This window comes from Dreissena polymorpha, chromosome 5 (genome assembly GCF_020536995.1).
Source record: "Dreissena polymorpha isolate Duluth1 chromosome 5, UMN_Dpol_1.0, whole genome shotgun sequence".
Lineage (NCBI taxonomy): Eukaryota > Metazoa > Mollusca > Bivalvia > Myida > Dreissenidae > Dreissena > Dreissena polymorpha.
In genome coordinates, this window is record NC_068359.1 from 115,496,593 (window position 1) to 115,568,681 (window position 72,089).

The 72,089-nt window shown below is 35.1% G+C and overlaps 1 protein-coding gene and 2 long non-coding RNA genes across 4 annotated transcripts; 2 read left to right on the top strand and 1 right to left on the bottom strand.

Annotated features, from left to right (window-relative positions):
- Nucleotides 1–4,557: 4,557 nt before the first annotated feature.
- LOC127880480 (uncharacterized) lies at nucleotides 4,558–21,344 on the top strand. Of its 2 annotated transcripts, XM_052427766.1 has the most exons (4): nucleotides 4,558–5,019; nucleotides 14,576–14,741; nucleotides 17,913–18,895; nucleotides 19,092–21,344. In XM_052427766.1, exons 2-4 carry the CDS (start codon nucleotides 14,683–14,685, stop codon nucleotides 19,442–19,444), a joined length of 1,395 nt encoding a protein of 464 aa, XP_052283726.1. In that variant the 5' UTR covers nucleotides 4,558–5,019; nucleotides 14,576–14,682; the 3' UTR covers nucleotides 19,445–21,344. The 2 variants fall into 2 exon arrangements, with proteins under 2 accessions (XP_052283726.1, XP_052283725.1); XM_052427765.1 differs by lacking the exon at nucleotides 4,558–5,019 and having other exon boundaries at nucleotides 14,426–14,741.
- Nucleotides 21,345–31,746: 10,402 nt separating this feature from the next.
- LOC127832186 (uncharacterized) lies at nucleotides 31,747–33,070 on the top strand. The gene is made up of 2 exons (XR_008026730.1): nucleotides 31,747–32,565; nucleotides 32,892–33,070. It is a non-coding gene; the product is annotated as an uncharacterized LOC127832186 (long non-coding RNA).
- A 550-nt stretch (nucleotides 33,071–33,620) lies between these two features.
- On the bottom strand, nucleotides 33,621–59,646 carry LOC127882311 (uncharacterized). Its single transcript, XR_008050481.1, has 3 exons — nucleotides 59,507–59,646; nucleotides 49,944–50,060; nucleotides 33,621–34,580 (listed from the first exon to the last, which is right to left on the bottom strand). It is a non-coding gene; the product is annotated as an uncharacterized LOC127882311 (long non-coding RNA).
- Nucleotides 59,647–72,089: the final 12,443 nt, after the last annotated feature.

The following is a 72,089-nucleotide window of genomic DNA, read 5'->3' on the forward strand; positions in this document are numbered from 1 at the left end:
TAGGCACTAGAAATATAGTGTATCTTATCTTCATGTTTGAAATCGTGTAATTGTGGCAATGCATACATTATTCGGTTGGGAAAACAGTAATTTGATTCTGAACGGAAAACTATTCATTGAAATCTTTCATATTCGCAAATGCATATTTTGAGAATTGTGTATCCACCGAATTAGAAAACACACACACACAAAGCATTGATTTTTATTCCAAAGATTTTTTCCATGTTTATTTGGAAACTCTTTATATTAAAATGTGACTATTTATTTAATAACGTACTGGATTTGAAATTGTGTATCCACGAATTATAAGATAGAGTAAAACATCTAAATAAGCAATTACCGGCAGAGACCGGCATTTGTTGCGGATATGTCGAGGGTCGTATCTCCAAGAATACTGTCCACGACGACCTTGAACATCCTGAAGCATGCGCTTAATTGGTGACGAACCCACATCTTGTTGAGGCACGATTCTTGGATGTTCGTGTCTGAATGCCAGATTAAAACAGTAGACTATTAAATTAAAACAATCTCGAAAAGCGTGAGTGCAAATTGTCAAACTAAATAGAACAAGGGACAAAATTGTCACAAAACCAGGTTTTCATTGTGAAAAAAAAATCTGATAAAGGGAGAAAACTCAAACTGAACTTTTGAAATGAACAAACAAAATTAACCCCCTTTGTAAGTTTGTTTTTTAAAAAAATCTATTTTTAGTTGTGGCGACCTTGACATTGGAGATATTGACGTGATTCTTTCGTGCGACACACCGTCCCATGATGGTGAACAAATGTGCCAAATGATTTTAAAATCTCACAATGAATGACATAGTTATGGCCAGGACAAGCTCATTTATGGCCATTTTTGACCTTTGAACTCAAAGTGTGACCTTGACCTTGGAGATATCGACGTAATTATTTCGCGCGACACACCGTCCGATGATGGTGAACAAATGTGCCAAATGATTTTAAAATCTGACGATGAACGACATAGTTATGGCCCGGACAAGCTTGTTCCGCCAGCCCGCCAGCCAGCCCGCCAGCCCGCCCGCCAGCCCGCCAGCCAGCCAGCCCGCCAGCCCGTCCGCATTCGCCAATCTAATAACCAGTTTTTTCCTTCGGAAAACCTGGTTAAAAACAGACGTAAAACCGAATCACAAACCAGAAAAATAACTGAATTACAAAAGAAAAAAATAACTGAATCACGAGAAAGATGAAACCAAAATTACAGACAGGTAAAAACAAGGCAAGAACACCATCACAAAACAGAGCTTGAACCAATTTGCACAATGGAGCCAGGACCTAATCAACAATGGATAAAGAGATGAATCCCAAAAAAAATATAAACCAAAGCCAAAACAGAGGAGTTTAATCGAACCACGAAAGTAACAACAAACCAATTTATCACAAGACAGAGCAGTAAACAAAAAATCAAATAACAAAACCTTGAAAAACTGATACACAAAACGGATACAGAGTTTAATCACAAAACAGACCAGTAACTGAATTACCAAGTAGACAAAGGACTGAATCACCAAACAACCACAGAGTCGATTATCAAAACAGAATTATACAACTTAATCACAAAACGAGCGGAGGACCAAATAACAACACGGACGAATATCCGACACATAATGTACATAATATATTTTTTTATTACTATAATTATTATAAATATTATTATTGTTGTTGTTATTATGTTTTATTATTATTATTTTTTAAATAATTATTTTATTAATAATAATAATAAATTAAAAATAAATAATAATTATAATTATTATTAATACTATGATATACATTACAAAATCACAAAGCAAGAAATGTTACCGATCGTACCCACGTTGCATACAAAGTGAACGGTACTCGTGATTGTTTTATATGGGGCAAGGGAGTTGTCACTGCAGTTGCCCTTTGCCTTCCCCATGCAGCTTTCCAAACTTAAAACATAGTATTCCAAATTTGAAACAAAGCATTCTTTGAAAATGCTGAAACTCACTCTCAAATTCCTTTCAATTATTGAAATGATACTATTAATGTTCTGTTTTGTTTCTAAAATGGATATAATATCTGTGTTATTATAAACCGCTGTTCATGGATAACATTATACTGCACCTTTTATTTTAAAATACGTTTTATATTCCTTTTGATAACATATCATAAAAAACAACAATTTCAAGAATTACGTGAGAAATAACTCGTTGTTTACCAACATTATAAGAACGTCTTTACTTAGAGTCATAACTTTATGTACTGAACAAAGCTTCGAATTTCACATTTGCAACATCATTTACGTCCTACCCTGTACCACAGAAGTTCTGTTTAATAGAAGATATGAGGTCCACGTCAAGGGGGTTGAAGTAGACGTAGGGAACGATATCGCTTGCTGCGCCCACGCACTTCTGTACTTCCGTAAGATCGCATGTCGTTGGCTTGTCTTCAGCTAATCGAGATTCATTAGTATCACACGTTTATTCGATCAGCTCATATTCAATGAAACTGTTGAATTTATATTTTACAAATGCAATGAAAACTAAAGTCTTTAATACGGGAAAATATTTACAATGGCATCAAGGGGTAGCTTCAAAACTTTAATTATATCCATTTAAAAAAAAGTACAAAAATATAAACTTATACTTACATTGCAAAGCAACGATACTTCCAACAAATATAGCAAACCCAACACAGATCGACAACACCATGACTTCTTCAGAGTCTGTCCGACAAAGTCAACTTACTAACTGCACTACAAGTGCAACGTTTACAATTTATATAAATTGTAGCGGTCACGCATTTCTTTCTGATTGGCATTAATTTGGTATTGTTATGAGAAACCGTTGACAACCAATAGAATGCCCGAAGCATTATAACATTGAGTCAGTAAATAAATGCACGCAGGTATCTACATTTATGGGAATTGGAAGCAATTACAATAATTATTAAAATGAAAAGTACATTGTACTGAAATCAGTGCAAATTATGTTGGTTATGACATTGCAGGGAATCCGCTGAAACCGTCACGCGAGTTCAAAACGTTTGAAACCTAATAAGCAGGAAGTTTGTCAATAAGTCATTCGTGTTTCGCTCGCAGGAAAATGATCGTGCGCATCCGTGTTACCCCTGAGACTTGCGCATGTGTCGTTAATGTGATAACCAATATATGTTGTTGTTGTTGTTTCTTATGCTTGATATTAATCGTTGTATTTCAATGTATGTAAATGTACGTACATTGCTCGCTTGCCGTGGATGCAGGACCTCGCAGTGATGATAACTTTTTCTCCTGCTGACGCAGCTAATACTTCTGTTTGCTTATTGTTTTGTACACGAATAACGACTTTTGTTATGATAAAACAATTCACACCTGCATAATGATCATAATGTCGTACTCTTCTGACCAAATAACAAACATAAATACATTATTTAATTACTCATATATTAAATGATAGGCTTAACCCTAAGTTACCTACATTAATTGTTTTTGCACGTTGATGCGCATGCGCATTGTTCATCGCTCGGGAACCACAAACTCATTAACGTTTTCCTGTGGGCAGTCGTCCTTTGCAGCTGCCATTGAGAGACTATGGCGAGTTAATATCGCATGTTAATTATTTTAAAACCATCTTGGCTGTTGAAAGCATAACCTGAAACTAACTGAGCAGAACGCAATGCATACACGTTTTCAAGTTAAAAAAGAGTTTCAGGGTATATTTGTTTCAAAATACAAATACAAATGGTAATTATGTACATAGTATGTATATTATATGATAAATTTTCAAGGTGTATATGACGAATGTAATGTTGAAGAAGTCACTGGACAATATGTTATGCACTGTGTATTGATTGTGTACTCCCAAGCACTTGTTTTTTAACAAAATACTGGTAAATGATTTAGATACTACTTGTTAGCACATATAATTGGAATATATGATACTCAATAAATGATAATGATGTACAAGTCACTTAATAATATGTTATGCATGTGTGTATTCGGGATTTTCGTAACTAAGAAGTTGTCTCCCATTCGGGTAGGTATCACGAGTATCCCGGGTAAAAAGCGGTCCGTCTAAAATGCGTATATGACTCATATCCGCGGATATGACCGAAAAGTGCGGATATGGACGAATATAAGCAATATCGACACTTTTTCTGCAATGTTTATTTCAATGTTTAATGAAAAATACACAATATGTATTAAATATGCGAGGTAAACAATATCTTATATTTGATTGTTACTATATATTTTAGTTTATTGGTACGTAAAAATATGCACGTTATTTTATTTATTCAATGAACACATGATATCGTAGTGCTACATTTAAATGTTGTCCGAAGACCGAATTGTTGTGTATGTTCTTGCACTCATAGTTGAACATAATATAGGTGTTAACTTACTTAACAAATATTAAAGGTGTAACTATATGATAAATGGATATGTTTTATAAGTCACCTCACAATATGTTATGCATGTTTGTATTGACTGTTTTCTAGCACTCATATATGAACAAGTTGCTGGGAGTGTTATCTTACTTTGTACACAACTTTAAAATTTTAAATTGCCTGTTAGCTGAAATAATTCGCGTTCAGAATAAATCTGAACGCTGAAACTCCGGTCTGCAAAAACCATAACGAAAAATAAATACAATACTATTATATCAATATGCTTAAAATTGCAAAATAACATTACCAACTCATAAAGTTTTAGTTAATTAGTCCATTTTTACCTCAAATAGCGTCGATTTGAAGTTAAAAGGCATAATTTGTTTCAGTTAAACTACTGCTTAAATCGCAATACAATCACTGACCTCTCGCCATGTTATGAAATATTTAAATATCAACCAATCAGAAGAAGGCATTACGGTGTAATAGGCTGCGTTATCGATTAAAATCTACCTGCCGTATACAGCGGGCACAGCGATTGGAATTGAAAATGTGAGTAGTGTGTTGATTTAAATTGGTCAGGCGTGCAAAATTGAAAGAGTCAATACATAATTCTTACGGAACATTATTGAGAAATGAATTATCTACACAGGTATGTAAATATTATTGCAATCCGTTGATATTAACTGTCTGATATCGGGGCTTGAATGTTGCGCACCAAATTCCTTGCGCATCAATATAGACAAAGAAGGAAAACTCTCGCTATTAAAAAGATAGAGTGGACTATTGACGCCAAGAGTCTGCCAAAGCAAAAATCATCAAAAGACTCTTAGGCGGCAATTTATATTGACTAAATTGCCTGTGTACTCTCTAGCACTTAGAAAGTTTAACCTCACTTACTGGATGATCAACTTTCTATTTGTACATCAACATAATTATTTATTACTTGTGGAATCTTCATACTTATATATTTGAACTTCAGTTGTAAAATGATTTATCTTCGATTGTACAGCAACAAAAAAAAATTGTGTACACCCTAGCACTCATATATTTAGAAGCTCAGCTGCTAGATAGCTTATCTTGCTTGTAAACCTATTTGTTTAGACCTATTGTGTTGTCATATTGACTGAATGTAAGTCCATATACTAAGTCAATTAATCAAGCAGTTATCTAACATATCAAATAGCAAACATCTACTGTCTACTATGATTTGTAAGATCTTACCAGACTAAATTCTTGTAAATATCTGTCCAAATGCTGCTTTCAGCTGTGGTGTGCAATAAAGCCCACATCAGCTGGTAATACATCCACGAATTAATTAATCCACAAGCTCAATAATGAATATTAACACTTTGGTGAACACACACATCCATTTCTATTTATTTTGTTAATGCAACTACACACATATTAAAAATCACCCAATAAGATGCACTTTCCAAAATCCATTTCACCTGAAATTATTTGTAAACTTTTATTAAGATAATACAATTAAAACGATCACTCAATCCTAACTTGTGCCTAAACTGTAATTTTCCATCTATCGACACACCGTTAGTGCACATGTATTCTTTCAGCTTGCGGAAATCATGCACATTGTACAAACACAGACTCACTGGGGGCTGACGAGGTCAAAGCGTAGTCCGTTTCGCTACGACGTCGAGTATATGTTTTACTACGAAAACATTGTTTAAATACACATGACATCGAGAACGGATTAGTCGAAAATTGTGTTTAAAACATGTAAGATTATGATTTTGTAATAACAAAACTCTGAATTTAAGCACAATGTCATTTCATAGGTCTGTTACATTAAATTATAATCCAAGATGTGTCTGGTTTATGCGGTTAAACATGAAATAGACCGCTGATTTATCAAACCGAAGTCAAGTTTCACTTTAAAAAAATGCAATTAAGGTTTACAACTGTGTTTAATTGACACAATTTTACAATTTCCATATTGATCTATGTATTGTTAAGCCACTGGTGTGTTTAGAAATGTGTAGGGTGACCCAGTTATCAGAAATAAAGGCTACATATTATTATAAGGCATGATCATGTCTCTGACAGCATACGTATATGCCTCGCTACGACAACGCTTTAGCGTGCATGCGTTTCTCACAGAAGACGTATTGGTTATCTCTCAAAGGCAAAATAAAGAAAAAAAAATTAATACAGAGTCATGGAGTGGCTGGATGTTACCTTTGAGACAGAGGTAGTAACAACGGCACAGCATGATCCGAAGCGCACAGTCGACATGGTAATGCACATTATTATGATATAATTACATTCACGACTAGGCCAAAGGAAACGATTAAAATCGAAAATCCATATATAAGATGACAATTGAGAGTCGAGAACCTAATGTCGTCGGTCTCAATAAAAATGACGCATTTTCACCTTGTGACAATCACTTATACGCTCATTTTGATAGAGACCGACGATAGGTTTTCAGCATACGGTACTCTTTATCAAATGACATTCGATTCTCGTTATTCCCAACTCGCTTATCTCGAAACTCTGCTTATGTCAAAGTAAATCCCATGTTCCAACTTCGATCATTATTTATGTCATACGGATTTTGATTTTTACATTGTATATATCAAAGCGATTTTCTTGAAAATCGGTTATCGTCAACTAATTTTGAGGTGAATTTCATGTTCGTATACATGATTGTACCTGTAAAATCCACACCTGTAACAGCCGTAAGGTGTGGAAAGTAAGACCCCAATGGCACAAATCCGCAATTGCATAATCAATATATTGTTGTAAAGTTGTGGCAGTGGGTTTCTGTCACAGGTTATTGTTAACTGCGTACATGACGGCCGGTAAATTTACCTCTATTACAATGCTGTTAAGGCCCAGTCTCAATATGATGCCGGCGGAGCCCCAGTGCGTGATCAGGCATTTACCGGGATAATCCGGGATCCTACCGGGATGAACCGTGCTCCACCGGGATGAACCGTGAACGACCGGGGACAACCTCCACCGGGAAAGTATTAAAATGTTTAATACCTCCGGGATGAACCGGGAGTCACCGGGTAGGACCGGCAACGACCTGCGTGGCACCTGGAACAACCGGGACTGTACCGGGAACAACCGGGACGGCACCTTAGCTCCACCGGGGCCCAAAACCACCCCGGCAGAGCTACGGCAACGCCCCGGTGGAGCCCCGGTGAATGCCGGCAGAGTCCCTTTATAGCTACGTTACATAAGTAAACCGGTGCTCTGACGGTACCGTCCCGGTTGTTCCCGGTGCAGTCCCGGTTGTTTCCAGTGCCAAGCCGGTTATTGCCGGTCCTTCCCGGTAACTCCTGGTACATCCCTGAGGTATTAAACATTTGAATACTTTCCCGGTGGAGCCCCGGTTTTCCCCGGTTAAACCGGGGCGTTGCCGCAGCTCTGCCGGGGTCTGATGCCGGTATAACCGCGTTGAGTGCCGGCGTAGTGACGGTATACCGGGGCTCTGCCGGGACTCTGCAGGCTTTCACCGGGTTCAACCTTTTCGTTTGGATGTTCATGCGCACAGTGAAGCACGGCATCTTTGGCACTGGGAAATGGCAGTCTGCAGTAACTGAAAACTGCATGTGATATTTCCAGAAATGGATACAGAAACTTCGTTGAGCAACCTATACATAATATTTGTACTTCGTTGCGCAACCAATACATACTCTGTGCGAAACCTTTACATAAAGCGACTTGTAATTTCCTTCGAAACAAAGAATTTGCATAATTAAAATATATGTTCGTAACCTGTTTTGTACTTTAAAATGTGTAATGTACACTGAATCAAAGTAAAATGTAGTTTTATTTAATTTAAGTTACCGTAATTGGCTATTTTAACAGAATAACCACCTTATGCATTGCTTCAAATCAAAATATTTCGATTTTAGCTCAAAATAAACTTAAAGGTTGCAACTACGCGCATTTGTTATTAGTTTGTTATTGAAAATAAGTACCTACCATTACTGGATGTTCCGTTCTCTAATCCATAAACACCAGAAAATATGAAACTCGCCTGATTAAGTAGTGTATTTACACCATGTTTTCGTAGTAAAACATATACCCGACGTCGTAGCGAAACGGACTACGCTTTGACCTCGTCAGCCCCCAGTGAGACTATCACGTTAACACGCCGCATATACTTCAAGCTTTGTAGAAAGCTTGTCATTTTTTCGGTTTGCCCAAGTTGCGTAGATTACTGTACTATTATGTTACCACCCGATCATCCAATATAAGCTTCATTTCTTGTATCATTTATTAAGCCCAAATATAAATTTATCAAATGCGGTTTTAACATCTCTTTAAAACATCAACATGACCAAACTTTTTGTTTATTTTTGTTATTCTTGACTTCTCAATATTACTCCACTCAATCTTCCACTTCTCGCGGACCGGGCGCATGATAGCTTTTCCTCATCCAAATATTTCTTGCACTCGGGCATTACATGATGTACACTGACATAGGAGTGTACAGGATGAGGATAGGGTTGTTCTACTCTCTAACTATGAAAAGTAAAGGGCTTCAACAAATGAATGTGTTCGAGTTAGTTTGCTGGCTGGCAATACTTCTACTTAGAGGAGGCGATATCCATCCAAATCCTGGACCCGACAGCTCCCTTGATATGTCCTCCTCATCTTAGGGTACATTTTTCTCATCTTCAATAAATGATGCATTTGCACATAATCTAAAAATTGTTCATTACAATGTTCAGAGCTTCCTCTCCAAGAAAGATATTCTGTATGCTGATCATAACAATTTTGGTATTATAGTCTTTACTGAAACTTGGCTCAGCTCAACAATTGACACTGCCGACTTACTTTTCCCTTATTATCATAAGCCGTTCAGACGGGATAGAAGAAACGATCCCCATGGAGGTATTCTAGTATACATAAAATCTGATCTCTTTGCCATTGAGGGACCTGACCTACAAATTGACGATTTAGAATGTCTATGCGTCGAACTACGTATCAAGGGAAGGCGTCTTTTATCTGGCTCTTTCTACAGACTACCAAACTCTTGTCCTTATGTACTAGAATTCATAAACGATTCGATCTCACTAGCCGTTGACACCGGTATTGAGGACATTGTTATCACAGGTGATTTTAATCTCGACATGAATAAACCACAGTGCAGGATCAAAATTGACTCCCTTCTTTTACAGTATAACCTCACATAGATTATTAAAGAACCTACTCATTTTACTGAAACCTCGAATTCCATTCTTTACCTTTTTATAATAACATCTTCATTGAAAGTGCTGAAAAGTGGTGTTGGAGAACCTTTTCTTAACCTGCAACTTCGATTTCATTCTCCTGTCTACTGCGTCATAAACTTCAATAGAACAGCTGGGTCTAATTTTAAACGCAAAATATGGCGATATAAAGATGGAGACTACACTAATCTAAGACAACTTGTGCAGAACTTCGATTGGAACAGTTGCTGTGATAATAATATTGACATATATATATATTTTCACACGTAAACTTATCAGTTTCTGCGAAACTACAATTCCACACAAAATAGTTACAATAAGAACAGCTGACCCTCCATGGCTACATAATAATATTCGCAAGGAAATTCGACGCCGCAAACGAGCATACATAAAAAACAAGGCTACCAATTTAGACCGACACTGGAGCATCTTCCGCCAACAACGCAATATTGTTAATAATCTTGTCAGATCAGCAAAAAAGTTCACTTTGAAAATCTCGCTAAACTAATACGTGAAAATAAACACTCATCATCCGACTTCTGGAAAATAATAATAAAATTCACAAATAAAAACACATCACATAACGAGTTGCCTCCCTTAATTCATAATGGTACCATATATGAGTCACCCCTTGAGAAAGCGAATATTCTTAATTCATTCTTCCAATCTCAATCTACTTTAACTACACCCAGTACGCATATGCACAACCTACATTCCCAAGAGCCAGATTTCTCCGTCTTTGAAGACCTCATTATTTTACGTCAAGATGTCTTGGATTCCATAAAAGTTATGAAACTGGAAAGGCATCAGGTCCAGACCAAATAAATAGTCAAGTTCTAAAGCAAATTGCATCTAAGGTTGCATGTCCACTTCAAAATCTTTTAATTTTTCTATTAGTAATGGTAGGGTCCTACGGAGCTGGAAAGAAGCAATTGTGTGTGCACTTCACATAAAGTCTGATCCTCAGGATGTTGAAAATTATAGATCGATCTCCCTCTTAAGTGTTTTAAGTAAATGTCTCGAGAGAATTCTCCACAAATATATGTTTAACCATTTAAAGGCTATTGAATTTATAACCACATTTCAATCAGGCTTCATTCCAAAAGTTTCCACTGTCAACCAATAAGTCTCTGTATATCACTCCTTTTGTAAAGCCCTTGACGAAGGTAAAGGTTCGAGCCGTTTTTGCGACATTTCCAAGGCCTTTGGCAGAGTATGGCGTGAAGGACTTTTCCACAAGCTCCGACTTAGTGGTATCTAGGGCAATCTTCTATCTTGGTTAATAGACTACCTACATGAGAGGACCCAGTGTGTTGCAATCTCTGGTTGCCAAACTGACCCATTACCCATAAACGCTGGTGTCCCTCAAAGGTCTATACTAGGGCCCCTCCTCTTTCTTATATATATAAATGACATTGTACGATATATTCACTGTCCAATTCGCCTATTTGCAGACGACACCACGCTATATATCATCGTCGTCAACCCTGTTGATGCGGCTAATCATCTTAATTCTGATCTTGCAAAAATTCATTCTTGGGCTGATAAGTGGTTGGTTACCTTCAATCCATCCAAAACCAAATCCTTAGTTAAATCTAGAAAAATCAACCGCCCAATCCATCCCCCTTTTTTCTCAACGACTGTCAAATCACCGAGGTTTCGTCTCACAAGCATCTAGGCTTAACTTTTTCTAATACATTTTCCTGGCATGACCATATTGAATCAATCAAGAAGAAAGCATGGCAAAGACTCAACCTAATGCGAACGTTTAAGTTTACGCTCGATAGAAATTCCCCTTTATCGATATACACAACATTTATTAGACCAATTCTGGAATACGCTGATATAGTCTGGGATAACATTAATACACAGGATGAAATAGAACTTGGGAATATCCAACAGGAAGCAGCAAGGATAATCAGCGGGGGAACACGTTTGGCTCTTTGCAAAACCTTTATAATGAAACTGCTCTCGAACCATTAAAAAATAGGAGAACAAAACATAAACTTTCCCACTTCTATAAAATGTATAATTCACTATCACCACCATATTGTGCGCACTTATCCCCTCTAGCGTGGGAGAAAGATCGGCTTAATATCCTCTTCGTAACTCTAACAATATTCGCAGCATTCAATGCAAATCACAACTTTTTACACGATCGTTCCTACCATCAACTATAATTTTATGGAACAATCTACCGGACTCGGTAAGGACGGCTCCTTCTCTCTCATCTTTCAAAGCAAATCTTAGTAATGATAAATAAATAATTCCCCAGCATTACTACGATGGGGAGCGGACGTCTAATGTTTTACATGCGCGTTTACGAATGCATTCTAGCAGTCTTAATGAACATTGTACAAAGTCCATATTGTCAATGTGGTGCGATTGAAGATACATATCACTTTTTCTTCAATTGCCCCATTTATACAGAAAAAAGAGTTATCCTTTTTAACAATCTGTCCAGTTTCCAACCCATAACTTTGCAACTTTTTCTTTTCGGTGTTAAAAACGGATCATATGAAGTAAACTCATTAATATTCAAACATGTTCAGCCTTTTATCCGAGAAAGTCATAGATTCTAACCCAACTCTTTCATAGGAACAAACCATATTCTGCCAACGATGCCCCGTTCCCGCAACTGCTTCTTTTTCTTACCGTAACTTCTCTTATTCTGAAACTCTACTTTTTCACTTCTCATTTTATTAGCTCTTATGCTATCTACATTACTCTGTTATACTGTTTGTATTATAACTTATGCTATTATTTTCATTCCTTAACGGTATGGAATTACCTATCACTGTAATATATTGTTCGTAATTTTGACATGTCTTTAAATTGTTGTTATACGTTTGGTTGTTTACACCATTACAGCAGCGCTACTAACTGACAGAAGAGAGACATAGTATAAGCCTCGAGCTTCCTTCTCAATTCTGTCTAATTGTATTTTACAGCCTTTATGTTAAGCAATACTGCAATTCTACCTGCCTAGTATATTGTTCAAATATAATATGTATGCTTGCATTGTATTGTATTGCTTATATGTACTTTCAATGAACTAAATAAATAGTGTTTAAACCAAATACAAATCAATTATTGGTTTTGGGATGCAAATGTGTATGAATGATTCGCATACGTAGTTACGCTTAGCGTAATGTTCATAAGGGTTTATCATTTACAGATTTTAGAACTATAATCCGGTTGTTTGATTTTCTGACCGCCCTTATCATATATTCTAGTGTTATGATACTCGGCGTCCAAAATCAAATTAAAAAAATACCGATCAAGTAAGGATTCTCTGACATTCCCAGTTGCCAACCTTTAATTCTTTAATCCTTAATTTTTACTGGTCCATTAATTTAAAAATACCAATATCATTAACATTAATTTTAATCAAGCATTACTGTTTTAGTATATTATATAAATAAGTGCAATATATATGCATATAGGATAGGAAATAAGTTGTAACAAGTGGGATAAGAAAATATGGGTATACAAGTATTGTTATCTCCCCTATACAAGCCATAAACGTACCCGTTTAAAGTCATAAGTCATTTCGATAAGCGTTTTTTTTACAAACGGCAGACGGAAAATAATACTTGGTATATTGAAGTATTATATGATGTACCATTGCTCATCTAAGTAATAATATTCAGAAATGCAGATATTTCGTAAAACGAATAGTTCAATTTTGCTTACGTATTTTTAAATATGTTAAAATGAAAATCAACTCATATTCAACAAAACAATATGTTAACAGTGTGCCCGAACACATAAGGAAGGAATTACCTACCTAAAGCTTTCATTTCAATATGCGTTTTGTTCAACGCTTTAAACGACCTCAATACAACAAACTGTCATGTAGCTTTAGCCTTATACACTTGCTGCAACCCGATCTTTTAAATGTGCAATTATAGTTGCGTTTATTTGCTTTGGTAATCGATAGGGAACTATTTAAAACATTCTTCAAGCATTTGCGGATCCAAGACTTTTGGAGGCGCATTTGACGCCCTCTCCCTTATTTTTTTTTGATGAACTTGCACAAAAGCTATAATAGTCGTAACTTTAGAACTTTAGGTATGTAAGCCGGTCCTTGCGGTTCTAATAGGGGAAACATGGGCAAATCTGCAACCTGTTACTTACATGGATTAATATGTGTACTTTATTAACCTTTATATAAATATTGAGCATAAAATATTATATTCCTACAACAGTTGTAGACCACGTCAATTACTATTTAACTACAAAAACAAACAATTAAAGACCTTTAAAGTTAAGATCTTTACAAATCAATATAAATATAAAGTAAAGTAGCACTAAACATCACTACACGTCTTGGATTTTCCCATTTCGTGTCGGGATTCCAGTGAAAGGCATCTTTAAAATCCAACTGAATTTATTAAAAAATAATAATTTTTATAAGATCCACGTTAAAAGATTTAAAATGGACCAAATTATCCAAACCCAAAAAAGAGCATAAATGGCCAGTACCGTTTTTATAGTCTTATGTTATTGTTTGTCCACAATGTTGAATGAGGTTGAAATAATTGATATGTATGAAAGCACATACCCTTGTCGAATGTTAATTTTTTATAAATTGTTCCGTGATTTGTTACTTGTTTCTGTTTTAAGAACCTGTAAATAATTCAAACAGTAAGTGGATGTATCCGATCAACGTCATTTTCTTATCTCAGAAAAAGCAATTGGTATTGGCTGTTTATTAAAATGATAAAAGTCACCGCCCCCCCCCCCCCCTCCGACCCAACTTAAATCCTAGATCCGCATCTGTTCAAGTTTAAATGTGATTTCACATGCGCTCAGACACTCATTGCAACACCATGGCTGCTAATGATCAGTGTCCGCTTGAGGAAGAATCTGCTACAGCGCAGGACTTTACTTGCGATGCTTGCCATAAAGGTCTGGCACAGTTTTTCTGCCAAGAATGTTCTAAATGTTTCTGCGATAATTGCGTTAAACTACACAAACAACTGTTTGTAGATCACGAACGTGTACTTGACAGAGGACGGGTCGCACAATGGCCGGTGTCGACGACAGCATTGGACAGATTGGAGATATGCTCAGAGCACAAAGAAAAGAAAATACAAATGTTCTGTGAAGATCATAGTGAACTTTTATGTCAGACGTGCATTTCATCACAGCACAGGTATGTTATATAGAGGATATTTGTTGGATTCGGTGGATTATCGATTTTAATTCACGAGTGATCATAGAAAATAATATTTTCACGAGTGGCGCAGCCACGAGTGAAAATATATATTTCTATGATCACGAGTGAATTAAAATCGATATTCCACCGAATGCAACACATTTACTTTTCATTTTATGCTTTTTTCACAGTTTATATACATTACATTGTTAAAGAGTTTAACTAAAGAATTTCGCTAGGATAATGACGTCATTTCGTCAAAAAATGACGTCATTTCACAGTAAACAATGAAAATTATCGATAATTTTCACTGATAATTTTCACTGTTTGAAACAGTGAAATTATCAGTTTTAATTCACTGATATTTTTCTATAAACCACCGGAAAGCATAAAATAAACTGTCTTAATTGTTCTATGCTTAATTAAATAACTCCAAAATGTGTGACTCACACAACTAAAAGAGACTAATTGTTTTACAAATGAGTTTATGTCTATACCACTTTATGTTTGTGGTATTAAATATGTTTTAAGTTTTCGAAAAAGCTCAACAAAATATATCATGATGAACAATACAGAATGCACGCATCTAAGGGAGAACAAATCATCGCGTGTAATAAGGCTTTATTGCATCAGCCGAATGGTCATAAATACAACATGTTCACGGCCTGTGCGTATGTCCGTAATGAGTATCAAATTATTAATTAAGAACAAAAATATATGCATGGTAAGAATTGGATATCTACGTTAGTGATTTAAAGGGACCGTTCACCACTAATTCTAAAATACCGTATTTTTCTACAATTATTAGTTTATATTGATTACAATATCACGACTGGTATATAGTATAACTTGAACAAAATTGTTAAGTTTTCATATTTTCAGTATATTCGGTAATAAATTTTCTGGGTACAGGTACCAGGTAAATAACGCATTTAGATTGATCATCATCGTCACGTGGTAAATCCAGGAATGCAAATTGTGCATGCGTAGTGAATTGTATATATTTTATATATAAAATGGTCAATCTACTTGCGTTATTTATAGTATGTATATCGTTATGTCACCTATTTTCGCGATATACTTTCGATTTCACATCGCGAAATTTTATTACCGAATATACTGAACATATTAACTTTTTTCAAGTAATATAATATACCAGTCGTGATATTTTAATCAATGTAAACTAATAATTGTAAGAAAGTACGGTATTTTAGAACATTTATTTTTCGTCATTCGTGGTTGATGGTCCCTTTAAATGGGGTGTAGTTTTACAGTTTTGCTGTTTTTGTGCAGTGAAAGACTGTGTAGCTTTTGGTCATATATGATAGGATACATAAAGGAAATACATCGTGTTATATATTTAGGTTTATCTCTTGCTGGTGCACCCGAGATAAACCTAAAGCATTTAGGATATGTAATTTACATGTAAAAAATGTCAATGGTGAGTTTGCTGAAATATTTCACTTTGTTTACCAAAAGAGTAAATTCAGTATTAAACCTTGAAGACGAACGACCCTGCAACTCTTAAGCAATAGCTGTGTATGCCCTTCAAATGTTAGTGAATATTCGATTTACATATTTGACAGTTAAACAAGATGCATATTGAAGCTCAAGTAAAAATCGTCAAAACTCCATTTCTTGGTATTCAGTTTGACGAGTGTTACATGAAAATCACTGCTTAAGTCCTGGTCCATCGACAATAATTAATTGCACTTTAAGGCCCAGTCTCGCTATGATGCCGGTGGAGCCTCGGTGCGTGATCCGGGATCTACCGAATGAACCGGGGCTCCACCGGGGACGACCGGGATGAACCGGGGACGACCGAGGTCGTTTAATACTCCGGGAGTCAGCGGGCAGAATCGGCAACGACCGGCGCGGCACTGGGAACAACCGGGACGGCACCTGGAAAAACCGGGACGGCACCGCAGCTCCACCGGGGCCCATACAGACCCCGGCAGCGCTACGGCAACGCCCCGGTTGTCGCCGGTGGTGCCCTGGTGAAGCCCCGATGAATGCCGGCAGAGTCCCGGTATTGCTACGGTACATCGGTAAACCGGCGCCCTGCTGGGACGCCACCGGCATTCACCGGGGCTCCGACTGGGCATTACCGGCGACGACCGGGGTTAAACCGGGGCGTTGCCGTAGCTCTGCCGGGGTCTGATGCCGTAATAGCCCCGGTTAGTGCCGGTGGAGTTACGGTATACCGGAGCTCTGCCGGGACGCTGCCGGCTTTCACCGGGCTCTAGCTGGGCACTACCGGCGACAACCGTGGCTCTGCCGGGGCTTCACCGGGATAAACCGTAAGCAGTCCGGGGTTGACCGGGACTCTGCCGGGTTGTTGACCAGCTTTAACCGGGGTGGCACCGGGAAATAGTGTGACCGCGTTAAAAAAAATATACGCATCATTCCGGTTCTCGCCAGTCGACCGGCGTTAGCAAACCGGGATGGACCGGGGCTCTACCGGCAATAGTGAGACTTGGGCTTAACAATTGCGTTAATTCTAATAAAAATATAATAACGTTTTATGAAGCAGACATAGGTTTACGACAACAATGTATTAGGATTATGTTCGGCAGAGCTGGTGCGAGTGCATTATATTCTTTCTTTTATTGTGTGAACGAGGTTAACGATTAACTCACGGCATCGACAGGTATCGCAATTACAGAAGTTATATCATTATAATAAGCAATAAACAAATCGGTATTAAGCGATTTTAAGCGATTATAAGAATTTCTAACTGACAATAATCCAACCCTTTGTCACAAAAATAAAATACAACTGTACACTAGCAAACGACATGACACTTATGGCAATATTATATAAAATAAAAACATATCATGCACTTGTTTAGGAGCAATAATAATAATAAAACAAACAAGCGGGTTTATACAAAACAAATATGAAGATATTTGACAACATGGGTAGCCGTGATGTTTAGATGATTTTTTTTCTACTTCTTTATTTGCGAATACGCTTCTTTTCTCAATGAGCAAAATATTTTATTAAATTCTTCCAGCGTTATTTAACGTTAGCTTCAGTTTATGACATTGAATGACAAAAAAATGTAAAAAAAAACACACCGCACAAACAGTAAATAAGTCCCTTAAAAGTCAAAAAGGGAAATTACAGTACGCATATATTTATTTAAGTCTTTTTTATTCTTCCCAGATTCTGTGTGAAAGTAACGTTGACTTCAAAAATAGGCAAAGTTGAAAGTTGCAAGGAGTTATTATCACAAATACAGAAAATACAAGGAGAGCTGCTGATTCGGCTTAACAAAACCGAGAACAACATCCAGTCAACTGAAGCCTCTCAAAAGATGATTCTACAGGCTATAAAAGACCTTCGAAAGAACATAGATGACTCATTTGACAAACTTGAGTATATTACCAAGCAAGAGCTCATCGACGTCATGGCAAGCAAGATGCAGTCCCTACAGAAAAACAGAGAACAATGCATAAGCTATCAGACGGATTTAAAATGTTTCGATGATACTTTACAAGACATTCGGCATAAAAATAAAGAGCTCATCTTTATAGCTCAAACAAAATATCTTCCGCAGTTGATAGAATCAATAACATTTATAGGCGACATATTACACCATAATGAATATGCCATGGAATTTGTACCGAACAAAACAATCGAGCAGCTCGTACCCAATATAACGTGTCTTGGACGATTCATACAACCAAACAAGGTTATTTCAATGCATTCGAAAATAAAGCATAAACTAAGTATAAGTGGCATTGATTCGTGGTCGTGCTATCCCTATGGCATGTGTGAGGTCGATAAATTAACTATTGTCGTTGACAATCGGAACAGTCGAGTAAAGGTGTTAGACGAGCAAAGCCAAGTAATCAGCCACGTTGATGTACCTGTTACTCCATGGGATATTTGTACGGTCTCTGATCACGAAGTTGCTGTTACTGTGGATGATGACACTATCACGCACGGAGTCCAGTTTTTTAGTTTAGTCAATAAGCAGTTATCGAAAAGCAATAATTATCAACTGGATCATGCTTGTCGTGGTATTGCATGTCATAAGAATGATCTGTTTATCACGTCATATACAGCATTGTACCACTACAATATAGATAAAACTCTTATTCTGAAGAAAAAACTGTATGAGGATACCTCAAAGAAACAAACAGGTAAATTTAAACATTTAAAAAGTAAAGCAAGTATATTTAATACGAGTTCATAAAAATATGTGCGCATTTGATGAGCCTTTATCAAAATACGTTTGCTTACGGCAAATCGGTTGGGAGTAAATAGTAATATTAAGTCTAATGAATGGGAGATTTTAAGAAAATTAATACAACTAATATTTTAATGGTTTTATTGTAGTATTTAAGTGTGCCGTGAGTCTGAGTGGTGACAAAATCTATGTCACAGGGAATGCACAAAACCAGCTGTTCACCCTGACCAGGGACGGGTCAGGCCTCTCGACATTAACCGATCCCGAGCTGAAAGATCCAGGAGACGTGCATGTGACAATTGCTGGCCAGGTGTTGGTGTGTGGGGCCTCATCTCGCTGTATCATACAGGTAGACAGCACGGGGCAAAAGAAGATAGCTACATTGGCTACGAAGACTGATTTGGAGGCTGACCCAGCGTCCGTTTTGTATAGTCGGAGCAAGGATTCCGTTATCGTTGGACAATTTAAAACCGATTTTTTGTTGGAGTTCAAGATTAAGTGAAAACTGTTTCTGTTTTTTTAATTGAGTTAAATACAATGTTTTAATGTCTTGATCCAATTTCAATTCATGTTTATGTGGGGGTTTTTTAATTTATTTTCTGCATGGCAAAATTTATTTTTTGTAGCCCTACCTAACATATATTTTTTTGCGATTTTAGTGGAAAAACAATTGTTTGCGAACATGTTTTCTAACCCTGTTGCAGCTGATGTGTAAATGTGTTTATACTTGTGCTTTAGCTCACATGAGCTAATTGCTCTTGGTGAGTTGTAATGAGCTGTTTTGCACGATCGTCGTCTGCGTCCATTATTTCTTTAAATGACATCTTATCCACACGGTCAACGAAAATGAAACTTCACAGGAATGATTCTGGCGGTTCCTCTACAACATTGTTATAAATCGTTACGATGTGTAATGTTAGAAACATTTCATGTAAGAAAATCAAATCCTTGAGGTTATATGATGGTAACTACGATTTCAATTTCATTAAAACTTTTCTCTGTTTGTATTGGTTTTGTCATTTTATAGCTCTTAATTGTGTGGTATTGCTTTGAAGCACGGAAACGCATTTGAATGTTATCATTCAACTATCAAATGATAGCCACATTTGGCGATAGACTCAAGTATCGTGCAATTTATATTTTGTTTCACATAAACGATTATGTTGTTAAAAAATGCCCACGTATTGAAATATGCCCCGTATTCTGATTTGCTATTGTCCGTCCGTCATGGCGTAAGTCGATTATTAAAGACGTGTTTAATTTCTGCTTGAGAAATTAATCTAATGTAACATATTGACCACCGTGTGATTTAAGGCGCCTGTGTATTTTGGTGCAGATTTTTTCTACATAACTAGAGTTATGGCCCATTTTAACAAGTTACCAAAATATCAGATCTTCTAGGTTGCTAGTTCTGGCTTCTATAATTGAAAATATCGCTTTTTGTTTTTTTTGACATTGCGAAAACTTGAAAAACTGGTGGATGTCAGTACTATAAATATTGAAGTTCCTTTAGCTACTTGAGTGCTAAACTGAACAAATATTACAAATCAGCACATGAGTTCGCGTAATTGGGTATATTGCTCAAGGTATTTTTCAACATGAACGGCGGTATAACTTTTTTCAGGGAAAAATCATTTGAGCTTGTGCTGCACAGTTCTAAAAAAGAAAAGGAAATTTGAAAAGAACAAGGACCATAATTCTCTCTTCAAGATTTACAAATTGTTTGTTTTTTCGTCAATTTCATTGTAAGGAGCATAACTCCCTTAGTATTGATGGCATTTAAAGTAAACATTGTAATTAAATAGAGAACAATAATCATCTTTTGTAATAACCTGAAGAGCATTTGCCATTTGCTTAGTTTTGTATATTTCGTTTCTTTCGTGGCGCACAACTCTGCAAGTATTAAAAAGAATGTTCATTTAATGATAACTGGCTTTAAGAGAAATAGAAGCTCATTAACGCTCTCTTCATTATGTATGTACAGAGTATTTGCCCTTCCTCTATTGTTCATCGGTTGATTATTAATTGATCAGTATTGAAGAATTGTGTCTTTTATATTGGGGAGCATAACTATATATAAACATAGAGGAGAATCTTACAAAAGTGAATGTAATGAAAAGATACATGTAGAAAAAGTTCCGATGTATCTAATTAGTTCAATCTAGAACTATAAGTTAATAGCATCATATTGAATAGATAATAAAGTTCAGTTGTTTGACAAATGATGATCTTAATTTGTATTATACAAAATTGTCAAAAATGGAGAATTCCGATTATGTACAGAACGGTTAAGTTTACTAAATACTTTACCTTAATTATACCAAATTCTTTACCTTAATTATAACTGTTCAAAGATATAAATAAAATATCAAAATACATAACTTAACTTATGTAAACAAAATACCATAAAAAAGTAACACGTAATTCAGACACAGTTATGCACATTTCAACAGCATTTTCATTTGAAATTGAAATACGATTTTTCCACGGCAAAACTATAGAGCAAAGATCTTGTTCGATTTGCAACATTCCTAATAATAACATTAATGGCCTCTTTTACTCAAAAACATGTTTTACAACACATAATAATGCAAGTTAAGCAAACGTGTTTAATAATCCTTTTTTAAAAGTGTGTATTGTCTTATCAAGAAAAAAACGAAAACATATTTTTTTAAACTGCTTCTTATTGCGTGTTGCATTCGAATAAAGAATCGTTGTTTTTGAGCAATTATAATTTTTATTATGTATGTGAAGTATAAAAAATTAGCTGTACATTGTTTTCTCATCTGTATATTACTGTACATATGTCAAATATTAACATACTAAGCGTGCTCTTGTTATTCTGTATCGAAACAAAGACGAACACTCCTATAGTATGAATGTATTAAAATATAGACTCATTGCCTGTTTTGTATACGTATATTATTTTTTAGAAAAAAAACTCGTGCTTGTTGTTCTTTTATATAAGCATTTTTTTCACATATAATTGTATTTGTTTACATGTATAAAATATGTGCGATGGGTCGGAGGTCATTACAAATCAACAAATGAGTCGTGTTCTGAGAAAACTGGGCGTTATGCATGTGCGTAAAGTGTCGTCCCAGATAAGCCTTTGCAGTCCGCACAGGCTATTCAGTTACACCACTTTCCGGTATAATTGTAGTTTTAGTTTCAATGAAGTATCTCCTTACCGAAAATCAAGTTTAGGCGGAAAGTGTCGTACCTAAATAGCCTGTGCGAACTACACAGGCTAATCTGGGACGACACTTTATGCACACGCAGTAAGCCCAGTTTTCTCAGAACGCGACTAAAATGATCAGGTATATCTATTAGAATACAATTGACCGAGACATGTTTTGTGAGTTTATACTGTATTTGAAAGCCAATTAACACTCAAAATCAACGAACATTTTGTACAATATTTTGAAAAATAAAGTTAACACAATCAATGTTCCTTTAATCAATAGCAAAAATGTTAACGCTAGATGAGGTATGGTAGCATAGATTTAAAGGGATACAAAATGCTCGTTTATATATTTGTTTTTTAATTATATATTCCACGTGAATTTGCGGCAACGATATCCGAATATTTACGGGCGATCGCGAGATTGTCTTCGGGCAGCTTCGGAAACACGACGTTGTTCTCTTGAATACGTCGTTTTTCCGACGCTGCCCTAAGCCAGTCTCGAGTTCGCACGTGAATGTTCGGTAATCGTTGCGGGAAATGAACATGGAATATATCGCACAAAAAATTAAAACGAGCACTTTGTATCTCGTTAAATCTATGTTACCATATCACATATAGCGTTGATTTTTTGCCATTGCTAGAAGGAACACTGTTTTTTTATGGTTCTACTTTATTTTACGAAATAGTCAGCGACATATTAGTTGATTTTAAGTATGTATGTTACTTTATTTATGCAACCTTTGCTTGTTTTCTGAAGGGCAAACGAAACATAAACTGATTCGACTGGAAGATCACATATCATTAAAGACTTTTCGTGAGTTATACAAGAATACAAATAAGCTTTTTTAACTAAAAGATACTTTTTTTATAATTTCTTCGTGCTGAAAGGCACTGCTTCCAGGTTTGATATTATTTCAAACACAAATTTACTTATACCTACATGTAACTTGTGATTAAGTATATACAGTTACAATTCATTAAAATGATTCAATTAGAAATCACTATGTTGTATATTTTAATGCTAAGGACAGATACCTGACAGGTAGTTTCGTTATGAACAGAGCATTCTGTAAATGATTGCATTATTCTATCTTATTTAAATTAATATGCGTAACCAAATCTATGGGTATATAATTATTGATTTGCCGATCATCATCAGGGCAAATACTATAAATATATATTTTAAATACGAATTATAATTCACATTAAATATATATGTGTGAAGCGGAATGAGAATATGACCCCCGAAACTACCGATTCCTGTACCTTTTCAACCCATAGTTTTGTTTTGAAGTTCAACCTAAACATACATTAAATAGTCCGTGCAACGATATTTTTTCCGCATTTTCATTGTATTTTCAATGGTGTAAGTTTACAGCAATGAATATTAGAATAAATACAGTACGGCACATGCCGACATTGTCAAATTTCAAATAAACGTCCTGCTTTTGGTCAAGGTTAGGATTTGTCTTGTTGTTTTTGTCTTTAAAAGATGCATTTTTTTCTATAGGGAAATTATTCTCTGTAATCTGTTTCATCAGTCATGCTGTGTATGAGTCGTTTTGTTAGTAATAGTGCATATTATAGACGACAGTTCTTTGCCTGTTTTACCAGGAAGTTGTCAAACTCTTAAACTATTATTGAATCATAAGTTGTTGTTGAATGGTGAAATCTTCTGTTATAAGAGCATCCACTGTATTACCATTTCGCTGCAATATTTTTTTTGCAAACATTACCGTATAAGTATTCTACGTTCACAATATGTATTTTAAGAGGATAATGTACTGTTGACAACTGACAGACTGTCAACTGAAAACCCCGAAAAGGCCTGTATAATCAAATTTGCATTGCAATTCTGTGTACAATCACCCATGACATATAAACAATGACAACTCCATTTGTAACGACAACAAACATGAATATGTCAATAATGTGTCAATAATGTGATTACTTTATTTGAGGATATTGATCAGTATAAGTATAACTGTTTCTATTTAACTGAGAAAGTCTAGTTGTGGATGCCCCTTTATATGCCCTTTTGAAAGTCGCTATGGAAATGCACTCTTAACTACAATATTATTTTAAACAAATATTGCATTTTTAGCACAACTATATAAACAACATTTAATGATACTCTTTTATGTTAGTTAGTGGTAATCTAGATAATGCGTTTTTATTAACCCTTATTCCCTCTTTACTCATGTGCTTTGTGCGATCTGATTGTCATATAACAAATGGCTTGACTGCCTTAGCAGGATGTGTGTTATTTAATCTTTTTTTTTAAGATTATCACTTCATTTCGAATGAGTGAGTCTTCGTACATAATTGCTATGAACGCTTTACACTAGTATTATATTACCTGGATTAGTATTTTAATTATCGTACTTATTGTGGAGGTCTTATATTGTTCCTAAAACATTAAAACTATTTTATTTAATTTCTTTACATTAACGGTACACACAAATTTGTGTTTTGGAAAAAATAAAAATTAACGTCCAATGTGTTTTGCTTTGTTTGTTTTTTTCCGCCAGTTCTTACCACATATTATAGTTATAAGACGACAAACAGAATTGTTTTAAGTCACTGGCATCTATACATAATTGCTTTATGAGCAGGCACTCCGTATTTATTATTCAACAAACAAGGGCCCTACATGCATTGAAATGTTATGGACTTGCGTCTTAAGTCTGCGTTAATTGAATGGGACTACGAGAATACTACATACACGAACTAATATAAGTTACACCGTTAGTAACTGACGGTGTATGGAATATACACCCTCAGTAATTTCATACCATACAATACCATACTTCGCTCTCGTATGATATGAAATTACTGAGGGTGTATATCCCATACACCGTCAGTTACTAACGGTGTAACGATTATATCTCAACCGACTACTCGATTACTCGGGTAGTATGGAAATAACTCGGGGTGTAAGGAAAATACTCCATGGGCACGTGATTGCTCTAAGCCAATCGGATTATGTAATTCTTGTAGGAGGTGAGATATTTGAGTATACCCGGTGTGCATTACAGCACGAGAGTAATATGTAGTAATTGGTAACAGCGTCAGCTATATAACTTGCCTCCGGCTGACTGGTCTTCGTGATGGTTTTGATGTGGATATAGACCTTCTTACTGCTTCATGTGGTAATCTCTGTGTAAGTGTTGTCATATTGATCCTCAATACACTCCTTCTTTTCCTCTTTCATCTTTACCCTCAACTTTCAGCTTTCTGATACTTTGGTTTCATCCCCTCATAATGTACGTCTGCGAGACCTAGTCTCTTCACGCGAACACAGAAATCATCATACAGGCATTTGAACACAAGTGTCTGCGATAACTGCTTCGCTTTTACTACATGGAGCAACATCGTTCAAACGATACTGTCCGGAACACAACAGCATAAATTGATGGCTAACGCGAACTTATTCTGGCGGAAGTCAAATGACTAAAGCTGCCTTTGTTTGGACACGTCACCAGGCACGACTCACTCTTCGAGACTGTGCTCCAGGGCATGCTAGAAAGAGTTCGCCGTCGAGGCCGTCAGAAGAAAAGCTGGATATATAATGTGAAACAGTGGACGTCCCTCTCCAGGGATGAGCTACTCGCAGCAGCCCCCAACGGCCTTAACTTGCGTCGTTCCCCTTTTTCCCACAATCATGCTGCTGCTGCTGCTTCTGCTGCTTCTGCTGCTGATGATGATGATGATGTTGATGATGGTGATGATTACGACGATGATGATGATGATGATGATGATGATGATGATGATGATGATGATGATGATGGAGATGATGATGATGATGATGATGATGATGATGATGATGATGATGATGATGATGATGATGATGATAATGATGATGATGATGATGATGATGATGATGATGATGATGATGATGATGATGATGATGATAATGATGATGATGATGATGATGATGATGATAATGATGATGATGATGATGATGATGATGATGATGATGATGATGATGATGATGAGTTTACCAATCTTTTAGAACGACAACTCTGCGTGGACATCGATATTAAGGCAATGAAGAAGACACATGCACAAATGTGTTTGTTTTGGTGAATGACTCACCAGATTTATGTTGTTAAGATGTAAAAAAAGGTCAATGCTAGTTTAAGCAGACAAACAATGTTCAGTACGTGCATTTAAATAATCTACATATATTTTTTATATCAGCATCGAAGATGATAACGTTTGAAGATATAGTTAATAGATATATTAAATAAGATATCGTTTTCCACAGTGTCAAAAGTTTTGAAAAGGGAATTTCCATCACGAAAGTATATTCTTAGTGCATTCGATATTCCACAGTGGCTTAATATACTGCATTGTTAGCATCTTTGTGTCAATAAAATCATACATGTATATCATTTCATTGACACATAATTTGGGTTTCAACATAATGATTAGAGGTGCATGCATCCCCGTGTCGCAATAATGAGGGAATAAGGAAAGCAAGAATCAATAAATTCGTGGCAATTTGTTTTTTGAACTTTTGCTGTGTGGTATACATTGGTGTTATAAATAAGATACACCCACCGTTAAGTTTTGCCACAATTACATCCCACGTTCAAGGTCATACACAATAACATCCGATACATTCATTTTTTTTATTGTTATATATATATAATATGTTGTTTCCATGCAAATTAACAAAAACTTTGTAAACATTATATCAAAACAAAGAAAATCATGAGAACAAAATTTACTGGTGTGTTCATTAAAACTTTAGTTCATTTATTACTCGTTAACAATGTATTACTTTACCTGGCACATTTGTAAAATCCACCAAATAGAAAGGTATTATTTGTCCAAATTTAAGCACATTTCTTGATTGTTCCGTCGTCATACGAGAATACCTTCCATCCTTCATTTTTGGTTTCCGAACTGTGACGTCGTGCAGTAGCATGTTTCTAGCGGGTACAGACAGAAGTGACCGAACTTGTTTGCGCACTTCATGACGTCACAGCAACGCTCTCCCGGCACGCACATGCCGCCATTTCCGATGCACTGAAAAACAAAACATAATTAACTCCAAAACTTGCAGTTTCGAACTTACAAATTCCGCGGTAATAGTTTAATTATAAATAATGAAGTGACAACGTGCTTAATATGTTTTAACACAGGCTTTTTAATGAAAATACAACAACTTTTATTACCAAAACATGTTGATACATTCAATGCTTTTATTATTTAGGTAAAACAATGTTCTATACTAGCGATGTCGGAAATTTTACCAAATTAACATAAGCGAGGTGTCAGCAAAGATATAAGCAGCCAATTAAAACGTTATCTAGAAGATTTATCTGATTAAAATATACATTAAAATTAGTTGAATTAAAAGGGAAATACGGACTATTAAATGATACAAAACATATTTGACTATGCCAGACAAAAGTGAATTCAAAAATTATTTATGATCGATGCTACATATTGTGTTCTACAAATTATCCTAATAATAAGTTGATAACATACTAGTCGTTTTATTGGTTTCTCTCGAAATGCTCGCATGTAATTTATAACATATTCCCCATCATCATTTACAAATGTTCCATCCGACATCACAATCATTGAATTAAAGACAAGCATCACAAACACAAAGTTAACTTTAAAGCTTGCCGCATCCATTTTAAACATAAAATTATGCTGTTGTTTTTTTAACAAACGTTCATGCAAAACCGTCTCCTTGACGCGAAATGAAGCCTCTTTATGAATTAATGACAGTAGCTTTTGTAGTCGTTTTGAAAAATCATGGTGTTACACTTTAAAGTTACGGTATCAGTACAATATGTGAGAAGCAAATGCGATTGTTATTATATCAGTATGCACCTGAACATTGCCAATTACTTGGCTAAATCAGTTGTCGACACGTAGAATTAATTGTTCTATACCTCAATGTGATTAAGTATAGCAATACAAACATTAATTACAATCATTGTGTATTTTATGTCATAGCTAAAAGTCTATATAGGAAATATTAAGAAATGTAACACCAGATTTCTGGTCCATCCCGAAACGTTTTTTTACGATACTGCTGCTTTAAAATGCACAATAGAAACATTACATTAATTGGGTTTCAATGTTATGAAACTATTCCTATAAATGTAATCCATTAATTTGATTGGGATAGGATACCCCTTAATACGTATTTTATTGTAATATATCACTCTGAAATATTATCTGTAAATGGATTGGCTTGATTTATGGAAAGCTGCCCATTTCACAATAAGAGCTTTTAGTGGCGCTGACAACAAACGTTCTGGCGTTCTATGAAAACAGCATCTAATTAATGCTGTGCCAGCATGATATCACGGCGTTGCAACCGACAACCTGATCAAGGAGAAGAAGACAGCCAACACACACTTTGATAAAGCATTTGCCTCCTGTAGAATGTGCTATACGCTTGCTCAATGTCAAAATGACTAAAACTTTCATCCAATTAATTCTGGGTTAAGTAAATTGCTTGTCAATAGACAATTAAATGAGATTTTACTGCTTGGCTCTTTGTAAGATTTCTGTTTTTTGTTGCATTTATTGTGTTTATCGAGTATCTTCATCCAATTTCCAAAGAAAGTATATTGTACGTGTACGTGAACATGATGATGATAATCAACCAAATAGACGAACTGACGACTGCGTGTAGTTGGTTAAACACACTTCTATGAAACAACGAATCGACAATATCGTCGTTAAACATTTATTTCAATCGACAAATTCTTTCCATTTACTATTAGCTTTATTTTAACATGAATCTATCGTTTCGGTATGTGTAAATGAGATAACAAATCAGAGTACTGACAGTACTGGTGCGACGATGCTTTTGAAGAGGATTGATATGGCGCACCAAAGGGGTCGAAACTTTAACTTCTGCTCGAGCAGAAAAAAATGCTGCTCGAGCAGCATTAAATGCTGCTCGAGCAGCATATTGCTGCTCGAGCAGCAATTTACTGGTCGAGCAGCATTTAAATGCTGCTCGAGCAGCAAAATCCCTGCTCGAGCAGCAATATGCTGCTCGAGAAGCATTTATTTTTAGAATAAGCCATTGAACCCGTCAGCCAATCAAATTTAAGCTTTCAAACGGACGACATAAGCTATCTCTACGGAAACGAAATAGACCGGTGTAGCGTGAATATTGTTTGATCGTGAGATCTGTCACATAAATCGGAAATCTGACGATTTTCATAGTACCCCGTGAGATTTCTCCGATCAGTCGCCGTGAAAAATGTCAGATTGATGAAAAATAATATTTAACGCAATGTTGTTTCAATTCAACTTAATTTCGCGTTTTAACAGCTTGCAGTTATTTTCGGACATCTTTTTTTCGGACGTTGAACCTAAACACGTTGTTCACAACAAAGATATCAAAACAGTAGTTCTAACACCATGCAAACATTTGAATTTTAAAACGATTTTCGTTTTAAATGTTATATATATCGATGATGTACATGCATTACGTTGTAAAGAAATATGGTAATGCCTAATTTACAGTCATGAGTGTTTCAGTGTTTTAATACAAAGATATAACATTGATTTAAGAAAATATTTTCAGATTATATATATATATTCCAGAAATGTATAATCCCAATCAGTGTTTTTATCATTATTTTAGCTAATTCACATGTACACTCAATTCAGGAAAACTATTGTATTATATTTCACACAATCATAATTACCACTATCATCATTTATTTATTTGTCAATAAGCTTGATTGGTAATTGTCGGTTTGGCTCGGGTAATGCTTTAAAGTACCCCGTGTACTCTTAAGTATACTTTAATGTACCCCCGGTACGCTAAATATACTTAAACGTACCGTCGGTGTGTCTGTCAGTGCAGTCACTCACAAACTTTTCAGGGCTTTATCTCAGAAACTCAATATAAGTTTTCAACATGAAACTTTATGGGTGTATAAATATAGCTGAAGAGAGGTGCCATGCACAAGAACCATAACCCGTCGCTTTCTGAAATAAGAGTTATTGCACTTTGTTGTTTTTGTATGATGTAACTAGTGCTATACTGTATCTCAGATACTATACAAGATTTTAACATGAAACTTCATGGGTGTATAATTATCAATGCACAAGAACCATAACCGTATACTTTCTTACATAACGGTTATTACCCTTTCTTGTTATTGTTTTTTTTATGATGTAACTTTTCAGGGCTATATCTCATTTATAGAACCATGCATAAGAACCATAACCCTTCACTTTCTTAAATAAGAGTTATTGCCCTTTGTTGTTTTTGTATGATGTAACTTTTCAGGGCTATATCCCAGAAACTATTAATACAAGATTTCAACATGAAATTTCATGGGTGTATAATTGTCAATGAGAATAAGTGACATGAACAGTCTGACGTTACTTTTCAGGACTATATCACAGATACTATACACAATTTTAAGATGAAATTAACTGGATGTTAAGATATCATAAGGAGAGGTGTCATGCACAAAATCTATAACCCTACACTGTCTTAAATAAGTTATTGCCAATTGTTGTTTTATTTTTATGCTGTAACTTTTAAATAAGTGGGATAAGGGTACAACCCTTCAAATAAACTTTTCTGTTAGTTCTGCACCCATCAATAATCAAAATTTATTTGGCGGGCGATATTAATTTAACGAATTTGCTTATTATTAGTCTAAACTTTGAAATGGACTTAATATTTTAAGTAGCATTGAGAATATAAGACACAACAGACTCATCAGTCATCAGTATTATGTTAGCATATCTTTAGTCGATTACTGAACTAGGGCAAATATAGTTGAAGTTTATCAGGTCGTCTAAAAGTCCTCACCGCCTAGCAGATAAGTCTACAAAGTATTTTAAAACCGGTTCATGAACATGAAATGATAAGTCATTTCCGCCATCGCGATTATTTATTTTAAGTCAATATGTTTTTGGAATCTTAAGGCACTCATTGAAAAATGCATCACTACATAAATAAATATCTAGGTCAATTGTGATTCTGTCAAGCAATGATTATCATATCAATTATTATCTCCAGAGTTATTCTTTTTTTCTTGCACTTATCATAATCTAACCATCTGCATTATTTTTGCCAAACAGGTGGTTTTGCAATCTGAGCACCACAATCATCAATTTTTTTGTGTGGATATAAAGATTTTATAAAATTTATGATTTTAGGACCTTAAGTTTCATTGTGCTGTACTTGTTTAGGAGATGTGTAATACCAACTGGCTACTTCTGTTTTCAGAACTAAAAGGCACAGAAGGATTTTATTAATATTTTGTTGAGTTCTCAGATTAATCGAGCCCAAAGCACTTCCTGCTACAAAAACATATTTTCGAGCAACAACACATATTGATAATATACTCTTGGTTTATTAAGACATCAACAATAAGCAACATGTATGCATGAGCACATGATATAGTAAATATGATTTATATATAAATTAAGAAATGTTTCAGTTGAGAAATGCATTTCTCATTGAATCACATGTTATTAAAACCATCATTTTGAATAGAAATTACACATGCAGTAACAACCAGCTGCAAACAAATTGTTTCTTACATGATTACTTATGCATGTCAAGGATAGGAAATTACACACATAAGGAATGAAATATCCATGTGCAGGTATCAACAGTTGTCTTTGATTTAATCTATCTTGAATAATGCATACTTTTTAACATGAAAATCTCATTTTCCACAAAACACTAAATTAAAAGTAACAGGAAGGTGGTAAAAAATTCATTATTTCAGTTACAAAGCAATGAATTGAAAACTATCGGTACATTCAAGTTATCTGTATAAAACATGGCATCAACTTAAAATCAGTATCAATACATGTATCACCTTAAATCCGCAGATGTTGAGTAAGATTGCCTTTTTAAACAAAAAATTATAATTGCCCTAAAATGAGTGATTTAACAATATACAAAGAACTATCATGAACCATTTTCAACATTTACTTTGTTGTTCTAAAATTTAAATATATATGCAATTTCAAACTATTTATGCAGGTAAACCATGTACACACAAAATTTTAGTACTCATCTTTACCCTTTTTTTTTATCCCCATGTTTTTTTAAAAGCGTGGGGATATTGTGTTTAGCTCCGCCGTCTGTCTATCTGTCCGTCCTGGACACTATTATCTCCTACACTATTAGCACTAGAACCTTGAAACTTACACACATGGTAGCTATGAGCATATATACGATGGTGACAGCGACGGAATTTTGATCTGACCCCTTGGCCAAAAGTTATTGGGGTCAGGGTGGGGCCGGGTCAGTGATTTTCCTGCGACCCCGATTCGAAAAAGGCTCATAACTACTGTGTCCCTTCAGATATTGCTTTCATATTTGGTATGCATGTGTATCTAGACACCACCTATCCATTCGCATACAATTTTTTACCCTTGACCTTCAACTTTGGGTCAGTTTTAAGGTTTCGAAATCTGTGACCGCGATTCGAAAAAGGCTCATAACTACTGTGTCCCTTCAGATATTGCTTTCATATTTGGTATGTATGTATATCTAGACAACACCTATCCATGCGCACACAATTTTTTTACCCCTATGACCTTGAACTTGGGGTCAGTTTTAAGGTTTCGAAATCTGCGACCGCGATTTTAAAAAGGCTCATAACTACTGTGTCCCTTCAGATATTGCTTTTATATTTGGTATGCATGTGTATCTGGACAACACCTTTCCATGCGCATGAAAATTTTTTATCCCTGTGACCTTGACTTTGAACTTTGGGCCAGTTTTAAGGTTTTGAAATCTGTGACCGCGATTCGAAAAAGGCTCATAACTACTGTGTCCCTTCAGATATTGCTGTCATATTTGGTATGTATGTGTATCTAGACAACATCTTTTCATGCGCATACAATTTTGTACATGCTACCTTGACCTTGAACTTGAGGTCAGCGTTCAGGTTTCTGAATCTGCGACCGCGATTCGAAAAAGGCTCATAACTACTGTGTCCCTTCAGATATTGGTATAATATTTGCTATGCATGTGTATCTGAACAACACCTTACCATGCGCATACAATTTTTGACCCCTGTGACCTTGACCTTGAACTTTAGGCCAGCGTTTAGGTTTCGAAATCTGCAAACACGATTCGAAAAAGGCTCATACCTACTGTGTACCTTCAGATATTGCTTTCATATTTGGTATGCATGTGTATCTGGACAAGACCTTTCCATGCGCATTAAAAAGTTTTGACCCCTGTGACCTTGACCTTGAACTTAAGGTCCGCGTTTAAATTTCGAAATCTATTAAGTGGTTATCTACCCAATCAGAAGAAGTGCAAGCATTTTCATCGGACAAAGGAATTATTCAACAATGAAGCTTGTGTATTGAAAACATATATAGAGTTACACAGTAGTGGCGCAGAGATGTTTTTAGTAGTCAATTATTTGTGTTTATTCATCTGTGAAATGGTTTAGCTCATTCATCTAATGTTTATACAAGGGATTATAAAATATTGGTTCAAAGGGACACCTGTATTTTAGAGAAGAGATAGAATGCAGTCAAGCATAAAAAGCATGAGAAACTCATGGAATAGCGCCTCAAGAATCTATAAAAGGGCTGAAACTTTCAATTTGTTCAATCACACTTTTAGACTCATTATGAAAATCTTTCAAAATGTTCAAGTGTGAAAAATGTGACAAACAATTTAAAGCAAAAAGGACTCTTGAACAGGCACATCAATGACAGACATGAAATTTAACATTTTCATTGTTGTGTACAAGATTGCGATATAAAATTTCTGAGACGCTACTATTTAGTCAACCATTTAACCTCAAAACATAACTTTTCCAAAGCAGAAGCATGAAGATTGGCTATAACAGAGCAAGTTCAGCCATCTCATTCCAATGAGGATGATATGTACATAATGGACGTCAGTGAAGTTGATTCAGTATTAGATTTTTTAGGAGAGCAGGATGAGGACCTAAATCCAAGTGAATTTTACTCTTGTATTAAGGACTTCGATTTTAACATTTTCACCGCCACCAGAATCAACAAAGCCTCGACTATGCATGGCCCCATTACCAAACCTAGGGCGCCCCTGGGTCAAACATGCGGCGTGGGGATACTCGTCGGCCTCTGCCGCGCCATTTCTAGTTTTAATTTTAAATTGTAGTTGACCTTGATTTATTTTTAAAGCCTGGTTTAAATACATCAACTATATTGTGCAATACAAACATCACACACAAAGCTATCTTGGGATGTAGGTTGTGAGACGCAGACCTCATGCAGCCATCGTTTGCAAACGTCGGATGATATCCATTTTAATGCCGTGCGGGTCTTTACAGTGGAGTGAACGAGTCGCACAGATATGTTTGCCGCACTTCATGAATCAGAAGTCTGTGTTTCACGACTAGTCTCGATAAACTGAAACATGGGCCTGTCGCAACATTGTGGGATGCTTTTTCCTGACCAAACATTCGGCAGTCTGGAAATAAAGTAAAAGTCATTCATACATAACGTAAACAAGGGACAAAATTGTCACAAAACCAGGTTTTCATTGTGAAAAAAAAATCTGATAAAGGGAGAAAACTCAAACTGAACTTTTGATATGACCAAAAAAAATTAACCCCCTTTGTAAGTTTTTTTTTTTTTTTAAATCTATTTTTAGTCGTGGCGACCTTGACATTGGAGATATTGACGTGAATCTTTCGTGGGACACACCGTCCCATGATGGTGAACAAATGTGCCAAATGATTTTAAAATCTCACAATGAATGACATAGTTATGGCCAGGACAAGCTCATTTATGGCCATTTTTGACCTTTGAACTCAAAGTGTGACCTTGACCTTGGAGATATTGACGTAATTATTTCGCGCGACACACCGTCCAATGATGGTGAACAAATGTGCCAAATGATTTTAAAATCTGACGATGAACGACATAGTTATGGCTCGGACAAGCTCATTTATGGCCATTTTTGACCTTTGAACTCAAAGTGTGACCTTGACCTTGGAGATATCGACGTAATTATTTCGCGTGACACACCGTCCAATGATGGTGAACAAATGTGCCAAATGATTTTAAAATCTGACAATGAACGACATAGTTATGGCCCGGACAAGCTTATTCCGCCAGCCCGCCAGCCCGCCAGCCAGCCAGCCAGCCCGCCAGCCAGCCAGCCCGCCAGCCAGCCAGCCCGCCCGCATTCGCCAATCTAATAACCAGTTTTTTCCTTCGGAAAACCTGGTTAAAAACCTGGTTAAAAACAACAACATTTGTTTGCAATAAGAAAAGCATTATATTCACTAGATTAAGTGTTCACAAAAAATACTATTTCTGAAAATAAAATTGCAAGAACGATAGTTTGACAGTGAAAAGTATTCATGTTTTATGCATCATAAATATACAATCACATTAAGACACAAAAAAACTACTTTTTATACAAAATAATATAATGGAGCAAAGAGAATGCTGTATTTCATTATATGACACATTAATAAATTAAAATATGAGTAATCTTCTTGTTTAACCTAATTTTCAGGGTTATTTGACAAAAGTGGGACTCTATAACACAGTTTGAAATATCATGACCTTTATAAATTAAAGGAAAATGCAAGGCTCTAAAAACCAATGCACCAACAGAAAGGTACGATGATTATATTCTACATTCTCCCATTATTTTGTTGAATAAAAGTTAATGAAGATCTTTACTAAGCAAACTAGAGCTTTGTCACAGACGTGATGTATACCCCCACGTGCCGCATTGACACAGACTATTTTGCATGCTGTCTTTACAAAACAAGAGAATTAAATTTATGGCGATTTTTTAGAATTATAATGCCATTATCATTTATGGCCATTTCGACTTTTGAAATCTTGAATTCTTTCGCATGACATGCCGTCCAAATTTATGGCCATTTTTTTACTTGTGAACTCCAAGTGTGACCTAGACCTTGGAGTTATCGACATAATTCTTTCGCATGACACATCGTCCAATGACTGTGAACAAATGTACCAGGTTTTTTTAAAATCTCACAATAAATGACATAGTTATGGCCCGGACAAGATCATTTATGGCCATTTTTGACCTTTGAACTCACAGTGTGAACTTGACGTTGCAGATATCGACGTAATTCTTTCGCGCGACACACCGTCCAATAATGGTGAACAAATGTGCCAATGATTTTAAAATCTCACAATGAACAACATAGTTATGGCCCGGACAAGCTCATTTATGGCCATTTTTTACCTTTGAATTCATGTTTTAAAGGCTTCATTTCCATCCCTTAGATACTGATGAGCAGCAAACAGCATAAAACCTGAACAGTCCGCAAGTGACTCGAGTTACTCGCAAGCTGTTCTGGTTTATGCTGTTTGCACACAGCCATTTTCACTTTGCTTCTGAGTGGGAAAGGGTAAAATAATTTATCTCCATCCTAAAAGAAATGTACTTTAAAAATGTACTTTACAACACACATGAAGTAAATGCATGAAGTAAACATTGGACTTTCATAAAATGAAAGTAAGCGATTGAAACAACAGCATGTGGTTGGTTGATAGTTGCCAGGATAAAGCATTAGACATCCTTCTTTAACATCAACAGGCACTAAATGTTTATGTTACCCCAGTTAAAACAAATCTTAAGTTTGCTGATGACATAACCAAGCCATATCAATACATCCCAAGAGTGCAGTATAGACATAGAAACCTATCAAGTCAAAGAATGGAAGGTGATAGATAAATGAAGCCAACACAGAATCCAGACAAACAAATTGTAATTAATCCAAAGAATAAAATTAGCAAAATGATCTAAGAATTAACCCAAAGGATAAGAAATGAAGCCAAAGACTACTAAGCTTACAGATTTAAGAAAACAAATGAGGAATCCGGCTATGTACATTAATAAAGTATATAGCATAAACAAGAAATTCAGTAAGACAGTAAAAAAACATATAATAATACATAATCCAGTCAAATAATATGGGAATTCAGACAAAAAGGACGGATTTTAGATTCCATTGAAAGAATAGGGAATCCAATCAATGAATCCACTTAATAAGAAATCAAGTCAAAGATTAATAAAACCAGCTAGGAGTCACAGAATATGAAATACAGAATACAGTCAAAATTGCTAAATTGTATGAGAAATCAAGTCAAAGAATAAAGAATCCAGTCACAGAATAAGAAATACAATCTTGCCAAATAATGAGATATCAAGTAAAAGAATACACACAATTAAGTGTCATTCAATAAGAATCCAACCAAAGAAAACAGAAAACAAACTGGCAAAGGATTAATGTAAACTACAACATTTACACTACTGGCATACCATACAAATTAACACAAACATCAATACCTATACTATCATAACCCAATCATTATACAAAGTAATGATAGAGTCAATAATGCAATACTTCAATGGAAATTGTGACAGGGTCATTGTATTATTGTCATAAACCTGCATAGCTGGGTTATACAAACCTCTGCTGGGTCATGATACACCTTTGAAAAAGTGGTTGATGGTTTGTTTGACTCTTTCAGTGCTGGAACCAAATTTTGAAGGCCTTTGCAAACAGTTTGGATCCAGATGAGACGCCACAGATCGTGGCGTCTCACCAGGATCCAAACTGTTTGCTATTTTGATAGTATTTTTTGAAAAAAATCGAAGAAAATGCTTATTTAAGAAATTAAGCAGACAACATTTTAGCAGACGACAAATTTCCCAGCATGCAAAGGGTTGATCTTAAGTGTGTCATTTGCTTGATGGGACACCTTGCTAATACAAGACCTTTCATACATAAATTAGTTACGGTTGGAAATAGATTAATTATCTAATTAGCGCTGACATATGATGCTCTCACATGCTAATCCCCAATTAGACAGGGTAGCGCATCAGTTTGGTTAGCTGATGAAGGCTATTTGTTGATGTAATGTTCTCAATCAAATAGTCATTAACCCATTTATGCCAAGTGGACTCTCCCATCCTTCTAGATTGGATCAATTTATTTCCAAAATTAGGGATGTCTAGTATATTTATTTCTATATTTAGAATATTTCTTACAGAAATTCCTTAAAGCAAACAGCGCAGACCCAGATGAGATGCCGCATCATGCGGCGTCTCATCTGGGTCTAAGCTGTTTGCAAAGTCCTTTTTTTCAGGACGCTAGGCATAAATGGGTGAAATTTTGTGTCATTGACCTATAAAAAATATGTTTGATATTTGAGAAATTATAATAAACAAAAGTTATGTGTTTGTAGGGTATATATTTAATTTAATGTGATTGACCTAGAATATGTTTTAACATTTGTTCGGTAGAAATGCGTTTTAAATTTGATATATTTTGTATCATGTTTTGATGTATGATATATATTTGACGGTCGGCTACAAATGAATGGATAATAAGATATGATATGTTAAGAATTTCATTTATTTGAAAACGTTGAATAAATTAAAAGTTGCATAAATTTCATATATATAACGGATGGTTGCAACTGAATGTCTGATGATGGAGTTGTATGGATTGGTGAATTTTAGCTTATGCAATTTTATACCACTATGACATTCTTTACGGCCAATATGAATGCTGATTTTGAGGGGAATAATGAAAAGTGAGATGTTTGAGACTGCTGAGATAACTGATCACTATATCAGGGTTACAAATTGAAATGAAGTTCACACTGTATGGTTTCTATGTAGTAAGAGAAGCATTAAAATTTGAGTCGCGTTTTGGGAAAACTGGGCTTTGAGCATGTGCATATAGTCTTGTCCCAGAGCATGTGCGTATAGTCTTGTCCCAGATTATGGTTTGAGGGTTGGGTTGGAGCGTCCTCATGTGCGTATAGTCTTGTCCCAGATTATGGTTTGAGGGTTGGGTTGGAGCGTCCTCATGTGCGTATAGTCTTGTCCCAGATTATGGTTTGAGTGTTGGGTTGGAGCGTCCTCATGTGCGTATAGTCTTGTCCCAGATTATGGTTTGAGGGTTGGGTTGGAGCGTCCTCATGTGCGTATAGTCTTGTCCCAGATTATGGTTTGAGGGTTGGGTTGGAGCGTCCTCATGTGAGTATAGTCTTGTCCCAGATTATGGTTTGAGGGTCGGGTTGGAGCGTCCTCATGTGCGTCTAGTCTTGTCCCAGATTATGGTTTGAGGGTCGGGTTGGAGCGTCCTCATGTGAGTATAGTCTTGTCCCAGATTATGGTTTGAGGGTTGGGTTGGAGCGTCCTCATGTGCGTCTAGTCTTGTCCCAGATTATGGTTTGAGGGTTGGTATGGAGCGTCCTCATGTGCGTATAGTCTTGTCCCAGATTATGGTTTGAGGGTTGGGTTGGAGCGTCCTCATGTGCTTCTAGTCTTAAGTGAGCTAAAAATATATCATGCAACGTTTTATCAGGCAGATATCAATGTGGTGGTATGATAAATTCTAATACACTGTGCTTTATGACTAAAATATCAGTAAATTACACATAGTTTGCATAGCATCTTGTTGAGATTTTTTCAAATCATATTATAAGTTAACAAATTGAATCTCAGCTCAGATATCCTTAGTTTGACCTATTAACAATTTTTCGACTCTTCGATGCCATCTGATCACAAGAAAAATCTGATTATTGAAAATAAAACATGTCCATTTTAGTGAAATAAGGGCTACACAGACCAAAAAATTGTCCTAAATTAAAAAAAAACATTCTCTTTTTCAACACAGGTTTCAAGGTTATATGAAAACATACTTTTATTCATATTTCCTGGTTTAGCATTTGCAATTAGTACACTGAATACAAACAAAAAAGAAAATTAAGAGTATTATATCAAGATTTCTTTGTCCATTATAGAAAGGCATTACAGAAATAATACCGGTACATGTTTGTTTCTGTCTTTTCTCATCAAGATCGTTTTTTGTATACAGAGGGTAAACAGAATAGAGCTATCACTACAGGTGATACAAACATACCCTGCAATACCAAATACACAAATATAGACAAACATGTTTCATTGTGACTATAAACTATGTGAAAAGTGATATTTCATTTGAATGTGACATTTTAAGATGCTATCCCGCTTTTAATGATATACAAGGCGCCTACCAGGCTACTGAACACCTGAATATATGCTATCCAACTGAAATAAATCCACCTATCCTAAACGAATTAACATAATTGATGTGGTATGTGATATCAAAATTATATGACAGAGTTGTTAATGGTATCATATTAACACCAAAAAAATGTTATTTTTTAATTCACCACATGACATGGCAGTAAAGTTTTATTCGACTGAAAAGAGATTATAGCTGATATGGTTACGAAATGTTAAATTTTTATATCATTATAAATGTAAATTTAGTTACCACGGGAATATCATGTTTCTTTGTATGATAAATACCCTGCTTTGGAATTTGTTAATTCCATCTTTCAATTGAATCACATAAAATGAAAATGAAATACATAACAAAATATTAAGAAAAAAGCAAGTGTTATACAGAGGATAAAACCCCTTTCCATAAACCCCTTTAAAAAGCTATGTGCACTAATAAGGTAAAGTAATTATAACTTGGCATACAGGATGTAAACACTGAAAAGGGGTGTAAACAAACCAGAGCTGTCCCAAGCAATCTTTGTGACCTTGACTGTCCCATCAAGCTTTTTATTACTGCCATTAAGTTAGCATAAATGTAAAATTGTATTCAGTCCATTTTTGGTGGACAACTTTATGCTTTGGATTAAGTCTGATGTTTCCTTATTTCAGCCATTTCTCAAACAAGTGAATAAAAAGGAATATGAAATACACGTACAATAAACTATAACACTGACAAGTTGACATGAACACGCTATTATTATGCAAATCACATAAACTGGTTACTTAGCTGAAATTGCATGTTGAAATGAATTTGTTTAAATTAGCAATAACACATGATCTATCTGACATCAAAATATATCATTTTTGCAAACCTGAAAATAATACGCTGTAATTATTATTAGGGAGACATGCCTTATGCGTGACCATTTTTAAGTTTCGCCAAGCTGTATAATGCTCAAATATGACAACTGACATCTAAGTGTTACCTTAACCTTTAAGGGAACATGAAAGAGGTTTCTACATGTAACTGTTAAACACATTTGGCAAGTTATTTAAGAAGTGCATAATTACTATTGAAGTATCAGTTTGGATTGACCATTGACCTTTTAGTCTGACTTTGAGCCGGGAACATGGGTCTTAACACAAACTGGTGAACATTTGTTGTCAGTTATTGCTCCATTAATGACAAAGTAACAGTTTGGACAAATTTTACCTTCGACCTGTAAGTGTGCCCTTGACCTTTAAGTAAGGTAGACAGGTGTAACATGTTAAACACCGCCTCCTAATGATGGTCTTTTGTAATTATTAATTTTAAAATTGCATGCTGAATGATGTGCTGAATGATGTAGTTACTGTCTGTACAAACCCGAACACACACATACATACAGTAACAGACACACAAATGTGCACTCATACACTCAACCATTTTTACAAATAATTATCGTTGTTTCTGAAGATGTCTCAAATAAAAAAGAAAAGAAAGATATGTCAAAGACATTACCCACGTAAACCATCTATTGCTTTGTCAGAGGCTTTGCAAATCTGCCATGGTTTAGTGCATGTGCAAATAATTCAGGAACATTTACATAACTTCGATTGAAAATTGTGTCATTTTACATCTACATTTAGTGGTAATTACATATTTTAAATCAAGCACTTAACAAATTTAGAAATAGTTCACTTCACAGACAATTGGACGAACAGTAAAACTGCCATATTCCACCCTACTGGGGGCATACAAACAAAAATTGCACTGGGGGTTCAAAACCCAGGACAAAAAGAAGCAAATACTAAAACATAACCACTAGACTTGCCTGCCCTGAGGGTTCAATACCCAGGACAACAAGGAGCAAATACTAAAACCAACCAATGCGAAAGACATCGGACCTCGGACAAATCCGATAAAATTCGACGAGGTCCGATAATATTTCCCAAATTGTCGGACCTCGTGTCCGACAAGAAAAACAAAAAAAACAATATGTAAAACTTTGATTAAAAATGAACACGAAACTAGGAATATTAAAAAAAGGTCTAATTCATGTTTATTTTACTTCGATAGATTATTTAACTTTAAAATCAATTTTCCAACCAGTCGAACTGGCTGTCTTTGCTGGTGACGTAACAAACTCCAAGCGCGATTCTTAGAACCAGTTAAATATTGCACATTGTTTCGTGACGTAGGCGACGCATAAATGACATCATGGTTGAATTAAATTTTACTGGTTTCGAGCATTGTGATGATCGTAAATAGAAAGCGGGGAACCACACGACCGTTGCCTGTCCCGTGTCAAGATTTGATGAAGAAGTAGAAGTGGCTGTGTCAACGATCGCGAAAACGTGGATAACTTTTTGATCAGGTGATTCCGTTTTCATATTGTTAAACGTTCTTGTAGTACCTTTATTTTTTGTAAATTTGTAATCGCTTCATTTTTGATTAAAGTTTGATTAGCGTTTAATTCGTACTAATATTCGCTCTATATATCGACTTTACTTGCTACGGAATTTCTTAGCTGGATCACAAAATTACAGCTCCCGCGAATAAAATTCGTAGCGAGTCAAGTCGAGATATGAAACTAATATTAATACAAAATAAACGCTAATCACTTTCTTACTGATATCATGATATGGCTGGAAAGTGAGCGGCATTTAAAATTTAACAACTTTTAATAAAACGGCGAAACATACTTGTCTCGGCACGGACGAAAAACGAGGTCCGATAAAATCTGGCGAGGTCCGACAAATTTTAAAAGTTATCGGACCTCGTGTCCGACAAGATTTTTGCGTCTTTCGCATTGGTTGCTAAAACATACGGAATCCTGATAGTGCCATATATAATCTTGCACTTCTTTCATCAAGGGCGAAACTAGAAACACGAAGCGATACTTGATATTTTTCTTGACAGTCGCGGCGACCCACGATATTTTTCTTAAAAGTCGCGGCGACGCACAATATTTTTCTTGACAGTCGCGGCGACGCATGATATATTTAATTCGATATATCGACCTTGTGTAGGTGATGATGATGTGGTCGATCTGGTTCTGGGTCCTGCTGTCTGGTGATGTCCATGTAAGTTTGTGGATCTCCTTGTGCGCGAACAGGGTCCCTCCTATGACCAAGTCGTTCTGTTGGCAGAATTGACTAGTCTCTCCCTGTTGTTGGTGATCACATCCACTCCATGTCTTCCCATGGTCCTCTTTTTGTCTTTGTTGTCGCAGCAAACCTTAGCATTGAAGTCGCCGAGCAACATCAGCATGTCGTGTTGGGGGATGTCCTTCTTGACAGTCGCGGCGACCCACAATATTTTTCTTAAAAGTCGCGGCGACGCACAATATTTTTCTTGACAGTCGCGGCGACGCATGATATATTTAATACGATATATCGACCTTGTGTAGGTGATGATGATGTGGTCGATCTGGTTCTGGGTCCTGCTGTCTGGTGATGTCCATGTAAGTTTGTGGATCTCCTTGTGCGCGAACAGGGTCCCTCCTATGACCAAGTCGTTCTGTTGGCAGAATTGACTAATCTCTCCCCGTTGTTGGTGATCACATCCACTCCATGTCTTCCCATGGTCCTCTTTTTGTCTTTGTTGTCGCAGCAAACCTTAGCATTGAAGTCGCCGAGCAACATCAGCATGTCGTGTTGGGGGATGTCCTTTGAAACACTTTGAAGGCGTCGTAGAATGCATCCTTTTCCTCTTCTTCTGCGTCGTCTTCTTCATATATAGAAACTTAATAGCATTGATTTTAAAGGTTTTGTAAGTATGATTTAAATTACAGTAATTAAACAATTGCAATATCAAAGCTACTAATTCACAAAAATCTGACATGCAAATTGCACATAAAGTTATACAAATAAAATGTTGATAAGTTTCCAATTCTTATTGGAATGGGTTAAATAAACCATTGGCTAATTTGCTTAAATATCATATTGAACATTATTCAGCTTAAAGGAAACATAATAAAACAAGAAACCGTCGGAGACCGGTGATCAATGCTCCCCAAAGGGTTTTTTTGTCACAATATTGCACTATATATTCAGATAAAAGGAAACGTCTTGAGGGCACAGTAGTTGGGGGGACAATAATTGCTTTATAGAAAATTTCAAAGGGCGATAACTCTGTGAATATACATCCGACCAGACCCCGCTAATAATACGCACATCTCTTCTTGGTAGTGAAGCTTCCCATAAAGTTTCATTGAATTACGGTCATTAGTTGCTGAGAAATAGCCCGGACAAGAATTGCACTATATGTACAGTTAATGGAAAATTTCAAAGGGCCATAACTCTGTGAAAAATCATCCGACCAGAACCCGCTGATAATATGCACATCTCCTCTTGGTAGTGAAACTTCCCATAAAGTTTCATTGAATTCCGGTCATGAGTTGCTGAGAAATAGCCCGGACAAAAATTGTGCACGGACGGACACACAGACGAACAGAAGAAGCGGCGACAATATGCTCCCCCCAAAATAAATTTTGGGGGAGCATAAAAAATGTTTGTGGATATTTGAGCATGTCTATTTCACACAAAGGAATCTTCTTTAGGTGTAAAATATCTCATTTGTTGAGCTATTCAAAATCCTGTGGGGAATATTGAATAGTTTTAAAACATTATACAAACTGGTTGGACCATAGAACATTATTTTGTTCCCCATAAAGCTGTTTGAAATGTTTCTGAACTAAAGGATTACAGTAGCTTAAAGGGGTATACATGTAATAACGCTGTTTTTAATTTACTATAAACCTTATTTAAGCAATACATATTCTCTCTTTTCAAGCAGAAATTTATAATGAAACATTGTTATATTTATGAATTTTTTTAGACAAGATTGAAAAAATGCCCTTTATCACTCACCTGGGTTATGGGGCATGGCCAAAATTTACCCCGGGGGCATGTTTTCAACAGTTTTTTTTCTCAAAAAGCCAAAATCTGAGGCCTACACCATTCATCAGAAGTGTATTAGAGTACAATGCATTATGGGACACAACTTTCATTGGACGAGCAAATTTTATTTAGATTAAATGCAATACGATCATGTACAAATAATGTTTTATTGTGTCATACAAATTATGAAAAAAAAGTGCTTCCTGGGAACTTTCTGATAACCGTAACGGGTAAAAATGAAAATGAATATCTGTTAACAGTTACACTGCGTTAGCATGTATATAAATCATCTTCATAATTTCATTTATTTTTCTTACACATACAGCTCTGATAGGGAATACATGTAATAAACACTGACTCTTTAGTTTTTCACAACTTTATTGGCATTACACAACAGATAAACACCAATTAGCTGTCGAAAGTGGTTTAACCTCTACACAGTTAAAAATCTAAAATTGGTGAAACGGACAATAAAGCAATGAAGCTGTGATCGTCGCTATCTTTGTACCGGATTGCTGAATTTTGAATTTCAGATTGTCAGTTTGCGAAGTCATTTTTTGCCATTTCCCCATCGGCCGAATATTTATTATTTCGGTTATTTACAATGTATCCTAGTTTGCGGAATGCATATTTCCAATTCCCATGTTGCCGACTCCTTTTCATCGTGAAACAAGGTGAATGACGGCCAAACAACGCGGTAAGTAGCGTGTCCATCCCCCGGGAAGTGTCACCCATCGAGAAAAAAGAACACTGCTGACGGGCTTTTTGTTTAAGTACACTGTGTCTGTACTGTAGTCAGGCAAATATAAAATATGGGCTCTCAGTTGTAGTGACAGCCATTTTGTAAAAATGTTTTTTGTCACTTTGACCTTGACCTTTGACCTAGTGACCTGAAAATCAATAGGGGTCATCTGCGAGTCATGATCAATGTACCTATGAAGTTTCATGATCCTAGCCATAAGCTTTCTTGAGTGATCATTGGGAAACCACTTTACTATTTCGAGTCACTGTGACCTTGACCTTTGACCTAGTGACCTCAAAATCAATAGGGGTCATCTGCCAGTCATGATCAATGTACCTATCAAGTTTCATGATCCTAGGCATAAGCCTTCTTGAGTTATCATCCGGAAACCATTTTACTATTTCGGGTCACCGTGACCTTGACCTTTGACCGAGTGACCTCAAAATCAATAGGGGTCATCTGCGAGTCATGATCAATCTACCTATGAAGTTTCATGATCCTAGGCCTAAGCATTCTTGAGTTATCATCCGGAAACCACCTGGTGGACGGACCGACAGACCGACAGACCGACCGACATGTGCAAAGCAATATACCTCCTCTTCTTCGAAGGGGGGCATAAATATGAAATGACATTGAAATCCTTCTAGGAATGCACAAATTACAGAGATGATACTAATTTCATACAGAATACTCACACACATACACACACAAGAACTCAGAATTAGAGGTAAGGTGTGACTAAAATATGCCCTCCTCAATAATGGCCAAATGTTCGAACAAGTTCGTTAAATTGCTGATCACCAGTGGATTTTAAATTGAAAGTTTCAGCTATGGTTCTCATATTGCAGCCATTACTAGTCAAAGGCTTCGAGTGATTTGGAAGGTATGATATGAAAGAAATTCAATTTATTGTAGATCTTTTTCAAATTGCCTGACACTACACTCACACAAAGAAATTTGCGGAGCGATTATATCTTATAAATATATTACAATGTTCAGGTATTCAATGGGTAGGGTAATCTGATTATACGAGCTATTGAAGCATGGGTACTGAATAATTTTTAAATGTCATAATTGGACCTAAGAACATTTTTAAGGCATAGCATGTCCATTATAATTATTTAAGAGTGTTATCAATTCAAGTCATCAAATAAGCAATGTCAAGTTTGTGCCATTAGTATTGTCAGAGAGAAATATGTTAATAGATCTGTTATTCAGCTTTTAAAAATGTATTTCACATTCCAATAAATCTAAGTTAAATTTTATACTCCATGTACATTTCTGTTTTGCAAAATTATTGTAAAGCTATTGGTTGGTCACAAGTGATACATTATCTTGTGCTTCTAAATTTCTTAATTTTATAATCATACATGTACTTCACATATTTATACATAAACCATAAACTGCAATAATGGGGTTAGACTTTACCATGGTTTTAGATAGAGTTTACCTGTCTGAATATTGCTGATCTAACAGTAAGTGGTTATTTGTTGGAAGAAAGTGTCAAGACAAGGAAAATAAATGAATGCCAGAATTTGTGTATGGATATCAGTATGTAATATCTGAATACTATAATGATAACTATATAAATCAGTTATGATGGCCGAGATATTAAGTCTTGTTTGTATATTCTTTTAGCAAAGATCTTTAATAAGTAATAAGTCATATATAATAACTGTATATTCAAAACAAGAGGGCCATGATAGCCCTGTATCGCTCCACTGTTTTTTCTTTGCGAAAAAAAACGTGCAATGCGCATGGGTTGAAATGTACTCAAGCATGTGACTTTCTCTTTCTATCCCTCGTCCCACTGGGGGTTTAAAGTTGGAAGGGTGAGCATTTTTATAAATGGAAAAAGTTACTAGCGTGTTAACTAAACAGACTTAAAAGCCCGGGAATTGTTGCACAGGTCCTTTGCTTATAACGTAGGTACATTTATCTCTCCAAAAGATATTGTCTTTCTTTCTATTTCACATATTTTTAAGACGCCGACGATCAAATCTACGCATTTGATTTGAAACAGATTCTCAAGACCCATAGGAATGAAAATGCCTTAAACCTTTACCAAACGACACATTTTGGACTTTCCCAATTTGAAAGAGGTTGCAGATGTCAATTAAATTAAAATGGAATATGAAGGAAATGATCAGGTAGGGTAGAAATAATTGTGATAAAAGGAGAAATTGCTCATCAACCCACACATCCCTTAGACCAACAGGCCTGAGAATATTATGATAATCTAAAGATTATTTCTTTATATTTATAAATGTTTTTAATTAAGTAATACATTTGACTTCTAAGATCAATTCATAACTTATATTAAGAAAATTATAAAATGGTCAGAAATATATATGGATTGTTGAGCAATTGACAAACATATCCACAATTCATGAGTCACGATTCACAAATGGAACAATGAATCATTAGTTATTAAAAAGCAGCATATACGATAGTTAAGAACATTGCACTTCATTAATTTCAACACCTTCTCTTGGATACAAAGTTTGAGTTTACCTTGCAGTATCATATATTGACTTTTCTTGAAATAATTATGTTCATGGAAGTTGTGTTTTTAAAATCAATAATATATTATTAAACTGGTTTTAACACTACAAAAAAAGACATGAAATTAACATGTCATCCAAAATATTTTCATCCAGATATATGGTCACTTTCAACATATTTAAATAAAACCCGACTTTTTTCAGTTTGTAAGAAAAACATTCATAACACATATGTTCTTACTTCAATGCCTTTGTAAGCAGTCACCATCAGACCTAAAATGGCACTAAATTACAGGGTTTTATCTCATGTTTACAAGATGTTGATGTTGTTGTTGGTCACAGCCAAACGGCCGCAGTAATCTCCACTGGTAAACGTCATATGTTCAGTTTTGTGACCCCCGGGGCCGGGTCAAATTTGAGCCCAGGGAAATAATTTGAACAAATTTGGTAGAGGACTATTAGATATCACTACATACCAAATTTAGTAGCCCTAGGCTCTATAATTAAGAACAAGAAGATTTTTAAAGTTTGCACACAATAGGCCTTATTTAAGCATATGTTCATTTTTGTGACCCCTGGAGCAAGGTCAAATTTGTTCCCAGGGGCATAATTTGAACAAACTAGGTAGAGAACTATTATATGTCACTACCTACCGAATTTAGTAGAAATAGGTCAAATGGTTATGGACAAGAAGATTTTTATAGTTTGCACAAAATGGGCCCAATATAAGCATATGTCCAATTTTGTGACCCCTGGGGAACGGTCAAATTTGATCCCAGGGGCTTAATTTGAACAAACTTGGTAGAGGACCATAAGATGTCATTACATACCAAATTTGGTAGCCCTATGCCATACGGTTAGGACAAGAAGATTTTTAAAGTTTGCACAAAATAGGCCTTATATAAGCAAATTTTCGATTTTTGACACCCCCAGGGCAGGGTCAAATTTGACCCCAGGGGCATAATTTGAACAAACTTGGTAGAGGACTATTAGATGTCACTACATACCAAATTTGGTAGCCCTAGGCCCAATGGTTATGGATGTAAAGATTTTTAAAGTTTTCACAAAATAGGCCTTATATAATAAGCAAATTTTCAATTTTTTGACCCCCCAAGGCAGGGTCAAATTTGAGTCATGTTGGTAAAGAAGTATGCACAATATTAAAGCAATATGTCAAGGGACATAGGAAATATTTGGGGTGGTTCGCAAACTTTTACATAGAGTTATTAATAATATGCATATTCTAAGTGGAAAAAAGGCCATTATTCTTATAAAATGATTGATACAGTTGTCTGCTCTTGTTTGTAAGTTGGGGTCATGTTGGTAAAGAAGTATGCAAAATATTTAAGAAATTTGTCAAGGGACATAGGAAATATTTGGGGTAGTACGCAAACTTTAACATTTGCACGCTTACGCTTACGGGAAGCCGATCCCGGGTTGAGTAGGATAGCTCCACTATATATATTTCATATACAATAGACAAGCTAAAAATTAATGTCTTCTAGTGCATCTGGGGCATCACCAGCCTTACCAGCTGTTTCACAAGAAAGAGAGCAATCCTTTGTCACAACTTCCATAAACTTGTCTGCGTTGAAGTTTTACAAGAATGGTTGAATATGAGCACCAAATATATTCTCTCCCAAGTACCTTGGTATGTTTTGCTGGTTGTGTGCATGTTGCAATGTTGGTGGAACTCTGGTTGAGCCAAGTTCTGGACCACTGTTACCGTCATATCTTCTAATGGTGAATCATTGGCATCATCTCCTGCATCACAAAATCGAAAGCTTAATCACAACATCAATTTACATAACTGTCCAGTGTCCATCTAATTATTGTATTCAGGAAATGATTCATAAGACATGCTTGCCAAGAATTGTATGTTAAGAACTCATTTTGATGAAATAAAGAGTTTTTGGAGGTTAATTCTTATTTTCAAAAACCCTAATTGAAGGGCAAGTCATCATTTTGATAAAATGAATTGTGTATCAAGTCCTCACTTTTATGATAAATCAATTGTATGTCAAGTCCTCACTTTTATAATAAAATAAGTTTTGTGTAAAGTCCTCATTTTGATTGATAAGAATTTTTTTGAGAAAGTTCTTATTTTAAAAAACTGGAGTCATCATTTTGATAAAATGAAGTGTGTATCAAGTCCTCACTTTTATGATAAATCAATTGTATGTCAAGTCCTCACTTTTATAATAAAATAAGTTTTGTGTAAAGTCCTCATTTTGATTGCAAATAATTTTTTTGAGAAAGTTCTTATTTTCAAAAAACCTAATTGAAGGGCAAGTCATCATTTTGATAAAAAGAAGTGTGCATTAAGTCCTCACTTTTATGATAAATCAATATGTGTGTCAAGTCCTTACTTTTATAATAAAATAAGTTTTGTGTAAAGTCCTCATTTTGATTGCAAATACTTTTTTTAAAAAAGATCTTATTTTGAAAAAACTAATTAAAGGGGAAATCATCATTTTGATAAAATGAAGTGTGCATTAAGTCCTCACTTTTATGATAAATCAATCTGTGTGTCAAGTCCTCACTTTTATAATAAAATAAGTTCTGTGTAAAGTCCTCATTTTGATTGATTAGAATGTTTTTGAGAAAAATCTTATTTAACAAAAAAAAACTACATTGTAATTGAAGGAAAAGTATTATTTTGATCAAATGAATTGTGTATCAAGTTCTCACATTTATTTGAGAAAATTATTATTTTCCAAAAAAAAAAATTGTAGGACAAGTCTTTATTTTCATCAAATGAATTGTGTGTCTTAAGTCCTCACTTTAAATTATATAAAGATTTTTGGGGAAAATTCTTATTTGCAAACAACTAATTTAGGGCAAGTCTTCATTTTGATAAATAAATTTTATATGAAGTCCTCACTTTTATAATATAAACAACAAGAAAATTCGTTTAATTGATATCCCCCACCAAATAAATTTTGTTTATTGATGGGTGAATAACTTAATTAAAGCTTATTTGTAGGGTTGTGCCTTTTCTTACTTTTTTGTAGTTACATCATACAAAAAAACAAAGGGCAATATCTCTTATTTAAAAAAGTGTAGGGGTATGGTTCTTGTGCATGGAGCTTCTCCTTATTAATATCTATACGCCCATGAAGTTTCATGTTGAAAACTTGTATCATATCTGAGATATAGCCCTGAAAAGTTACATCATACAAAAACAACAAATGGCAATAACTCTCATTTAAGAAAGTAAAGGGTTATGGTTCTTGTGCATGGAGCTTCTCCTTATTAATATCTATACGCCCATGAAGTTTCATGTTGAAATCTTGTATCGTGTCTGAGATATAGCCCTGAAAAGTTACATCATACAAAAACAACAAAGAGCAATAACCCTTATTTAAGAAAGTGTAGGGTTATGGTTCTTCTACACGGCACTTCTCCTCATTGATATCTATAAATTCATTAAGTTTCATGATGCAAATTCTTATAATTATAGTTTCTGAGATATAGACCTGAAAAGTTTGTGATGGACAGACTAACAGATGACAGACTGACAGACTGACGGACAACACCAAAACTATATCCCTCCGCCTTTGGCGGGGGATAAAAATGTGTCAAGTCCTTGTTTACTTGACTTTGTGTTATTCTGTGATACATATATAAATTGCATTAAACGTAACAAGAAAACATTGCTTCTAAACAAACATTAATTTAACTAAACAATTAATACTGTGTGTCAGAACTGTGTTATCTAAAGATAATTGTTATTATTGCTGTTAATTGAGTACTTTATGAAAATAAACACTAAAATAATCAACACTTTGTGAGTTGCTTTTGCGCGTCTTCCTAACTACGAACTGCGTCTCAAACACCAATCATCCACTGTGGCATAATGTATGTTCTATTATTTGTGTGACACACATATTGACATTTTCTAAACTGTATTATATAAAATTTCATTAAATATAAATTATGGTTTTGCTATACATGTATTGCAAAATGTCAAATGTTTGTTGTAGACTTAATTAGACTAATACCAATTGAAGTCTGTGTTGTTTTCACACATTTAAAAATTATCAATTTTACAGATTTTTGAAATAAAGTAGCTATTTAACATAACAAGCGGGCCATGATGGCCCTTAAGAGCTCATATGAGTTCACGGACACAAATTTACCTGATAGAAGGCATGAACTTAGTAAAAGAAAAATATGATAGACCTAAAAAAAAAAGACGTGTTCATAAGGCACAGTTGCCCCCACATTCCACTTTTGTCGCAAAACTACGCTTATGTCAAACACAACCTGTTAATAGCCATATTTGACTATTGACCTGTAAGTGCGACTTTGACCTTGGAGTTCAGCCTTCTCATGTTAGCCATTTGTAAGCATTAAATTTTGGAAGTCCCAGGCATAAAATTGCACTTCAATGCTAAGAGTATAATTAAACCATTACAATGTATCACATTATAATAAATATTAATTTTTAATTTAATGTGTTTTGAACAAATGTACGTGGGTCATTCAAAAGTTGTTGTCTGGTAACCTTTTGTTGATTTAGTTATTCCAGGGTATAATCTACATGTGCGTCTCGCGTCTATGACGCACAAATTAATATCGAAATAGACGCATCGTTTTGAAATATGTGCGTCCACTCGGACGCATTGCTGAAGTGTATCCATTACCGCATACGCGAATCACGATAAGCACAAACCATCTTGTGTATGAGTCAAAAGTGTAGCAATGAACGCTGAGTTAAATTAACCGAATGAGGCTTGAAGACTCCAGCAAGTCTTTTGATTGGCTCTAGTCGAGCCGCTGATGTATAATACAAACTAATTAGAATCTACCTTTTAAATAGAATGTGTTATGATATTTTCTCGAATCCCCGGATGAAAACCTGCTTTAACTTTGTGTAACTTAGTCATATATAATACAGAAAAAATGCCTCCGAAACAAGGTGTTGAAGCTTAATCCAAAACAAACAAATCTGGCAATACCTTATATTTCTGAAAGTTTTATTGAAGTATAAAATTGAAAATTGCCTTTTACAAAAAATGTCACGCAAAACCAGTACACTTGGGGCAATTTTAAGGATATTGTTCAATATATTTTGTTAATGAAGCAAGTTATTGAGAAGAATTTTCACATTTAAGTTAATCACATGGAAACACTTCTGTAAGATAGAAAAAGAACTCAAACATGCTTAATGGTATGAAAATAAATGCATGTTTTATTTAGGCTTCATTATTTTTTAAATCACCCATAGGATATGATGCGGCATTTGTCTTTACGGAATATAAAAAATATCAATCATTTTTACCCGGAACTTGGCGCTGTAATAAATTTGCTATTCTGTGTGTTCTTTTACCAAGCTTGATTAGGAATTTTTGAAAACGCGCAATGGAGAATTTCTTTCACCATTAAAAATAATAGTTCACGGATTCAAACCATAATACCTGATTAATATGTTGCTACAGTGGATTCCTGTTCTGAGCATACCATGTCAGCAAAAATTATGCTAATAACAGGAATATGCTATTAACAGGAACACACATTTTAGCATAAATATAGCAACTGGGGGCATACAATAAGTCAAATCTGTTAATAATTGATCGTCAAAGTGAAATGTAAATGCAACATTGTATATGATTGATGTTTAAGATAACTATTTATCAAATGGAATTGTATTCTAAGGTATTTGCATTTGCATTTGAGCATTTTTTAGCAGATTTAAAGCATATTTTCTTGGCATTCTGAGAATGTTCTATATGCTATAAAGACTTTAAGTGAATTCTGAATATTGGGGTTAAAAATTATGCTATTAATAGAAGAAAAATACATTAAAATATAAGAATTAATCTGTGCTTTGACATTCTATATGCTAATAACATAAATATGCTATTATCAGGTATGCTAATAAGTAGAATCCAAAAATTATCCTTCAGTCTGACAGAATTTCCTAGCCTGTCAGACCAAACATCTGACAGATTTTTTTACATTTAGCGGTGTCTGACTTGGCTTCTCACTTTTGAGTTCATGATGCTTAATGTTTTAGATTCAACACTAGTTTCTTCAACCTCACGACACCAGAGCTCCTTTGATGCAAATATACTTAAGTGGTATTAAGGGATATATTTTTTTCCCTGCAAATTGCGTTTAGTTCCTCACATCTGGTTAAAAATAAACCTGTTACCCTCCGATTGACTGTCAATTTATACAGCAAACTCCAATACATATTCCTGTTTGTATTCTTGTATGAAAATGTCCACAACATATGGGCGTAGTTATATGGGGACTGAATATTCAAATACATGTAGGTTAAGAAGTACAGTAAATGACATGACAAAATGCTGTTAGGACATATCATCATCCTTAATTCTAAACCAGCTATACATGACATTATTCTTAAGAGGGGCATTTCAGAATAAAGATAAAAAGATACAAACGATTCGCAATGGAAAAATTATTTCCTGCAAATATTTTTTATCGAAATTATTTCCGTCAAGACATGTTGTACAATAGCATGCCATGATTAAAATGAGTGTGTAAAACAATGCCTAAACTCTTTCTGCAAAGTTTGGGAAGTCTGCTTTAGGGACATTTAAATGGAAGGACAGATGAAAGGTAACTCATTATAGTGCCACCAATGTTATTATTATGCAATTTTTTCGCAGTTCAGAGCTGAAAATAACATCCCAGAACTTAATTATCCACTGCCAAGTTATTCAATAAATAGTAAATTGTAAACATTTCAATTATGAAAAAATAAACAACTTGTAATTCAGACACAACTCACATTTTACCTGTTGTTAGCTTTGAACAAGCTAATTGGCCTCGGTGAAAAATAATTTACATTGAAATTGAGAAAAGTCCTCGAGAACTCAGTGCCCCAGATAATTATTTGGGAAATAGGGTTTTCAACCATTGATTTTGAAAAATAGGGTGATTTCATTCTTCATATAGAGTGAAATGAGTAATAAAAATGCATACCTTAAAATAATTGCTGATTTACTTCCGTTGACGCTGCACACTTGTATTGATTCAATAGAACTGTAAACTATCATCATAAATTTTAATAAACTGATGTTTCCTAATATCTTAAATCCTTTAAACTGTCCATGATATAAACTTTAAAAAATGTCGACAATTTCTAACCAATGACATGCCTTTTTATACTTTTGACAGGTTTGTTAAGTCACAGACTTTCCATCATGTTTTTTGGATGTCAACTCAACTGCTGTATACACAGTTTCTAACAAAATCGATAACACGAATGATTCGGCACTTATTGGCTCTTGCTTTCTTGATTCAAAAAAGTTTGCGATCGGCTGATATTTTTGCGCAACATTCTCGGACGTCTTTCGACCTCTCTTAGCTATTTTTATTTCGCATTGTAATAGAAACTGAAAGTACAGACGCTTTACAAATACATGCACAATGGGCGACGAATTAGGTCAGATTGAAAACGCATAGCGTTTGAATAACTATGACCGTTTGCTGAGCTTGCTGAATGTAAGCGTCACCGCGTTACGATAATAATTCCAAAGAGAAAATACCTAAAATGAGCAAATCATTTTTAATCGAAGTTTTGTATCGTTAATTTGACGAATTTGCGTAAAAGTCAAATTGGTTGCGTTTTCAATACTCATGATATTGTATTTCTTTGCATTTTTAAACATTTTAATAGGGTGAAAGACGCAGATACGCAGCTTATCTGGGGCACTGAGAACTGGTTAACAGACATGATATTTTGGATAATTGTAAAAGTTAGGACATGTATGGGGAGAACGAGAAACGTAAACAATGTTAAGGTTCATGTAGAGGCTTCATTTTGAAAAATGTGGGACCCCTAGCATTGAACTCAAATTTGACTAAAGGAAGAGTGCCACATTGATAATGTATACATATATGCTTTAATGGATGTTTTTCCTTCAAACTGCTACCAATTTTGTACATCAACGTTTCATAACATCCACAAAATCAATCAAAATACAAAGAGATTTTAACACTAAAATATACATTGTTTTCAAAAATCTGAATCATGTTTATTCCACGTATTTCGGCGGAAAATTATATAACTAGTGAATGATATCGACATTGACGAGGGCAAGTTACGCTTAAATAGTAAAAAAAGTTTGCATATCTAGAAATATCAAAACTCGAACACATGTCATTTCATCACCATGGGGGCAGCCATTTTTAAATTAATAAAATAGAAAGAAACATGCTAAAAACTCACTCATCGCCTAATTGACATTCCATACGGTTGACGATGACAAATGCATTGGATTGTAATCTTTCCGTTGATGTTTGCAAACTGCACGATCAGACCTCATAAACACTCAAAAGAATAACTATGTAAGAAGTATTTCACCAATGTTTACAATCGTTGTCGAATCACATATACTTTATTATTGCGCATAAAATAGTACGCTTACAGACTGACAGAAAGATCTAGATTACTCCGTTCAATTCATCACGGTATACTATTCTATTGATAATATATAATAATACATCGCTTTAACAATCTAAAAGTAGTAATAATTCTTTTAAACGGAGTTTTTAATAACGAAAGTGAAAACAACGGAAGTTGGTTGGATATTCTGTGAGATGCACTTCGGCTCCAGAAAAACAATACAAATTAACTAAAAAGACGTGTGGGGGACAATTTTCAGCTGGAAACTATTTCAAATAGGGTAAGTGATGATATCTCTACGCGGTCATTTCTGTTATTTAGTGCGATCTCTTGCTGATTAATGTTAATAGTTGTTTTACAAGTTGCCACCAAACTGTCAAAATAAGCATGTGTTATCTCAGGTATGTGTATACACATACCCGGTTTTCTCACCACTGCACGTGGTTTCGACCAATTTGTTTTGCACGTTTTTCTACGGATCACAGCGATGGCCACGCTTTCAAATGGGTAGAAGGAATCGAAATATAAAATCAATCGTTTTGCCAATTTCTTTATATTCCTTTACAATTTTATATGTCGTCTGCAATCTATTTCAATTTGAGATGGTTTAAAATTTGCAATTTGGTTGAGAGGTAAATAACAAAATTGTTAAGCCTTTGAAATAGAATTGTGACTCTTATTATCCACCATACCTGGATTGTTAAAAAGTAGTTACGTTTTAGTTCAGAGGCGTATCCAGAAAGTTTTAAGAGGGGGGGCTCAACAGGGGAGGGTGCGGGAGGGGTGTCCCCTTCCGTCGTCGATTTTTTTTTTAATGGCACCTTGAAATGATGCGATTTCCTGCTATCTAATCAGCATTTTCATGATAAAAGTGCATGTAAAACAAATAAGAGCTTGAGTTCACACATCAAGTGTGACAGACACACGGACAGACAGACACACAGGGGTAAATCAAATGTCTCTCAAACCACTAAAGTGGTGGGAGACATTATCTGTATCCATAACTTTTTTAACAGAGTTAGATGGGTGGACCTCTTATTTAACCTTGTTGGATATCCTACTAGGTCAACTTAGGTACAACATTAAAATGTTTATGTCCATGTCCCTATGAATGGAAAGCAGGCACACAGCGGACAACCTGTCCTGACCCATTGATGATCTTAGTTTTGTCTTAACAAGTCCTTGGGCACTGATACTCCTTTCACACTCGCATGATGTGACAGGGAACACACATGATATGGACAAAACAGTGTAAATGATGGGGTACAGCTGGGAATCACAATGTGCAACAGAGCCCTGAAGGGTAGTAGGTGGGTTGGGTACACCTTTCCACCTAGCCTTCCATATAAAGTGCAACTCAGCAGGGAGGGACTGAGGGGAAGGGAGATCATCATTGAACCATTCAAGGTCACTAGCACTGATAGGAGAGGAGCACATTTGTTCAGTTATAAACTTCAATCCCATGACTGCCTTAGTCTGCAAATCACTGAATTTGGTGTCCATTTCGTTCACAAAAGTGTCAACAAAGGGAGTCGTTAGGTTTCTTGTGTAGTTTAATTCGGTTGTTGCTGCCTCGATGTTGTCACGCTTTAAGAAAATGATTTAGTTTCATATAGCAAAGTAATTCTTCATTTTTGAGTCTTTTTTAATTTTAAAAACTATGGATGAACATCAAAGCAGTAAGCCTGATTTAAAAAAAAAATAAAAAAAAATAAAAAATAATTGCCATTCATTAAGTGTACAGTTGAATTTCACTGGCAATAACTTGTTACTCAAAAGGATTATCACTCTAAAGAGCTAATACCAATTAAATTCATCAAAGAAATTACCGAAAAAATAATTATGAATGTCCATTGCGTTCGTCTAAACTCTTTAATTGCTGCCATTTGTAAACATTTATCTATAGCTAAATGTATGGATGAATGTGTCTTCTTCAGCCAATCAAATAGCACAGTTTATTACTTACAGTCAATGAAGCGTGCACTTAAGCTGACGAAGGTTAGATCGTCTGTACACATGCCTGGGGGCTAATCACACAAATCGACAGCTGTTTATGGCTTAATTAGGGACATATGACAGGAAATACACAAGTGGATTGAAACTGTAAGGGGCTCATTTTTATTAAAAATCGTGTCTAGCCAGCCAGCTGGGGGGGCTTTAGCCCCCTAGCCCCCCACCTAAATACGCCTCTGTAGTTATTTTTAGAACTATGTTTAGGATATTTATCCAAAAAAGGCAGTTGAATAAAAACTCATTTGTTGTTTTATGACAATAATTTTCTGTGAAATGTTGCTAACTTGACCTTGTATATGTATATAGCTTTGTATTTATTCAACTTAAGGTAGTGCATATCATTCCTAACTTTAGATTGAGATTTTGTAAATTAGTGTAAAAAAAGTATTGGTTTTAAACCAAAATACGAATAAAGCACACAAATATTGAATGTCAAAAATGTGTTTATGTTATTCTATCCGTCTTTAGCTTTAAAATGATATATAGTTTGACCATATTGTACCACATTCAATGAAGAAAAACCAAAGCGAAGTTTTAATGAATTTTATCCCCCCCATGAACCTTAACCAGAAAGGCACAATCACAGGCAATCGGCACCTGTGACGGAAGCAATTATTAAGAATCATTAAGAAAATAAATCGATAGAAACAGAGAACCTACACTTGCGCACCCATTGAGCAATTCTTATCAGTCATCGTCGTGATTTTCGCAAAAGTTTTAACAGCCGTTAGACATTTATGATCGATTTTCTTATTAAGCGAATGGCAACAATTTTTTGATCGACTAGTTTGCAGCCAAAATATAAAGCACTTACCGCGTGTCAATGTTAAACTTTAAACAGGTCGTCACATAAACTTGCAGAAGATGTGAAAAAGGCACCATCATGGCAGCAGCCATTTTTTCCAAACAAACCAGTTTCGCACCAAAAGGCAAATATAACAAGAGTTCTGATTGGCTAATGCCATAATCTAAAAATAAATGCTGGTCGAGCAGGGTTTTTCTGCACGAGCAGAAAAAATGCTGGTCGAGCAGTAAATTTGCTGCTCGAGCAGCATTTAAATGCTGCTCGAGCAGCATTTAAATGCTGCTCGAGCAGCATTTTTTTCTGCTCGAGCAGAAGTTAAAGTTTCGACCCCTTTGGTATCCCATAGATTGATATAAAAGCATCTATTTAAGTTTATCTACATCACCACAATTGTGTATGTGGGTATGAAAATTTTGGGTAGGAAATAAAAAGAGTACGAAAGTTTGGGTACAAAAATTATGCCAAAAACAAAATTAGGTACGAAGAAAGATTTGGTTACGAAAAAAAATTTGGGTAGGAAATTTTTTTTGGGTACGAACAAAAATTTGGGTACGAGCAAAAATTTGGGTACGAAAAAAAATGGGAACGAAAAATGTAGGGTACGAAAAAAAATTGGGGGTACAGGGAAGTAGTACACGTGGGGAACTTGATCCATTCAGCGAAACTGGGAGGCGGGTTACATTATCGATCAAATATATCAAGAAATATCTTTAAAAAGATATTTGACGTGTATTTTCTGTACCACTTATCTTTAAAAAACGTTTTGTTACAGTAAAACGTTTGTGGGTTATAACATCACGTTTCAGCATATAAATTCAAAACTTGACATGCTCTTTAATTACACCATGCTCTTTAATTTCGCATGTATATATCATACCAAACTTTATATTTCGTTGTTTCCGTTCCTAAGTTAATGATGCTATGTGTACGGACGTGATTTCACATGCCCATGTGCATGAACATATAATTTTTCTCTTTTGATGATTGTTTTTTTCCTCGAATTCAATAAGCTTAGGCGTGTTTGTTCGTTAAGTACGGCAATAATTTCATGATGATTCCCGAAAGTAGGTATGAGCACATAGTCGTAAGAGCACTTGACTACGTGAGTTCGCCCATGAGCACATGGTAAGGTTAACTAAATCTCCGCGATATGATCTAATATGTGTTTAAAACAGCAAACAATATCCAACAAACGAATGAATTATCAAACATAGTATGTGCACTGATGTGGCTGTGTAATTTCTGTTTGAAAAGTTTATGAAATATGCAAAATGAGAAAGCACGCATAAGAGCGAGTTTAACAGATGTCATATGGCTATTTTGCTGTTTATATACCATAGACGCTACAACGTTTACGAATGGCAGGTTCGAAATAATTCGATTTCTTTACACTCATGATCGCGTAGAAAGTTAATTATACACGTTTTAATTCGCAATTTATTTACTGAATCACGACAGATGTCAAATACAATACAGAAAATGCATCGTTATTTCATTGATCTATAAACATATAATGGATTGAATATAACTGATTTAAAATTAACGTTTTCAAATTATTATTAAATCTTTTCCCCAGAAAATGCTGTCCTATTTATAGCTGAGCTTCCAATACCTTTATCAATGATAATCAGCGAGGTATGCCGATTAGAAAAATCGAGCTATCTCAATCGGACTGGCTCGGTCTTTTACATAGGTCGCCATTGTAAAGAACTTTTTATGGTTAGATAACTTAGACGAGCTGCTTCGCAGCATTGTCAAAAAACTAATCATGTATAATGGTGTATATACGACAAGACCATCCTACCTTAAGGTCGGTATAGGTCTCTAATCCTGCTCACACGATTACGGGGGTGGATTTCACAGTAGTTTTGTATCGCCTGCGCGGTTAATAGGTCGCCCACGTCTCTCTGACAGCCAATCATACGATCGCCGTATTCGCAACCAGCTGTGAGTAGTATTATACAATTGATAACACATTATGCGCTGAGATTATGATATCTTGTATATGAGCTACGTTAGACGTATCAATGTTGGCATCAACATTATATTTTTTCTTACTTTTCATCAATACCCACGAAGAGCCATTCGGGAAGCATATTGTTATTCACATCGTCCGAATTGCGTCGATCATAAATTACTCCATACAATGTTTAGGAATTCAAATGAAATTCGACAACAATGCGAATAAGTGATTACTACAAGAAATAGAATGCGTTTTTGCATAGTACCCGACTAATTGCCCAAGTCTAATTTTCGTGAACAGAGCAAAACCTTTATGGTGTTGAAAACAATCAAATGAAACTTTTAGAAATAATGACATGTAAAATATATGCTTATGTTATTTGTAAATATCTGATTTGTACATTGCAGTGGCCGAGTGGTTTAATTAACAGGCATACTGTTATATAACAAACATAGTTTAGTTCAAATACCTGAACGGATTGTTTTTGTAAATTATGTTTATTACATATTACACAATATTGGCTTTACTACATTGTGATCTAAGTGTATGACATGCCGCATTAAAGCAACTGATACGTCAGAAATCAGCGAAAAGAATTTGAAGAATTTGAATTGATAAATTATTTGTGTTTGGTATTGTTGAAAATGTTTGAAAGTAAACAAACAAAAAACCAAAAATAACATATATTTACTTTTGTTGACATTGACCAATCGTTGATTGGTATAATTATATATCAAGCGTGCATGGAGATATAGTTTTCTGATTATATTTGACACATGTAAGGTCAATAATAAAAAACGTTTCCGCTCTGCAAAATTGGATTATGGATAAAAATATTGCACTCAAACTGTGTGTATATGAAGCTTGGCGATCTGGCGTGGCATGGCGTATGTGGGCTGTCAAGTGATCCAAATCTGTTTATAAACTTTAGTTTTCATTTACCAATCTATGGGACTTCGGACAAAGCAAGCTTGCATTCAGTACTAGTTTGGGATTTATTTGGTTCGTATCGTACTAAGGTTAATGTTACTGTTACTAAAAAAGAAAAATGGCAAAGACTTAATAGTTGTGTAATGATATTTAAGTCTGCGTGGATTTCAATCATGCCTTTTTCACACAAAAAAGACGACACCTCGGGATAAGCATGCACGTTAATACTGTGGAAATCGCCTAAATGTAAGAAAAAATCGAATTTATTGAGAACGAATATCATGTAATTTTGTATTGTTGCACATTTCCTGAAGAACGAAGTGTACACCTCTTTTCTTGATAGAACAGAAATAGAGATTGTGCAGATTAAGTTAACAATTTGATGTAATCATTGTAATGCAAAGCACAACTCATGTATGTCTTGTCATGCAAGTCTATAACATAGGTAGTATTCAGAGTTTTAAACACTAGCAGTTTTGAACATATCAAAACTCTTATTTCCGACTTGAATGTGCTTTAATAAAGTGATAAAAATAATAAAACAGGAAATCAAATGGGTAACCTTGTATGGAAACTATTCTTGTGAGGTTACTGCAATCTAATTACCATTTGTTATATGATTTATTTATCTTATTTATTACTCTGAAATAGTATCTGATAATTGATTGGGCATGATTTATTTAAAGCTGCACTTTTCAGAATTAAAGCAAGTCGTGGTATTGATGTCCATAATAGATATCCCGTCGTTTAATGATAAAACGTCCAATACTAGGGCACCTTTATCTCTTGACAGAGCAAGTGGAAAGCTGATCGGTGTACAACCCACAATAAACTTACAATACTCCGTGGTATACGCATGCGCCTTAGCAAACTTATAAAAAACATGTATATCGATATCAGTCAGTGTAGGTAACATCTTTCAGCCATCATGGAAAACTATATGATATCTATTACTTAATTATCTGTCTTTTTTTAGAATTGCTGTTTTTTAGCTTTTATGATAATTATACATTATTTACATTCATTTACCAAAAGAGTCATGCATTTTGTGTACAATCAAACAAACAGAAAACATTTAGGTCACAATAAACTCAAATATTTCCTTAACAAATTTAATGCACAAGCAATTACGTCAACACAATATACACATAGCGTCTTGCGCGTAGAGACTCTCAGAACTCTCCCTTTTATTAAAGAGAATTTCACGCCAAATCGATTTAAACAATAAGTCTTAACAATAAGAAATATCCAGTTTGTTTCAGGCATAAGAACTATCTAACACAGATATACGACGTTGATTGTGTTTGTGTTGGTAAAAGATAATGAGAGATGAAACGAGATCAAAGATCGTTATACTTGTTTCTTATTTGTGCAGTTCTTAGATTCATACAGCGCAATGTCATTTACGTCCAAACGGGTATCAACCATATTAAACATTGTTCAACATATTTCCATGTTTTCCGCGCCTTCTTCGAACAGACCAGTTTTTGTGTACAGCTGTTTGACTCGTTACTTATAGTATCGTAATAATTGCGATCATTCTAAATATGTTATATTAAAAAAAATAGCTGGATAAGAAAAATCAAACATTATTATATAAAATATACGAGTGCACAGAACGCAATACGGGAGTAATTGTTTAATATGAGAAAAGTATAAGCTTTAAAAGTATAAACGCTCTTGTGTTGACACTTTACAAATGTATTTTAATATATAAGAGCACACACGCAGTTCGTTGATTTCGAGAGCTGAGTGTGCAACTGCAGTATCTTAAAAGTCTTCACTCTGAACACTCAGTTTTCATTCTTGCCAAAGCGCAATCCTTCATCTCTAAAATACGATATAATTCCACTTATTCCTTACTGTCGAGATTTTGTCTCTGTCAATAATTCACCATGGTCACTTTAGATCAAAATCGTTTTCAATAAATATTTGAACAGGTACATGACAAAATCTTAAATCAAAGTATTGCATTATAAACATATAAAATAACAGTTAATAGCGTGATTTTCACTTTCAAACCGGACTTGAAAGTAAATAATTGGGACGGAGCAGTTTCTGTATTTAAAGAGAATCGAACAAATGTGTCGCTGTTAGAAACCGGGCTTAGTGTATTTGCATGTAGTGTCGCCCCAGATTAGCATGCTCTTATGGAGTTTTCATGTCAACATTTTATTATCGCAATCTAAAACAAACATATGGCGGTAACAGGAATATAATATAAATAAATAAACAATCTTCATAGAGCACGATCAATCAAATAATGTTAACTGAAATTAAATTTATAACGAACAAGTTTGCGCCGATACCGACACGTTTGCACGTATTTTGTTTAAGAACCGAAATTGTGTCTCTGAGTCGTATCAACAAATCTGCACATATTAATGAGGGGTTTCCAACATTGTACATGTATTGTGTACATGAAGTAGTTTTCTGCTGTACAGTTGAAAAGTATTTGCGAATGAATTAAACTGCACTTTCGATTGTTTTCTTTTATTATAGACACGTGGCTATATCTGCTTGGTAGCTGTTTGTTTACTCTCAAATCACGATGAACTCCAAAGTCCGACAAACACTCAATTGTAGGACCTTTGGATACGAAAACATTGGCACTGTACATTAATTACAAAAAGCGAAGAACAACTTCTTAGGCCAAATCGGATGATTGATCACGCACAAGTTCTGCATTAAGACGGCAAGGGACTATACCACCTTAAAAGGGGGCCTGTGTACTCTAAACATGATATTGTATTGATTAAAACAACTCGTGCCCGCAGTCTTTTGGACACTGAAACATGAACACTGTATGTTAAAAAGTTAATTGAATAACGCTAAATTTAATTAATGGTCACGTGCAAGTGACGAATTTTCAGAGCTTGAGACTATATTAGCGTGTAAGGTAAGCGTGTACACTACAAGCACCTATTTGTCCATTTTTCGGATAAAAGTATTGAAGTTTTCATTATGACCTGTGAAACCTCGTTACTGTGCGTTAAAACGAAAATATCAACGCTAAATTGACGAATGTTCACGTGAACGAAACGAATTTATACGACACGTGACTATATAAGCTTGATAGGTGGTTCTGTACTGTACAAAGAAGTTTTAGTCCGTATTCCGATAAATCTTTTGTTTGGGAACATTGGACATTAAAACATGGGCAGTGTACGTTATAAGTTAATACAAACTCTGAAAATAACTGTTATGGCTAAATCGGATGAATGATCACGCGCTGTATTTAGTTGGCATGTAAGAATGCTAACTAGGTAGTGGCTTCACGGTGCCTATACCACGTGACTTTTTAAGATCTGTGTGGGGAGTTAAATGTCAACAAAAGCACGACAAAGGTAACATTTCTAAGGATAACTTTTTTAATATGGCATCATTTTCAATGGGATAAAGTGGAGAGCCCGCTCATTCATGAGAGTTTTCTATAGGTATCATAATGTTGTAAAACAAATGAATATTTTTTCAGTAAAGTGCAACCGCGCGTTTGAACGGTTAGAAAAAGGTAGGATCAGTGTGGGAATATTATTTTATTATGACACAGAAACATCATCTCTCGTGAAATAAAGCAATAAACTTTATGGGCGGAGCTTACACTATGTCATTTTGCATTCTTTTTTTCAGGTTTCTTTCATATATTTATGAAAACAAAATCAAGAAAAAATATGCCAACAGTAATATGATCTGTGTGGCATACGTGTTAAGAAGGATCTGTGTGGTATCCGTGTTTCTACAATTTACGGTTAAATTGAGATAATAACGACAATATATATATTTTTTAATTAATTTCAATTATTCCAATACAACAATTACTACTACTACTACTACTACTATTACTACTACTTCTGCTTCTACTACTACTACTACTACTGCTGCTACTACTACTACTACTACTACTACTACTACTACTACTACTACTACTACTACTACTACTACTACTACTACTAGTAGTAGTAGTAGTAATAGTAGTAGTAGTATATCTATTATTATTATTTAAAAATTCATTCATTTCAGTTATCACCTATTTGGCACTAGTGAGCGGACAAGGGTTAAGGGAAGAAAAAATAGAGAAAACAGTTTCACGAGACAGGAATGCTATACAGAAGGGGACACTAGGAGTAAGGTGGGAGCGGGCGAGACGAAACGATAGCAAACTGTTGCCAACAATAAGAATGCGAATAGACGAACACAATGGACATTTTAATTCTGACACAAATTCTGCAATAGAAATTGTGTCAAATATTACACAGGTTGACAAAAAGCAAAGGCATGTTCTTTCCTAAGTAATACGTATGTTTTAAAATCAAATTTGGAATACAAACTGATAAAACAGAATCCACCAGACGTATTGGCTTGTCATTTTGTTGTTATTTAAAGTTTAAGGTAAACGGTATGTTTATTAAAAACAAAATACTGGTCATAGTAGAAACATATATATATATGTGTGTGTTTGTGTGTTTTATTTCATATATGGAATTTATATTATTGCATTAGTTTATTACATAGTATAGATATTGACAATCATTCGCCATGTGTTGGTGATAATGTCATGTTTTAAATTATAAATTATGTCGTTGTATTCAGTGTAACAAGTGTATGCTTATCTTTAGCGTTAATTATTTTGAAGAGAATATAAAAAGTAAATGAATAAATATTATATTATATGATTATATATGTACGATTCTCCTCTTGTGTTGTGGATGGATGCAGCTCTGAAGAATGTCAAGACGTATATCGAATTAAGGAGTATTGTATTGTAAACACAACCACATTGCATACATTGTTTACTGTCAATTACCACGGCCTAGAGTAATTATAAGCAGGCAGTTACCGGTAATTATGTAAAGCAATCGTGAAAATCCCTAGTATTAGAAACCCTGGCTGCTTATGATTATCGAACTAGCTCGTGACAGCGGTATTTAAAATTGAAACCAACGAAAAAACATCGCAAAACTTTAATCAAGTTATAATTAAAAAGAATCACAGATTCGATAATACAAATCACAGATGCGATATATTAATGAATAACGTAAATCCAAATTATTGCACAATTAGTTGAGAATGATTTCAAACACACAAACGAACTAAACGAAACCTAAAAATTAATCAAATTCGGATAACTTTAGAATCATGTTGAAAAGTAAAGTAAAAGTTAAAAAAAACGAATAAAATAACGTTAAACGATAATGAAGTTACTCAGACAAACTGTAAACTATAATGATTTTTGATCAGTATTCACGGATTTATGTGAAGTCCTCACGTATCGAGAAAGGTTTGTTCTGCGTTTGTACGTTTTGAAACACTCCTCACTACTGTAACACTTGTCATGCACGTGGGTATTGACGTGCTCTCTGAGGTCTTTCTCACTCCTAACTGCCAACCCACACTGGTAACATTTCACCAATCCCTTTTTTTTAAAACTTTTATCTCTAGCCACGAGTAGGAACTTGTCCGCAAAGCTCCTGCCGCACTGTACACACACGTGACTTTGGGGTCCTTTGTTCGTTGAAGCCTTCTAAGATTGTAGGCATCCTGAGAAAAAAACAACATATTTTATTCACGTGACATTTCAATGCGTAAACACGCTATTTCAAAAATGTTAGTATCTGAGGACACGCGTTCGTTAGTTTTAAATTACAAACGATTTGACGATTATTGAGTTATTTCAAAATATATGATAACCTGAGAGATGAGATATATTGTATATTTGTGTTGTTTCAAGAAAATCCGTTCATCTGTTTGTTAGCATAACTGTATAAAAATGTAACTATTTTTAAGGTATTTAATCTTACCTGAAATGCTTTCCCACAGCAGTTATAGTTTCCAGAGTTATCGTGTCCCCTAATGTGGCGCAATAATCCAGCTCTGGTCTTCGACATTTTTCCGCATTCATAGCATTGAGCCATACCTTAAAGCAAATATAATATCAAAAATAATATACGATACATTACTTCACCTGACAGAAGTGTTTGGCGCCAAAATAAAAATGGAATTTGATACAATAACATAAAGTGTACACTTATTTAAAGTAAGCATGGACTTGTCATCGATTTAAGATGCTCCAGCGTAAGATTTTAATATTATAATTGGGATTGCACAGCATGCCTGTAAATCATAATTATGTATTAGTTCAACAAGCGATGCAAGCGTAGTGTAAAGCCATTATGTGTTTTACATGCTATCGCATTTAAAAATCCCGTTTCAAATACATTGTTGACAAGCATTTTTTTAAACAACTAAAAAGAACTGAAAAACTTTAAAACAGTATACCACACAGATCCGTTGAAAAACGTATACCACACAGATCATATTACTGCAAGAATAGTTCTCTTGAATTTTGTTTCGTAAATAAATAACAGAAACCTGAAAATGGATGCAAAATGATATAGTGTAAGCTCCGCCCATAAAATGTATTTCTTAATTGCACCAGAGGTGATGTTTTTGTGTAAACAAAAAATAATGTCCCCACACTGATCCTACCCTTTTCTTACCGTTCAAACGCGCGGTTGCACTTTACTGAAAAAATACTTATTTGTTTTATAAAATCATGATACCTATAGAAAACTCTCATGAATGAGCGGGCTCTCCACTTTATCCCATTAAAAATGGTGACATATTGAAAAAGTTATCCTTAAAAATCTTACCTTCGTTGCGCTTTTGTTGATATTTTACTCCCCACACAGATCTTAAAAAGTCACGAGGTATAGGCACCGTGGGCTTGTGTTCTCTTAAGGTACATGGTAGTCAATTGTCAAGAAAACCCCTTGTTTGGGACTTTTGAACTCTAAAACATGTGCATTGTACGTTAAAATGTTTATACCAGAATGCTAAATTTGGGGAATGGTCTCATGCCCATGATGCATTAAGACGGCACGTGGCTACGTCTCACATACGATCTCATATTTCAGTTTGCATTAAGAATAACACTGATCATTGATATAATAATATCTCCAATGAAGTTACGGAGTGTTAACGTTCATATGTGTGTAGCTTAATACGTATCTAGCTTGAAATTCTTAATTGCGAGTAAGATCCATATTGCAGGTGAACGAAACTCGTTTCAAGTATAAAGAAAATTCCGAATAAGAAGGTATTATTCCGCCAATTACAGAGTTGCCTCGCGTAGGAATATTGCCAAGATATCTTTTCGACAATTTGCACACAATAGAACTCGGAAGTCAAATAGAAAACATTCGAAAGAATATGATTTAGTAGGTCTAACATCGGTTTTTTATAAAGCTCTAACACTCACCTCGGCGTACAGTTGGCAATTTAAATTTGTAAGTGTAAATTGCAAAGGAAGGCCAATACAAGTATAACAACATGCCGACATAGAACCATCGCGTCTTTCTCATTCATTAGTTTTACAAGTAACTAAACAAAGGTTTCATTGTTATACTTCGTTTCAATATAATATCGATTTCGCAACACTGTGTCATAGTGAAGCAGCCGCGTATATAGTGTTATGAAGGTGTTAGTGGTTCTGATCTTTAAATGCGGAAGTTTAATTATCCTTGATTACTCTGATAAGCCAGTACTTATGTTCCCGATTTGTTCGGTTCGGAAATACTATTGAGAAGTGTTTATCCATACAAGGTGCTTCAATATTCATAGAAGGATCGCCGACCTCTTGTGAATGGACTTAGATTGACATTTTGTATTAAAAGCATTTCCCCACGTTTAATAACCAAAATTGGAACATGTGCATGGAAGCTATTAGCAGATTAGTGTTTGCGAGTCAATACTATTTTACTTATTAAAATATATTTGTTGAATTAATCGTAAATAAATGAGGTGTTTGCTATATCGATTTTATTATAAGGAAAAGCATATAAATACACCAACAGGCAATGTCTTTTTCTAACGAGCCGTATACTCGATGAGTGCTGCAATGGCGTACAGGTATGTAAGGAGCGTCATGTACATTTGTTTTTATTTCATTTGCATTTTATTTATTGTCAGGCGAAGATAATTGATATATCGAAAGCAATAATTAAAAAACAAGAAAGACACCGTATTAAAGATCTACATTTTTGTAACTTGAACCGTTTGTTTAAGCATGTTTTAATAGTATAACGGTACATAGAATAACGTCTTTTTCAGTGTCAATTTTTACCATTTGCAATTCCTTGTGTAAAAAGCAAATACTATTTTACTGCGAAATTTATGTTTATTTATTTTTATTTGAAATAAAGCTATTTGATATTGGCAACGTAGTCATGAGATGATATACCTGTGGTCGGGTTAATTGAAATTACCAGAGTATAATTAAGAAATTGTCTGCCTATATAGGTTTAAATATTCACATATGTTTATCGCTAAATGGCCAGAGACAAACTACGTGTATCATTTACAAATCCGAATTTTCGATCACGTACTTTAATAAAAACATTCATCAATACGTTCGTTTCGAATTGTAGCAAGGCCAAGATTTTCTTCGCGATGCTGATAGCGTTGATGATCGCTCATCTACTGTCCGGATCTTTCCCTCGATCGGTCGACAAGCAATCCACCAATTTTGAGTCAACATTTAAAGCCGTCTCAAAGAGAGCCATACACGATCTTCACAAAATGGCAGAAAACGCACCCGACGATTGCCTTCTTGACCTCAGGTTCCAAGAAATTATACAATCGCTATTAGAGGTAAGTTAAGTTAAATAGTAACGGCTCTCATTTGCCGTTACAAGAAATGTTTAATACATTGTATAGAAATACGCAAGTGAAATCACCAGTAGAGAAATCGTCGTCATCAATTCCAATTAAGTCCATCGCAGTTACCGATGCTAGATAGAAAAAACTAGACAACACAACTCCACAAAAATGATTAACCCTACAGTAACTTAATTGGAACAGATAAAGTTTACAGTTTAAGCCAATTTGCAGACACGTTAAATCAAATTTTCAAATGATTGTGGTTAAAGTTTTGACTTTCTTTTCATTAAATCTTACTTAAAAAAAGTCAGAAACACATCTTTGTGAGGGTTAAACGGAATTCTATTTTCGACAAAACTGTTTGCCCAATACTCGTTAACCCATTTATGCCTAGCGTCTAGAAAAAAGACATTGGCAAACAGCGTAGACCCAGATGAGACGCCGCATGATGCAGCGTCTCATCAGGGTCTGCGCTGTTTGCTTAAACGAATTTCTGTAAGAAATATTCTAAATATAGAAAAAAGTATACTAGACATCCCAAATTTTGGAAATAAATTGATCCAATTTAGAAGGATAGGAGAGTCAACAGGGCATAAATGGGTTAAATTAAAACTCTACATATATAAAAAAAATGATTAAGCATATGTCCTTGCCTTTGTGAAATGATAACGATATCTTTTATGTTCTATGTGCGATTTTATCTTTTGTAAATAAATTTTAAGCATATTTTGCGAGTATGCTTTTCTAAGAAGTTGTATCTGTTTGCTTGTGTAAAGTATCTCACGAGTGGCGAAACCTAGAGCGCGATAATAATTGACACAACGCGCGAGATTTATACATGTGCACAGAGCACCATACTCAGGTGATATTCAATTAATTATATACCGTTTTGTGGATATTAATTGTTAAATACCAAAACAAATCACGAACGTTTTATGTCAATCACATTGTTTCCGCCAAATTATGTAAAGCCATGCTTGACATTGACGTTACTTCCTGCGTCAACTTATGGCGAGTTTACACTTTCTTAATTCTTAAAGG

What these genes read in the sequence shown, in the direction of transcription:
- LOC127880480 (XM_052427766.1), top strand. Translation starts at nt 14,683, where the DNA reads ATGTTCTGTGAAGATCATAGTGAACTTTTATGTCAGACGTGCATTTCA. An exon ending in TGCATTTCATCACAGCACAG is followed by an intron (nt 14,742 to 17,912) that starts GTATGTTATATA and finishes TATTCTTCCCAG; the next exon opens with ATTCTGTGTGAAAGTAACGT. An exon ending in TACCTCAAAGAAACAAACAG is followed by an intron (nt 18,896 to 19,091) that starts GTAAATTTAAAC and finishes GTTTTATTGTAG; the next exon opens with TATTTAAGTGTGCCGTGAGT.